We start from the raw sequence: 72,089 nt of genomic DNA on the forward strand, positions 1-72,089 counted from the left end.
CAAAACAAAACACACCCCCAAAATAGTAAGTTCTAGAAAGATATGTGAGAACCCAAACAAACTTGTTTCTGGGAACTATTATGGTTGGAAGTTGGATATTTGTTTTATTTGTTTATTTAAGGGAATATGTGTATGCTACAGTACCAGTGGAGAGGCCAAAGGACAACCTGTAAGAGTTGGTTCTCATCTCCAGTCATGTGGGAGCCAGATGTTGGATTCAGCTCATCGGGCTTTACAGCAAGCACCTGTAAATACTAAGCCATTTTGTCAGCTACTGATTAAAAATGTTAAAAATATAGAGGAAGATGTTTAAATAATGGAAGCTCTTCTTGATTTGGTTCCTGGCTGGAAAATAAAATAATGGTGGTTACTTCTAATTGTACTATTAATGAAATTGTTTACAAAGCTACTATAGCATATGTTCTTGTTACTATTGTTATGACTGGTTCATAAATGTAGAAAATATAAATACTTCCTAAGGTACCTAAGCTAATGTGCTGGAGAAGTTGGAATTAAACCTTAGAAAATTGACATTATGGCAGTACTGTCTACCACTATGCTATATGATTACAGAGAATAAGGCATATATTCAGGGTCAAAATAATTTTTAAAGCACAATGCAGAGCCTAATGAATCATGGGGAGACCAGTCCAGATAGATACATCTTATACACCTGCTCTCCTGCTCATGGTTTATCGAGGAAGAGGGGTTTTAAGAGGCAGAATACTAGGAAGTCTGCTGTGAAACAGGCTGTCCTAGAACTTGCTGCATAAACAAGACTGGAACACTAGACATATTGGTGGGCATGTTAACATGGAAGAGAGAAATTTTCATAGGGTGTGACCTCTGGACAAAGAACTACAAACAACTACTGACTACTTGAAGAAGGAGAATTACTTTCTCCCACAGTCTCTTACTGGTTATTCAATAGACAGTGGTCAGCCCTGAAATCATCTATGCACAAACAGCAAAAATACACTCAGCATGTTGAATTTATACATCTATTTATGTATACACACACAAGTCTGGGTGACATAAAGAGACTCCTAATTTGTGGAATATTACCATTGCATGTGTACATCTTATGAAAAGAAATAAGACCACATTGTTATTGAGCAATTTTAATCAAGGATGCTTACTTGATATGTTTTCTAGTTATAAAAAATCCCTTTTCTCAGGAATACAACAATAATAATGTTAAAGTATGCTAATTTGCTTGTTTGTATTATTCAAATATGCTCGTTTTCTGAATAATAATTTGCTGGTTATTATAAGTTACTTTGAATTTTCTGCTGCCAGTAAATTAGCTGATGAATGATTTAATTCCAACTCATTTAACTTCAAGGTGATTCTCATAAGAAGTGTTGAGGAGTTCTAAGAGAAAAAAAATATAAAAACGTTCTTGAATGGAGCTCATATAAGTATGGTGCACAGAGAGTTTGAAATGGAACCTGTGCTGGATGCTTGCTGGTTGAAGCTCCAGAGGAACAGCCACATCATCAGAAGTTTCCTCATCTTTAGCTTTCACCTTTCTTGCGTGGGGTGGCAGGGAACGCAATAGTCTAAATTGTCCCATGGTTCCTGTTTCTCATCAGCAATATGTCAGCCTTACCCAAAAGCAGGAAAGATCTATGTAGCTGGGCAAAAATTTTTACTTAAATTGATCCACATGTCATCAGGATGAACATATGAACTAAATATAAATAAGTCGTTTAGACCAATCAAAGAAAATATGCAAATGAACTCAATTACCCAGAGTCTTAATACGTTCTCCAATGGGAACATCATTTCCTTACAAAAACCCTACACCCAGTAGCATGTGACCTCAATGAAAGAAAATAATAGACTCTGCCTCTTATGTTCCAGATATTACTAGAAAGATAATACTTGAGAAATATAAATTGATCACTACTCTCCTTTATTAAAAGTTCAACTGCAAACAAAATATAATTAATAGAATTTAACTGAGCAAAGACTGATGAATTTCACAGCCTCCAGCAGTAGAATAGGTAGGTACAAAACAACTTCAGAGCTGCCGCATGGTTGAACTATACTTATGATCACAGACCCAAAAATTGTGTGCAGAAATAAGATGTGATGGGGTTCAGAGAAGGAGCGTGGGCCTCTCTAGCTGCTGTTACAGATGGAGGATCAGCTTTCGGTTCCTAGGTAGCTTTCAATGAGGTTGTCAGGTGGCTCGTTTGTTTGTGTGGATACTTAGGACTAGTTAAGAGTGTTGGAAGTGAAACGCTCGTGTAATTTGACAGTGTACATCCTCCTTGATAAGATCAGATTAGGAAAGTCAAGAGCTTATAGTCAGGAAGACAGTTGTCTCAGATTTTAATCAAGCCGGACTGTGAAGACTAATAGTCACTGTGGGGAAGGAGAAAGGTGAGAATAAATGCATTCCTTTTTAAGACAAACAGGAGCAGGACATGTCATTTCCCTTCATCACACAGGACAGAACTTACCCGCATTATAAAAAGCTTCAAAGGCGCTTGGTCAGCAAGCATCCACGGGGACCTCTGACTTGTGCTGTTATTCTCCCGATAGGACTTGCTCAACTTCCATCCAGTGATTTTCCACCACCGAGTCCTCTGTCACCAGAGTCTGCCAGGTTTAACAACACACAGTTAGGCTGCACCCGATGCTGATGGATCTGCCCACGCTCTTTCTCGTTCTAGGCTCCTTTCAAATCCAGCAGCCTTGACTGCGTGCTCCAAGACAGAGAATGTGTTACCTCAAACCTCAAAACCAGCACTGCTTCTGGCAACTTTTTAGTACTTTCATGGTGGCAGTGACCCCTGCCTGTCCCTATATAGGTATATATGACCAGGAAGAAAACAGTTTATACTAGTTATAGACAAAAGAAACATCAAATTGCTGACGCACCCACCAGACATGCAGTGTAATTCTGGGCAGGGGGGAGGGAATTAAATGAGAGAGAACATTGATCTGAATGTATTTACCACGTGACTGTTTTTTTTTTTTTTTTTTTTGCCACCCACCATAAATTATTTAGTATTTCAACTCTTAATTTCTCTACTTGTAAACAATGTTGGTAATATCTTTCTTCAAACCCTCTGTAATGAGAAAGCAAATGGAAGAATATAGAATACTTCTTAAATAATGTCAGGCATTTAATGCCGTAGAAGCACGGGGGGAGGGGGAGGTACCAACACAGAGACAAATGTAAGAAGTGCAGTCAAAGAGAAATGTTTATGCCATTTTCTTATTGCTGTCTTTACATGAAATAACATAAGTAAAAGTACGTATCGAAAGTATGTACTTTCAATTCATAACTACAATGGACTTCACAGTTCTGTATATCCACTTTGGTGAGCTTTTTATATTTTCAAATGAAATCACACAGAATCAACTAAATTTGTATTCAAAACCTAAACTTTTAGGAAGAAAAAATAAAATAAAGAAAAAGTGAATTTCTATGTGTTCAGGTACTTGCCTTCAACATCCAGTTGACAGGTTACAGAATGGACAAAATTAAAGCTTTGTCTACTGAATAATGGTGAAGGATGAAACGTCACATGTACGTGTGCTCACTCCAACTACTGAGTCACAACTGCTGAGATGTATAACTTTCGCCCCCTCTACTTTCTAACCAGTCAACTAGATGATCAAGACTAAAACCTGAATGGACAAGAATTTAGTTTTTCTTTCTTTTTTCTTCCTAAAAGCTCAGATTTGAATAGAAATTTGGTTGATTCTATATGTTTTCAAATAAAACTTTGAAGCTCAGTAAGTAGAAATGTAGAACTGTGAAGGCCAGTGTAGTTGTGAATTGGTAGGCAATTTTTGGCATGTAATTTAACATATGTTGTTTCATTTAAAGAAAGCAATACAAAACTGGCATTTGTTTCACATGCATAATTTTGTATTTAACTTAAATTTATTGCTTAGAGTGCTTGTTTGGAACAAGAATCAAAGATCAATTCCCTGGAAAGCTCTCCAGAATGTTAAAACCTTTTTTTTTTTTTTTTACTATTATTATTTTTATTGAACAAAAGAGGCCTATTTTATATTGCAGATAACAATAAAATTTAAAACTTGGTGATTGCTGAGAACACTTAAAATTCGGAATTGATTAATTATAATGAGTGGAAATTCTTATGTTGTTTACTAAGTTTGTATAGCAATGAACGTGAAGTCTCATGTATGTCTGTTTCATATATATATATATATATATATATATATGAAAAATATATATGTAATATATATTTTATATATATTATATAGTATAGTTTGAATATATATATATATATGAAAAAATATATATGTAATATATATTTTGTAATAATGTAATGAATATATATATATTCAAACTATACTAGTTACATTCCTTACTTTTGTGATGGTATAACTGACCAGAGCAGATTAAGGAAGGGCTCATATGTGTTTACTGTTGAGGGTAAGTTCATCATAGTGGAAAAATACAGTGATAGGAGGTTGAAGTTGATGGACACGTGTCCACAGTCTTAGCAAACAGAGAGCCAGGAATGTTTCCATTTAGCTTTCCTTTCCTCTGTTTTACTCCACCCAAGACTCCAGTCTGTGATGGAAGGCTGCCAGCTACACTTAAAGTGTGTCTTCCCACCTCAATTACCCTAGTTAATCCCTGAGAAGTGTGACCAGAAGTTTGCATCTTAGGTAGTCTAAACACTGTCTAGTTGGTGATATGTATTATCACATAAGTATTCAGTATTCACTCATTGAGAAATTTCTTTTATATCTTCATGGAACAAAAATATTATTGTTTTCTTATTTAGATTTCAATTTTCCAATTATTCCTCTTTTGTTAATTTTACAAAGCCAATTCTTAAATCTCTTTAAGGATGTAAATCTCATTCACAGGGTGAGGTACCTCATAGCGTACCACATTATATTTAGGTATGAACTGACTGAGAAAGTCAATAAAAACTGAGTACCTTGATGATTTTGCTTCATTGGCAATATTTATTTATTTATTTATTTATTTATTTATTTTGTAATCATGCAGTGTATAATTGATTTCTACCTGTTCCCTGGGCATTTTGTAGACATCATATCATTTGGCCTTTACACTAAGTTCCTAGTGTGGATGAAGATCCCTAATTAAGAATAGGGAAACTCTCTGGAGGGATGGCAGTTATTGATTAAAGCACAAAATTATTATATTCCTCAATCTAAGAGTCTATGAGTGATATTCAGAAAAAATAGCATTTTCATAAGAGAATTCAGTCATAGTGCAGTGGAGAATTTGAGATCAAAGTATATTCTTTGAAAACATCTCAGTCAGCTATTTGAGTTCTCAGGAGTTAGAAGTATCCACTGTTTTAGTCTATTTGTGGTACTATATCAAAGTGCCATAGGCTGGGTCATTAAAAAAAAACAACAGTTATCAAGAAAAAAAAAAAAGCTTATCTCTCACACAGTTCTGAAGCCTGCCAAGTCCATACCAAGGCATCCATATCTGGTATATGATGAGGACCTTCCTGTCTTCACAGGATAAGAAGGTAGAAGCCTGAGAAAATAATTTTTCTTTAAGGGTCTAAATATCATTTGTGGTGGGGGATGGAGTCTCCTAGTTTACCACCTTAAAAATCCCCAACTTTGAATGCCATGACAAAGGCACATCTGAACTGAGAAGGAGTCAACATGATTGTACAAATTTAGTTCTCATTTTACACAGAGTATTATGTTATTTTTAATGTAATTATATAAAATGCATAAGAAGGTAACATGGAGTCTGCTTAGACCCAATACAACTCAAACACCAGGTTAATGCAAATGACAAAAATTTCTTGTACTCAAGCTGCTACTTATAGGTCAGGGCCACAGGACACAATCAGGAGTTGAACTGAGACTTCCAACCAGAATGTTACAGAACTGGTCCTGTGGAGGCTCGATGCCCCAACATAGGGGGATGCTAGAGAGGTGAGTGAGGCAGGAGTGGGTGGGTGGATGGGGGCGCACCCTCATAGAGGCAGGGGGAGGGGGACGGGATGGAGGTTTGCAGAGGAAAAACTGGGGAAGGGAACAACATTTGAAATGTAAATAAATAAAATATCCAATAAAAAAATCTTAAAAATAAAAAGCCTGAAAATCACAAACATCTGTGTCAAGTTTTAGTTACATTTTTCAACTAATCATGGTTTAGAGACAAGGGACTTCCATAGGAACAGGTACACTTATCCTATTCTCATTGGTTCAACTTGCCAAGCAGATGTGAGTTACACATGCTCATGTCTCTTTCTGCCAAGCACGGTGTCAGTTGCCCAGGGGAATCTTGGGAATTTTAACTTTGGCCAATATTCAAAATGAAATACTTTTATCCAAAGTGGCTTCAGTTTGGTTCTTACTTACAAAGCCACTTTTTTTTAGTGTCAAGATAGCATTTAGGAAGAGCATGGTGAATGAGAGTTAAGATGCCAATAGCAGAAGACAAACTTTCTTTAATTGCCTTTTTCTGCTCACAGCAGCTGGTGACTGTGTATGCACACTGATGAAACTAGATGCAACTAGATTCATGAAAGTGTTTACATCAATCATATGACATCTCTGTAGCACAAATTCATCGGAAATATTGTAATATTATAATTTTGATTTTTAGTGTTAAAAGTACTGTGTAATTCTAGTAAATCACTCTTGCTGAGGCCCTTCATAAGCTTTATCTGTAAGCTAAACCAATTGAATATTAGTTTTGTGTTCCTAGATACATTATATTTAGGAGTGAACTAAGTGAGAAAAATCAATAAAAACTGAGTGTCTGGATAACATTACTTCATTGCCAACATTGATTTCCCCTTCATAAATCACACAGTAGATAATTAATTAATTTTTATTTCCTGAATACCTGTTTTGGGTAAAATGTTATAGTGGATATTTTGGGTTTTGGGTTTTCTGTTTGCTTTTTGTTTGATTTTCAAGACAAGAGTTTCACTACATAATCTTGGCCGTTATGAAACTTCATCCACAGACCAGGCTGCCTCAAACTCACAGAAATCCACCTGCCTCTGCCTCCAGAATGCTGGAATCAAAGACATGGGCCACCACCATCCAGCTAAAAGTAAACATTTTGGAGATGTAGTATCATTTCATCTTTACAATATGCTTTCAGTGTGAATGAAGACCCCTAACTTAAAAAAATAAGGATTTAAGACATGTCGAGCTATGATATTTACCCAAATAGATTGCAAATACCACATGTAGTTTACCAACATAACTTTAGCACCTAACTAAAATATCTGATACAGCAGGATTCAATAACTGTTACTAAGGGAAGAGAATGTCTTATTCCTTAGAGCTACAGAATCTAAATCCAGTGATACTGAAGGGTCTTTGATGAGAACACATTTCAATAGTAGGGACTTTAGAGAAAATGTGAGCAAGGTGACAAAGTGTGATTCCTACTGCAGTATGAATCAATCCTCTGAATTTACCCTTTAGTCCTCATGCTGGGGCTGATTTAATAAGCCTTGTTGGGCTAATCACTATGAATAGAAAAATATAGAAAATGAAAAGTCTGCTTTATGAAAAAATGCCATAAATTATATCTTTAATAACATGCCTCCAAAGGCCAGACAGAGAAATTTGAACATGAAATGAGGAGAATGACTGTTCTCAGTTCTCTTAGAGGGGCCTGATTTTGCCATCCAGTGGTGACCAGTGAACAATGTTGCTTTGCTCTCTTGAAACCAAAACTGTAAGAAAAAAATGAGGCCTGACCTGGTGGCCAGCCTATCTGACACACTGCTTCTAGAGAAGCTTGACATACCAAGCTTCTGCAGTCAAAACACTGAATTCTGAAGAAGTGTGTGTAGCCAGAAGCTGGTCTGCAGACTAGTTGGCACTCTCCACAACCTTTAATGTGCTTGTACTGCATAGAAACCTTGGCGGTATGAGTACTTGCTATCCAATCTGTGGTAATGTGCTAAACAATCATGTTATTAGGTTTCACTAGATAAGTGGTTGCTCACTTGAAATAAAGCAGATACTGTTTCCTGAAAGCATCTTTGTAGTATTTTATCTTCACACCCTTTCCGAACCCAAGCATTGCCGTCTTAGTAGGGGATGCTCAGTAAAGATAGCAGGAGACATTCACAGTTACAAAAGCAACGTGAGCTTTAAGCACATACAGGGAGTGTTTGGTAGGAAACCTATCCCTGAATTAACAACAATGAGCAGAATTATCTATTTGTAAATTTTATTGAGCATATGTAATATGTAAATCCACCAGTCTGGCAGAGCAAAGAATAAAGTAGAAAATAGTCCAGGATTATGAAGTTTCTAATGTGGAAGAAAAACAAAAGGATAGGGAAAAAAAACTAGATAATTGCTGTCTGGGAATAAGTGCTTTGAACAAAATTAAAAGTAGAGTTTAATTAGGGACAACTTCACATAAGATAGCATGAGATATCTCTCTCCAAGGTGGTGAGATCTAGATAATAGAAAGGCACCAAGCAAGCAAAAATCCATGAAAAGATCATCTACTATTGAAGGCAAGAGTACTCTTAATTGGGGGTTTGTTTAGTTTCAGAGGGTTGGTTCATTACATTCACAGTGGGGAGTTTGGCATCACATAGACATTGCATGGGAAGAGTAGGTAAGACAACATCCTAATCTATAGGCAGCAGGTAGGGTAGCAGCTCTAGTGTGGGATTTGAAACTTCACCCCCACCAGTGATACACTTCCTTTAACAAGACCACATCCATCAATCCTTCCCAAACAGTTCCACTAAATGGGGGTCAAGCATTCCAACATATGAGCTTTTAGGAGGTATCCTCAATCAAACCGCCACAACAGGGAAAAACTATGTGGTTGATGGATTTTGGAGTCAAAAAAAAAGTGCACTATACAAGGATGGCCTTTAAGAACAGAGAAAATTCAGAATTTAGCAAGAATTGATATAAAATTTAACTTTAAGCATGCTTTATGTCTGAGATGCCCATAAGTCAACTGACGAAGATACAACTTAAACAGCTGGATATGGATCTTAGAGAAGGGGTTGGAGTTGTGGGTATCAGACTGGCTCAAGGGATTTCTAGTTTACCCATGGATTTTACTTATAGAGACATTGTACATAGTTATATCTAATTTAAATATGAATCACAGTGAAGGTTTTAGAGAAATTGTAAATATCAAAGGAACAAGAGCCTTGATTTTTTGAAGATATCAAGAGTTAAAAATATGAGAAAAAACAAGCAAAGGAGATAATGGAGGATGCCAGTGGGGAAAGGGGGATGGAATATCATGTCATATAAGCCCAGACATGAGAAACTCATAGGGAAATATTCAGCTGAAATGCTGAGTAATACCAGATAAGGCCAGTACACACTACTCTGTTGAAGTAGACAACAGAAGAGACCAGGAGAAAATAAACCAAGCTGGGTAAAGTTAAAGCATAAATGGAGGAATCATAGGATAAATAAAATAAATGAGAAATCATAGGCATAACAACAGTTCCTTTGAAAGTTTCTTTAAATGAGGCTTAGAATCTGGAAGATGGGGACTTTGTGTGTGATTATGACTTATGAAACCAGAGACACAAAAGCGTAACTCAGTATCACTAGAGAAAGGAGTCACTTGGGTGTCTGAAGGTAGAAAGTAATTGTGTAGGTAGACATTTAAGGGTCCTAGAAACAAGCTAACCAAGGCTAAGGATTCACTTTTTTAGTGATTAGTCACAATGGAGTGATTCATGCTCTAAAATTTGAGTGTCTGTGTTTTCATGGCCTAGTCCTGAGAGATGACAATAGATGTGTCAGAAGAATAAAGCAGTATACTTCCAACAGAGGAAGTGAAGTTAAACTATAATTGTGCTCAGATTTAAAATAAGCATAGGAGTATAGCAAATAAGTGTAGAGTATTTAAAATATGTTATAAACGCAGCACTCATGTATTCTGAGTTCTGATGAGATAACCAGTTCAATCTATTTTTTGTATACCAGGACAGGGAGGAATACAACTTCACCTGTGTCCAGTCCAGCTGGACAATCAAATGGGACCCTTAGACCCTGTGGAGAGAACTGAGATGAGCGAGAAAATAAAAAGGCACAGCAAGTCAAGAAGTCTGATCAAGCTGGCAAAGATTTTATTGTTCACACAGGTTATATACTCTAAAAACAGGATATGGGGGGAGGGGTTGAAAAGGAAAGAGGGCTTTGCAGGTGGAGGAAGCTAGCTGCAGCTGTGGAGTTTAGCTAAGTTATTCTCACCAAACCTTTCCATTACCAGGGGTTCTAAAAACATCTATCTAGCAGGATGTTGGCTAAATCTAGAGATCAGGAAGAAGGGTTGCTAAGGTGGGTTGCTATGAGGCCTTGTTTAAAGTTCTGGGAGCTGACAAGTGAATCATGGAAGGTAAGCAGAAAGAATAGTAGATAGTAGAGCCAAGGGTGAGTGTTTGCCAAGAGCAAGGCCTTGCCATGGCTTCCCACAACCTGTTAGTCTAAGTCAAGCATATGAGCTGATTACTACTAAACAAAAGCATATTTTATTGGTAGTAAGGAGAAAACAGAAAAATAAGAAGTGAATTGTGGGTATGAGAATGTCATTCAGTCCACAAATCCCAGATGCTACTGAGAATCTTTAGTTGGGGAATGTTAATGGGGTCCTTGTAGTGATGTAGTGATTGTCATGCTCATTGATAAATTACATTTTACTAGTTATCTAATACATACATACCCTGGCACCCTTATCTACCCACTGTCAGACCACTAATGGTTAGCAGAGCAAGGTATCTCTTTGTCCTTCCTTCCAATTGCCAATGCATATACAGTAGTAAACTGAGAGCCAAGTCAAAACAGTAGCTCTTTCTTTTTCAAGTTCTCTAAAACCCTCTCTACATTGTCTTCAGAGTTGTGTTTTATATCTGAGCAGGTAGATCAGATAGAAGTTTGCACAGCAAGCAGATGGAACAGCAGCCACACAGAGGGAGTAATCAAACTGGGAGCTGGAGTGATAGGAGCGTGAGTGTAGAAAGGTGGGATGGATGCGGAGGAGCTCAGAGAATAAGAAGCTGGTGGCTGGGTGAAAGGTCAAACAAGGTTGGTCTCAGGGCACAAGTTGTAGATTCCCAGTTTCTCTGTGTGAGGGTGAACTGGTTATTAAATACTGTGAGTCTGTTTATTCACCTTAAAAATGAAGACAACTGTGACATTCACCCATGAAAGATGAATATGTGAGCTAATGGACGACACACTTCCAGGAGTGTAGGCCCTTGAAAGGGGTCTTGGTTTTGGTCGAAGTACTGGCTGGAAAGCCCAGAGACCCAACAGGTGTCCACACGTGGCTTGGAACTCCATTGACCTGCACTGTTCAGTCACATTCAGGACAATGTAACCCTGCCCAAAGAACACACGTAGAGGGCATGACTACAGGCCTCAGGCCCTAGAGAGATTTACATACTAATGTGATTCCTGATGGCCAGAGGGCAGAGCCAATTAAGCATTCTTCCCCAGCCCCTCCCCTCCCTCCCCCCACTATTTAACTCAGGTCTGCTCTGGGTTTCACTAGGGTGCACATCCAGATTCAACCATCATCCATCATGCCAATAAAGCCGTTTTGGAAACCCAAGGACTTTCTCGTGTCATTGGGGCCTGCCATGAGGAACAATAGAGAAGGCCTTTGATGAGCCACTGTAGCCACAGCCACTGTGCCTAACTTCCTGCCTGGAGGAACCCTCAGTGTTCCAGCCATGCTACCCACACAGGAGACATTTTGGCTGCAGTAAATATTCACAAGTTAGCTGTTTGGAAAAAAAACCAAGACACTGGTGCGGCTGTTTCCAGAGGCAAATGTTTGTCTCTTGGTGATTAAATAGCCCCACTTTGATGTCATCAAAGCATAAGAGGTGCATATCGTGAACTGTTTCCAAATGGTCCATGACTCTCCAAGAGAGAGTGGGAGGCTTGGCTGAGTCACAGAACATGCAGCTGATTAGAGGCCTAGAAAAGGAGTTCATTAGCATCAAGCTGGCCCAGAATCACTTCGGGACAAAGTGCTTCTGCTTGATGGATGCAGCTCACCACAGTTTGCCAGTTCAGGGATGGAATTTTGAAAACTTCCTTTTGTAAGTCCCTTGAAACGGGCTGTAAGGCTGTATTCAAGAGACAGTTCAACTAGTACTTCCACATTGCTATTTAAAAGCACTTTAAAGCTCTTAGATAATGTATGCATGCATTTTTACGGAGATGATATTTGACCAGTTGCTGCAAGTTGGTAAGTGTCAAACTGAAGAGGCAGGGGCATCTAGGAGCTCTTCACCAGCACGTGATGTCACCATGTCACGATGACTGGAGACCCTTGCATGGGAATGTCATATTAGAATTTGTTTGGCACTCAACCATTAGCCTACGAGTCATTCTTTTATAAAAGGATGTGATATATATATATATATATATATATATATATATATATATATATAATATTACCATGTTTATTAGTATCACATAAAACAGAATAAATATAAATATGGGTATTAACACCTTTGCCACTTCATACTGCATCTTATTTTTACATGTTTGATTAGTATAAGATAATTTCCATTCTTTAAGAAGTTTAATAAGTTGACTTTCCACAGAAATGCTATATCAAAATAATTAGAACTTTAAGCCAAACCTACTAAAATTTATTTAGTGGCAAGCAAGTAACTTTTCCCAGTGTTTTTTTGAAGTGGGAGGATGCGAGAAGGGAAGGAAAAGAGGAGTAAACAACAAAGAAATACGTTTGTATGCATCCCCTGTTTTAATTGATTATTCTTCTTGCACGAGTGACTAGAGTCACGCCAAACTGACCAAGTGTCAAATGCCACTGAAAATATCCAAACAGAATATTCGTTAGACTGGAAAACAGGAAAATAGTTAACTGCCTGTCATTTCTTATTAGCTTTGATACAAATTGCTTGTTGTTTTATTTTGGTTTTGTTGATGCATTTTAAGGAAAGGTCATGCTTAGTTACCTTCATCTCAGAACATGCTCTGGTAAAATTGCTCTGAGCGAAAGCTTGTACCCTTGTTATCTATAAGCTATTTAAAAAAATCACCGAGAGATCCGACAACAGCCAGCATTAAGTATCTGCCATGAATAAATGAATTCACTGTTGTGGCCATTAGCATTATGATCCTGTGTGAGGGAAAGAAAAAAGATGTGCTTCTTTAAATTATCCATTTACGAGAACCTCAATAAACAGCTAGAGAACACAGCTAAAAGAAAAGTTCACTAAAATTGGCCCTTTGTAAATTACTAAACTCTTTTACAATTGCAAAGGAGCCATGATGTTAAGGGAAATTTATAAAGTAAAAATACCTATCAATATATCATTTTAACTGAATGTCTTAGTTTACTTTCCAAGCTCTATGTGGCTCTGTGACTTTCTCAGAATACTGTAGAATTCACAGAACATCGGTTATATCACTCTACTCTGCCTGTTTAAGTATTTTAGTGGTGTCAAAGTGGAGATACTTAGACATTTATCTTATGAGGTATATCTCCCTCAGAGAGATTAGACAGAAGTAGGTACCACCAGTTTTTGTTTTGTTTTGTTTTTCGAGACAGGGTTTCTCTGTGTAGCCCTGGCTGTCCTGGAACTCACTCTGTAGACCAGGCTGGCCTCAAACTCAGAAATCTGCGTGCCTCTGCCTCCCAAGTGCTGGGATTAAAGGCGTGCGCCACCACCGCCCGGCTTAAGTATGGTTTAGAATAGCATTATAATTATTTCAGGGTTCTACAAAAGTGTGGGAGTGGGGTAGTGGAGAGGTCTGGAGGCCCCTTAAAGCCCTGCTGCAGATGACTTAGATCATTCATACTTTGCTTTAGGTTCTCTTGTTCTTGATGTTCTACGATTCTAAAAGCTGGAAACTGCTGGAAGTGACTTTGTTCAAAAAGAACCGACTTCCTGGCGGTCAACTATCATGAGCAGCCGTTGGCTCTGCAGGGGTTTAAGGTACTTCCAACCTTTGACACCAGAGGGGGCGCTGCACATCATCTAAGAGTATGAACTGGAGCTTGCTCACTAATCAGGCTAGAACAGAAGTGTGAGCTCAGCTGTCAATCTTTATTAACTATTTTCTGCTTGACAGTCTAGGAAACTTTTCCTTCTGTGTCTGAATGTGCCTCCAGCTTCTACTTCACATTGCCAAAATCAGGTGTGATGTTCTTGGCTGTCATTCAGTTCAAATACTCTTTGAGGCACCTGCTGGCATACTATGTATGCTACATCTCCTTGTCCATAGGAACTAGAGGCAGTCTGCTCTTCAATTCCATCTTTTTCTTACGTTGGTCCTCTCTCAATAACTATGTGAATAGTGCTGGCTGTGCAGATTAGTTATATAGCAGTATCTTCATGACAGACTATATGATTGAGCACAACCATATAGTATGGGCTAGTACCATTATTTTAAGCCTACATTGCTTCCTACCAATCCAGTAAAAAACATTTATGTAATGTTCCCCATGGAATTATAAACTACTGCCTCTTCTTGTGATGTTATATAATAAGCTGGTTTAGAGTAAAAATTCTCTGATACAATGCTTCCTGCCCAGTGACAAGTCACATGACACTCCAGGCCTGTGGGTGAGAAGAGAGAGGAGAGAGGTCATGAGGATTAAATGGGAATATGGAGCAGATAACATGAGTGTGCTTGGCACAGGTTAATTAAGCACTATCGGGATTGGCTGTTAGAGCTTGTATAACTTGTATGCCATAGACAAAACTCACTATTTTCACATATATTTTGCTTTACAGATATTTCCCTACACTGGGAGTGGTGGTGTCTTTGATCCCAGCACTTGGGAGGCAGAAGTGGATCTCTGTGAGTTCAAGGTCAGAATGTTTAGATAGCAACTTCCAGCGCTACCAGGGCTATATAGAAAGACCCCGTCTATCTCAAAAACAAACGAACGACAAACAAGCAAACAACAACAAAATGCCACAAAAATTTCTAAGAGGAGTTTCTGTTTTACTTACTCAGTTGTGACTTCTGACTTAGAGACAAACTGATTCTGCAGAAGGTCATACTGATTTCTCATGTCAGGAAATTACATCAATACACTAGTTTTGAAACAAATATAAATAACGATATTAACATTTTTACTATATTGTTGAATAAAATATGATGTTTTAACTCTTCTGACTGATAGTCTTTTATAATATTCTGAATAATCACGTATGCAGGTCATCTCAGTTCTGATAAAACAGAATGAAGATACTACTTTAGGAATGCAATGAATGACATTGAGACAATTCATTAAATATCAGTTTCTCTTTGGTACCTAGGATAGATTGCTGTCTCTAAGTTGAGAAGCCCATTGAGAACAAGTACAAATATGACTGTGTATTTTACTATTAATCATTTAAATATAAACTGATGGAAGCTGAATCAATTAATTATCGAAACAAAAATATAGGAAAAATGTTTTTAAATGGTACAGATTTTTTTTATATATTATTGATATCAATTGTTGGTGTAGTAATTTTCAAATTGTGAAACTTTAAGATGATCAATAATATGTACTGGTACCCATGAGTTCATTTCTGTGGGCTGTCTACTGCTAGGCATGCAGCTTACCCTTAAGAGTAATTTGTTTCCCTAGAGACACACCCCTGGAGAAAACTAAATTTTTATTTGCAAGTGGTTATCACCTGGAGATAGTTTCAGGTTTAAAGATGAGAACATGTGTCCACATCTCCTTTCAGCTCTAGGACTCTGTCTAAAAATGACCCATGCAGGCCCAGCAGATGCTTCCTCAGTCTTGGTGAATTCAAATGTGCTTGGATCCTGTTGATTTAAAAGGCCTTGTTTCCATGATGTTCTCCACCACCTCTGGCTGTCAACAGTTTTTCCTTTTCTTCTTCTGCAGGGTTCCCTGAGCCTCGAGCAGAGGTATTTGATGGAGTCATACCGTTTGGACTGAGCATTCCAAGATCTCTCATTCTCTGCGTATTGTCTGGCTGTGGGTCTCTGCATTTGTTCCTACATACTGTAGGAGGAAGCTTCTCTGATGAGAGCTTAGCAAGCCACTGAACTATGAGTAGGGGAAAATGTCACAAAGACTCGTTTTACTGCTATATTCTTTTAGTAGAACACTAGTATTTGGATCTATCTATTTATCTATCTATCTATCTATCTATCTATCTATCTATCATCTATCTATCTAGTTAGATTTTGATCTAATCTCAGGTTCTTGATCACCTGAGCACTGTTGGGCATGAGCTCCTTCTTGTGGCGTGGGCCTTCATTCAAATCTGATATTAGTTGGTTGTTCCCACAAGCTTTGTGCCACCATTGCACTAGCATACTTTGCAGACATCATACCATTGGCAATCACCGTGTTTATAGCTAAACCTTCTTTACTCCCTTGGCAGTGTGCAGAATATGTTTCTGTAACAAGATCACTAGCACATAGATGTCAAGGCTCTATGACATGGATTTTCTCTACAATTCTCTAAAAGACTTTAAAGTAGGATGAAACATCCTTTGGGGGACGTGCACAAGAATGGTGTTGCTGGACCTCGAAGTAAACAGATTAGCATCTTCCAGAGAAACCTCCACCCTGATTTCCATAGTGGCTGTATGAATTTTCACTTCCACCAGCAGTGGGAAGCTCTCTGGCACACGCTTGCCAGCAGGAGCTGACATTTGTTTTATTGATCTTAGCCATTCTGACTGGTATAACATGAAATCTCAAAGTAGATTTGATTTGGATTTCTGTAATGACTAAATATATTTAAATGTTATTTTGAATCTTTGTTGGCCACTTGAATTCCCCCTTTTGAGAATTCTCTGTTTAGATCTGTATCCTATTTTTTTTTAAAAAAATTTTATTTAATCTTCTTTTTACAGTCCAGATTTTATCCCCAACCTGGTCCACCCTCTGATGCTTCACATCCCACACCTCCTTCCCACCCACTCCCATCTCCACGAGGATGTTCCTAATCCCCCTTTACTCTCCAACCCAACAGACCTTCCCACTCTCTGGGGTCTCTAGTCTCTTAAGGGTTAGGTGCATCTTCTCTGACTGAGCCTAAACCCGGAAGTCCACTGCTGTATATGTGTTGGGGGCCTCATATCAGCTGGTGTATGCTGCCTGGTTGGTGGCTCAGTGTCTGAGAGATCTTGGGGTTCTAGGTTAGTTGAGACTGCTGGTCCTTCTACAGGGTTGTCCTCTTCAGCTTCTTCCAGCTTTTCCCTAATTTAACCCCAGAGGTCAGCAGCTTCTGTCAATTGGTTGGGAGTAAATATCTGCATCTGACTCTTTCAGCTGTTGTTGGGCCTTTCAGAGGGCAGTCATGATAGGTTCCTGTTTGTGAGCACACGATAGCCTCAGTGATAGTGTCAGGTCTTGGAGACTCTCCTTGAGCTAGATCCCAATTTGGACCTGTTGCTGGACCTCCTTTTCCTCAGGCTCTTCTCCATTTTTGTTCCTACAGTTCTTTCAGACACGAACAATTATGGATAAAAGTTTTTGACTGTGGGATGGCAACCCCATCCCTCACTTGATGCCCTGTCTTTCTACTGGAGATGAGATTTACAAGTTCCCTCTCCCCACTGTTGGGCATTTCATCTAAGATCCTTCCCTTTGAGTCCTGAGCCTCTCACCTCCCAGATCTCTTGCACCCCATTTTTAATTAGGCTGGCTTTTTTGACATCTAGCTTTGGCGTTTAGACATTTATTGAATTTTAGCCCTTTGTTGTTTCCTTAATTCTAGTGGATTTGCTTCAAGGTTCTCTCCGGTTATGTTGATGTTGGCTATGGGCTTTCTGCTTTTGTTATCTTTAGGTATATCCCATGTATCCATAATCTCTGCAGGACTTCTATTACAAATGACTATTGAACTTTGTCAACGATCTTTTCTACATCTAATGAAGATACCCTTGTGGTTTTGTCTTTCAGTGTGTTTACATGGTGGGTTGTGTTGAGAGATTTAAGTATGTTAAATCATTCCTGCATCTCTGAGATGAAACCTATTTGATTTTGGTACATTATCTTTTTGATGTGTTCTTGGATTTTGTTTTTAAATATTTCGTTGAGAATTTTTGCATCTAAGTTCACAAGGTGTCTTAGGGTTTCTATTGCTCTGAAAAGACACTATGACTATAGCCACTCTTATAAAGGAAAGCATTTAATTGGGGCTAGCTTACAGTTCCAGAGCTCTAGTCCATTATTATGGTGAGAAACATGGCAGTGTGCAGGCAGACATGGTGCTGGAGAAGGAGCTGAGAGTTCTACATCCAGATTGGCAGGCAGGAGGAAGAGGCAGCCACACTATGACTGGCTTGAGCATCTGAGATCTCAAACCCCTCCCCAACATGACACACTTCCTTTAACAAGGCCACACCTCCTAACAATGCCACTACCTGTGACCAAGCACATGAAATAATTGGCCCATTTCTATTCAAAACACCACATAAGGGAAATTGGTTTGCAATTCTCTCTTTGTTGGAATTGTATGTGGTTTGGGTATCAGGGTACTTGTGACCTCATAGAACAAATTGAGAAATAGTCTTTCTACTTCTATTTTATGGAATAATTTGAGAAACATTGACATTAACTCTTCCTTAAAAGTCTGGTGGAATTCTGCCATAAATCCATCTGGACCTTGGCATTTTTGGTTGGGAGATTTTAATGACTGATTTTCTTTTCCATAGGAATTATAGGTATGTTTAAATTGTTTATCTAATCTTGATTCACCTTGGTAAGTGTATCAATAAAATTATCAGCTTTTTAAGATATTTCTATTTGGGAGAACATAAGTTTTTAAAGTAAGTCCTTATGATTATCTAGATTTTTTTGATATCTGTTGTTATATCCTCCTTTTCATCTCTAATTTTATCAATTTGGATCATTTTCTGTGCCTTTTACTTAATTTGTATAAGGATTAATCAATCTCACTGATTTTCTCAAAGAACACTTTGATTCATCGATTCTTTGTATTGGTTTTTGTTTTGCCTCTATTTTGTTGATTTCAGCACTGAGTTTGAAGCTAGCTTGGCATCTTCTCATTTCTGGGTGTTCTCTCTCTCTCTCTCTCTCTCTCTCCTCCTCCTCCTCCTCCTCCTCCTCCTCCTCCTCCTCCTCCTTCTCCTCCTCCTCCTCCTCCTAGAGTTTTTGGGTGTACTGTTAAGTTACTAGTATGAGATCTCTCCCTCCATATTTCATTTTAATTATTTTATTTTATTTTATTTTATTTTATTTTATGTAGGCACAGTGCTATGATCTTGCCTCTTAGAAATACCTTCATTTTGTTCTATAGGTTTAGGTATCCTGTATATTCATGTTCATTTAATTCTAGAAATTCTCACTTCACAGATATAGAAAGTTTTTGAATGCTTAGTATCTCTCTTGACCCATTTTCATTCAGTTTTGAGTTTTCAGTTCCCATTAGTTTGTTAAGTTTTCTGTTGTTGCTTTTGTTGTTGGTATCCCGATTTAAAGCGTGGAAGTTCAGAGATGGGGACAGGGAGGGAAGAGAAGTAGTATCAGGTGGCCTGTTGCAGATCTGGGGTTGAGACTTGGGTTTTGGATTTGGAGGAGAAGAAGGAGAGACCAAGATCTACAGTTAGCCTACCTCCTTCCCTGGCAGGAGTGCTATTTTAGCTCTATAAAATAAAAATGTTTTTCCTCTTAGGATTTCTGGTTTACATTGAATGTGACAGCTGAAAATGAATCTCATTACTACGACCTGTCCTGTGAGTCTTTGAAAATGTGCCAACTTAATTTCAGAATTGAGAATTTATCTTTTATAACTTCACTGTGGGCAAGATGCATGGCCCAATCAAAAGCATAGTGTTTACAGCTATTTCCTAAAGATAAATTGATCTCTCAGAGTTATGAGACTTTTTTTCAAGTACACACAGAGAGTGAACTCATATGCTGAGACCTATGAAGTGAGAAATTTATAGTGACAGGGGTGACTAAAAATTATGCATACATGCATTGCCTTGATTACTTGATTGATCAGGCATATGCAATGACAATTTGAAAGTATCCTGAAGGATTTTTATTAAACCAAAAATTATTTTAAGGAAAAAGGAAGTCCAAAATTGGTAAGTTCCTTTGCTAGTTTGAAAACACATGGAAGAATATATTGTCATGAGACCCAGTTGTGGGAGCATTGAGGAAGGAAACAGTCATGACTATCTTCCATACTGAAAGTTGAGTGGCAGAAGGAGAAGTAGTTTCCAAGATACATGGATCAATCCCAGATTCGTTCCTCAAACCATTTGTTGAGTGATGTGCACTGAAACAAGTATACCAGGCTCACCAGTAGTAGAAGCCCAGTGTCTGCTCTCAAATATTCTCACGGGAAAAACACAGTACATACAAATGATAGATGCACAACACAGGGAACCTTCAGAAAAAGCACAAATAGGCCTCACTCAGCATTGGCATTCTTCTTTTATATTTCATAACACACTTAGAAAAAATTCCTTTTTTGCCAAATATACATCATTGGAAGAATCTTGTAATATCAACTGAAGGTGAAAATATTTGGAGTCCATAACACATGAACTTGACCTCAAATCTGTAACTGTAATGGAGGAAATGAAGCTCTGTGATTTCAGACTACGGAAATGGGAACCAACATCTACTTGCTATGACTTTAATAGTTTTTGTTTTGAAGTACAACTTAGATTTTAGAAAAATGTGACGTACATCTGTATTCACATTGAAGCGCGTCCTTAGAAAAGGAAAACACTCTTTGCATCAAGTACCTGGCAGAGAAGTCTTGGCAGAGGGTTTGCTGCCTAAATCAACATCCTTAGCCTCTTTCACTGACTCATTCCTACGGAATCAGTATGCTTTATCAAACAACATCATTAGAATGCCTACTTAATGGAGTCTTCTGAGACTTCTGAAAAAAGGTTAAAGTCCAGGTTATAATGCAATTAGGGATGCTGTACTTACAGTATACAATACACAGTATACAATATATAGAGATACAAGTTATCTCTTACCCAATATTTTACATGTACATATATATACGTATATATATACATATATATATATATGAATGACAAATAAACATGCAATATATGTAGTTTATGTGGGAGGAGAGGACCTTGGTCTTGTGAAGGCTTGATGCCCCAGTGTAGGAGAATTCAAGGGTAGGAAGGCGGGAGTGGGTGGGTAGGTGGGGGAATAATACCCTCATAGAAGCAGGGGAGTGGAGATGGGATACGGGGTTTCCAGGGGAGGGAACTGGGAAAGGGGATAACATTTGAAATGGAAAGAAAAAAATTCAATAAAAAAGAAAAACATGGTTTATATTAATTATATAAATTCAAATAATTTCAAAAATTTATGTACCCCCTAAATTAAGAAACACATATACTAAGTATAATTTTATGGTTTTTTTTTTATTTATTCTTCTCTTCAACATCAAAATGTAACACTTTTTTTTTGGTGCTTTGTAGGTATTTCAATCAGTGTTCAGAACAAATCATTTTTTTTAACCAAATGTATGGCTGTGAGTTACAAAAGATATCAAATCATTAATAAACGTTTTTCATATTCTCAAAAGTTTAAAACATTTAGGGGAAATGGATATAAGCTTTAGAAAGCATATATGACTTTTCAAAACCAAACATCACTGATATCATGGAATTGACAAGCATTTCATAACCAAATAACATATTATCTTATTTACAAAGAAGAAATGAAATTCACACTGTTGAATAAATGAACCAAAGATTCATAAAACCAATGGACCATTGCATATGTTATTAAAACAAGACAAACAAAAAGGCAAACAAAACCAAAACCTTGCTTAATCTCTCCTTCTTCTTTGAGGAGGTTAATCTCACTTCTTTAATGGGCAGTATTTTTCAATTCATGTGTGAAATATTACAAGATATAAAATTCCAGACAGGAAAATAAAGGCTTTATCCTGCAGTGGTTCAGTAGTTTATTTTTTGTTAAGCCTAGAAACATCATAAACAGATACAAGAAAACCTATTGGATTCTATACTTTATAACCCCAAGACAACAGAGATGTGTTTTGGCTGCAGCATCCTATCCTCAGGCCAAGGGAGTGGAGGGAGGGCCTCCTCTGTGTAGTTGTGCAGTCTCCTCTTTGTGTTTTGTTTTCAAAGAGTAAAGGAAGAAATAAACCACTGGTGATTTAGCTTGTCTCCACAGGCAGCTGTGACACTTCCCTGCACACAGCTTCTTAGAGATCACAGTTAATCCTAGGCAGACAAAGTTGGCTGTGTCATGCTCATGGACAGGAACCTGTGGATATGACTAAGGAATGGCCTGAGCAGCTCTATGAATATTTCTCTCCACTATGTTAAAAAAAAAAAGTGATGGAAAAGAAAGGTGACCACTGAACCATGGAGGAACACTGCATAATGATAGCTCTAAGAGAACTGTCTTGAGACATGTTTCCCCAGCATGGAGATATACGTGATCCTTAAATCATGACATATTTACTAAAGAAAGAATTAATGTGGCTTGATAGTTACCAGGGCCAGGAAACTAGGTGAACATTGTCACTACTGCCAATTTTACCAGAATGATGTCCCCCATAAAGCCCAAATGACATATTTGAATGAGAAAGCTGATTATGCCAAGAGATTAGTATGAGAGCTCTGTTCATTGATCTGTGAACAGGACCATGGAAGAACCAGCTATAAATATTGATCCATGAGTGTGAAGAGAACTAGACAGGAAGAGGAATTTAGAAGTCTCTAAAGCACCTGAGGGAATCAAAACAACCAAAGTACACATCCAATGTAGGACTAATTTTCATTTTTTCGTGTCTCTTCTATTTTCTATCTAAAATAACCAGAAGAAATCCCATCTGTTTAAAATGTATGACACAGAATTAAGGGCATCAGAAACAAATTTTAAGTGAAGATGCTTGCCTGAAAGATTGAGACAAAATTTGCAAGAATTGCTAGAACAGTAACTAAATAATAAAGTCAATTCAAACCAGGTCAAAACCAGATCTGCTTCAGGAGCAGAACTGAATGTAATATTGTATCCATTGTCTTTTGTGAGGTTCTGATACTGTTCAGCTTCTGGTTTTAGAAACCTGTGGCCAAGTGTTGGTTCAATCAGTACCGGATGGTTATCTGTTGGGGGAAATATTATAAAAAGAGGGACCAACAGGCTTCCCATGCTACTGCCACCAACTCTCTGCCTTGGTGTGGTTCACCACCTTTGTCTCTACTTCCAGCAGGCACGGTAGAGAAAATAAGGGAGATGGTTGGCCTTGAGAAGGCCACACCAACTATTGTATTAGTCTCTAACGTCTGTGTCCTGACTGGATCCGGGTGAACGTCCAAGACATCAGGCGTTCAAGCAGGTCAGTTCAGCATGTCTGATGAGGAGACTCACCAAGGCTGTATATTCTGTAATATACAAATCTCAAAATGAAATTTTAGTATCATCAAGGTAACTTTTTTGTTTGATTCTCTGGAATCTAGCCCTCTGGGGGTCTCCCTTCATCATATCTGATCTATAGAACTCTGGAAGTTGTATATACACTAATCATCTTTTCTAAACACACAAAGACAAAACCTTTCTTTCAAATTAGCATATACTTCCTTCGGTTGGTAACCAGGGAAGCTTGTATCCTATCCTCTTTTTCAGAGGAATAATAAAACCACAAAACTCAAAATCACACCCATTTTGAAAGTAAAAACAAACCAAAAACAAATAAATTAAACTAAAATACTGTATGTGCCTATTCTAGGCCTTGTCTATTTTGCCAAGGAGAAATATAAACCAAGATTCCTGCGGAGCCCACGTAGACAGAATTTGAGTATCCTCTGAAGCATAATTAGAGCAAAATATCTTTCTTGTTATACCATCTACCTGTTCAGCTGTCTGCCTAGAGCAGCCATCTTGTTATATCATCTATCTGTTCAGCTCTCTGCCTGGAGCCATAGACATTTATAATTAATACCTGATCATAGCAGGCAATTATTATAATTTTTCTTTCTACTTGGAGTCAGTGACTAATTTTCCATATCCTAGTTCCAAATCACGGGCGAAATTCCCCACATGATTTGGACAAATCTGTTTATAAATCTTTCCTAAAATCAAATAATCCCAACATTATAAACTTACAGATAAATAAGTAATCACAACATTATAAACTCACAGATAAATCAGTATCTGCCCCAAGAAATAGGCCTTTTCATCTCCTTCTCTCTCCTGTCTCAGAGAATCCTGCAACTCCCCACAGCAGGCGACCTTAGAGCTGCTAGCAATTTCTTTGTTTCAAAGTTCAAGTGACTTTAGTTCATGTGACTTGTTTTAGCACGACCCAGCTACTCACTTTAAAACAAACAAATGAACAAAACAAAATGAAACATGAAAAAAAAAAAAAAAAAAAAAAAAAAAAAACTTCTAACTCTCAGGCTACTAATCTTAAATTTCTAGTGGATTCTTGCCCAGCAAGTTGGTTTGCCACCTGTTGCGGGAACGACTAAAAAAGAAAGGACTGACCGGCTTCCCATACTACTGCTGCCAACTCTCTTCCCTGATGTGGTCCAGCCACCTTTGTCCCTAGCTAGCTCCTACAGCAGCTGGTTTGCTTGTCTCTGGAGACACTAATTTCTTCACAGTCATAAACCCCCTGTGGTGGGTGGTTTCACCTTCCAGTAACCCAGTGAAACAAAACTCTAGAAGCTTGTAATTAACCAGTCAGGTTTATATATCAGTAAATTCTCAATTCACAAAATGCCCACACAATAATTTTAGGGCCAATAGATAGTGATACGAGCTGCCCACCTAGATTAGACAAGTTATCCCAATTATTTTATCCCTACATGATATTCATAACTTCTTGTGGTATTTAAGGATCTTCTTCCTATCTGTCTGCCTCCATCTTGGCTCTTCCTCCTCTCTCTCCAGTCTCTCTCTCCCTCTCTCTGTAACTCTTAGCTCTGCCTCTCTTTTCCCTGACCAATCATAGGCCTCCTGCTGCACTAATATTTTAATGTAATTAAAAAATACAGGGAAAATCTTGCCACAAGTATCCAGCACCAATGATGGGTATCCAGCCTGAATGAAGAAGCTTTGATGCAACTCAGTCATCTTTTCCTGAATCTCTGCTTTTCCTGGGAAGCAGTGTAAGCTTCCACATGAGTAAATCATAGTCTGATGATGTGAACTGTCTGGGGTCCTCTAAACAGAGCCTCCCTATAAGCTACAAGCACTTTGGTATTTCTCATATTAATGATGAAAACTCACTTAGCAATTCTGAGTATATTGTTACACAAAAATGAGCTTAAAAGAAGTTCTTGACAATTCATACAGAGGAAAGCTCAACTCAGATCCAAAAAGATTAATCTGAGAAATTTCATTCAACTGTGCCTTCAAGAAAATTTGTGCATATAACTTGGCCATGTCAAGGATGCATGAGACTCTGCTACAGGCCTGTCCCTGGGTCTTGTAGATGTCATTCTTTGTGTCCAGTGGTAAGATGTTCAGAGTAAAGAAGTACATATTACAGTCTGACTAGAGTAAAGATTATTATTAATTTATTGTATGTATGACACAGACACTAGTTTTCAGTTTTAACACAGAAATTATATACAACCATGACTTGAGAAAATAGTAGAAAAATACAGTTAGACGTGATGATAAAAATGATTTTCAAACTCAGTGTTTATTTGTAACATTTTAGTGAAATGCTTCATGCTAGAAATATTTAAAAACTGATAATCGAAGCTTTCACTTTAGCTTGATAATTTTAGAGATGCACACGTTCTATCTTGGCCACCAGAGGGAGCTAGATGTCACTAGCTTGCAAAGAACAGCTGCATTGTTGCAAACATTATAAACAGAAATTAAATTGATAAAAATAAAAACTTATATAGTTGTATGTGTAATAAGTAGTTTTTGAACATGTTCACCAAGAAGACTTTAAAAACACTGTATGTGTGTTCATCATATGTGTGCCAAGGTATGTGGAGATCAAAAGACAATTAGTGGAATTCAGTTCCTTCCTACTTCATGAGTCCCCGGGACTGAACTTGGATCACTGGGCTTGGTGGCAAGTGCCTATGTTCACTGACCCATCTTGCCAACTTCTCAGTTACATTAATAATATTATATCCAACAACAGCAGAACATACATTCATTACAAGACACAGAATGCCCTGAGAAAAATGGACTATACTCTGAATTGTTAAACATGTCTGCAAAGATTGTAAAGCATTTTAAGACATACAAACTGTTTTGCCTGAAAATAAAAATGTTGACCAAAACATGGAAATGTGAAGTATTTGGTGCCAAATGAAAAAAATACATGTTAAAAATAATTAAAAAATAGAAAAAATTTTTAAAGGAACAGATGCCTTACTCAGAAAGTGAATCAGGTCTCAGATCAATACATCTGGCTTCCCTTTTAAGAAAGAAGGTTATGTAAATAAATGAATAAGTAAACTAAAGTTAGTACAAGAAAGTAACATGAAAGGAAAAACGAAATGTAAGAAACAGAGACAGGGTCATGTGGAGACAGGACCAGGTAGAGACAGGGCCAGGTGGTAGTGACACAAGCCTTTAATCTCATAACTCAGGAGGCAGAGGCAGTCAGATCCCTGTGAGTTTGAGGCCCTGTGAGTCTGGTCTACAGAGTGAGTTTCAGGACAACCAACACTACACAGAGAAACTTTTTCTTCAAGAAACAAAAATAAGAGAGAGAGAGAGAGAGAGAGAGAGATCAGAGACAGAAGGGAATTATTAGAATTATTAGGTGAAATCATCTTCTGGTTATTACAAAAGCTAGACAAAGGCAGAAAAATCATGACATCACTACAGATCCCAGGGGGCTGCTGTCAGTTACAGTGCTTGTAACCTATGAATGGACAAACAAATCACTTTTGTATGGGCACCTATCTTTCCTATATGATGGTGATGGGGTGTTTTGTCTGTTTGTTTTGCTTGTTTGGATTTTCTGTGTTATTGAGACAGGATCTTACACCATATCTAACTGATATGGTTGATCTAATACTATGTGCTCCAAGCTGTCCTAGAACTTTGTAACAATTCTCCTGCCTTAGTTCTCTAGCCTCCAGTAAGCATGGCTTCCAGATAACAACCACACCCAGCTCTTTCCACCCGGACTTTTATCTACAAGATTTGATAATCTCTCTCTGGGGCCTTCGCTGTATCTTTAACTTACTCCAAGGTTTTCTGATACTATATATGTGTCCCCCTTGTCCCTACTCCAGACAAAGCCTCTGCAGACATGTACTAGGAAGGGTCTGGAAAATACAAGTATCAAATACATTAAACTAATGGTGACTAGCTTCAGACAAAATAAAATGGATGTTAACCGACTCAATAAATTCACTCGGTAAATTTTTGGGAGCTTAATGGTTTTTCCAAAGAAAAAACAGCCAAAAATGAAAGCAGGAAAATGTTTTTCCCTATTATCAAGAATGAACATATTTTAATTACATTCCAACCACCTGAAATTCCTGTTTGAAAGATTTGTGTCTTGGGCCCAACTTTTATTCTTACGGTTTTCACATTAAAAAGAAAATCTATACTTTTTAAAAAATCTTTTCAGGAAAAGATAAAGTATTCCATAAGTTCTGAATCACTAGAAGAATGACAAGATACCTCAGTTTTATAAGATAATTTTTCTCCTATTTTTATATCTCTATTTACATAACTTACTTCATTCTCATTTTTAAATGAGTTATTCTAAACAGAATTCTACATACATTATGTTTCTGGCAAGCACTGTGCTAGTCTGAAAAAAGAAAAGCTGATATCCCACATATGTATCCCTTTCTTAATCCCTAGAAGCTGTGAATATTACCTTACGTGTCGAAAAGTGAACATCCATCTTATTTTCAATGAGTGTTTACAAATGTAAGGATCTTCAGATTAAGATGTCATTCTGGATTGTTCTGGGATTTGGCTGTCATCACAGTGTCTTCAGGAGAAAGAGACAAAGGATGGTTTTGCAGATAAAGAAACACATGTGTGCACACACATGGAGATACACATGCTTACACAGGCTTTATATATAAACAAATACACGTATGCTCACACATGTATACACACATGCTTACCACCAAGGCTTTATGCATAAACACACACAGGAATGCACATACATGGGCACCCATGCACAAAAAGGTGAATTGGAGTCAGAAGCAAACTGAGGTAACATTACAGGAAGCAAAAAGGAAAACATTAATAAATTTCTAAACCCTCTCAAGGCTGTGAGTGGCAAGGAATGAATTGTCTCTGTACCTGATGACACCTTCATTTCAATTTCATGCTCTGGTATTCAGAATTGTGAGCCAAGCTTATTGGACTTTGTTATAATAACTCACAAAAATTATTTTAGCTGTTTGATGTCTTTAATTTAAATTAAAAAAAAATATATCCAGGAGGAAGCCTCAGTAGCTAATATGTTCCTGCCTTGTCATTTAGAGGAAGAGCTGACCTAGTAATTCAATCCACTAAGATTTGTTTTAGATTGACATTTTTAGCAAGTCACATCAAGGCTGAAGGCAAATCAATACAAATTATATGATGGCAGTTTGAAATCCTCAAGTACTTCCAGCTCAACTACATGTTGACCAGCAACCAGAATTGTCAATTTTCCCTGAAGTTCATAAACAGGTGAGCCGTATGTAAGAGTCTTTCTAGTTTCAATTGTATATAAGTTCCCTTAACTTATTGTATATATCCACCAATTAAAATGTTTGATTGGAGAGAATTTTTCAATAACCCAACTAGACTAAAGTTCTATTTATCTATAACTTCTAATTTTCCTAGTCATTCTGAAATCAATGTTTGCATTGGCTTCTGCTGTAATGAACACCAGGAATTTGTCGTGCTTGGACAAGAGCCTGTCTGAATATCTTCCACCAGTCATTTATAGACCTCATCTCCAATCCAAAGTGAGTTTGAATAGTTCTGTATTTGCATCTTATAAATGAGGTAAATGAGAACTTGAAAGACAAGGTAAATATTCTTTCCACTAAGTTTTGATAACTGTTGGCTATGGTTGTTTCAGTATTGCTTTTGTTTTGTTTTGTTTTGTTTTGTTTTGTTTTGTTTCAGGGACACAGGAGTTGGCAGAATCAGTTGGGAAGGACAGGAGAGGATCTGGGAAGATTGGTTGTAGGCTTAGATTTTTTTTCAGAATCTACTTTATTTGGAGTTCCTAAACAATTCAACCTCGCTTCTAACCAACCAGCCAACCAGAGGTAGGGGATAAGAAGGTTGATAGGAAAAGGGTATTGTGGACCTGTTTAGAAGTAATTCCTTGTGGCTATGCTACTATTCATTGTCAGGATACCAGCAGTCCATCAAACATGAGTCAGTAGTGGCAGTGGCAAGATCCAGCAGAAACTGCAAAGTTCCACTGAATCTGGATGAGTCTGCGAAAGCCACCAGAATCACCCAGAATACCATGAGAAGTTCTTTTGCACATATTTTTCTATGAAGTGAAGACCAGCAAAGACCAACAAAGACCATCGAAGACCAACGAAGCACTGCATGGCATAGCAATGCAATATCATCCTCTCACTGTTTGTGGGGTCCCATTATATTCTTTCTAAACATCACACACCCTCTAAAGTATCTGTTCTCAGCAAAACATCACATGCCTTCTTACAAAACAGCTTCCAAAAGAAACCCTCACATGACATAATTGGATTATTAAAGAAACCAGAAATTTCCACTCACTTGAAGAAAGTAGGATCAAAATATATTGTATGAAAAAATTTAATAAAATAAAACAACTTGCAATAGAGTGGGATTTGAGCCTGTTTTTGGCCTTTTCTTATTCTCTATTATGAAATATAATGCAGGAGTTGTAGGTACCTGGAGGGTCCATGCCAACACTTCCCCTGAGAAATCACACCATGCAACTGACCTGGTATAAAAGGGAGTCTATTTGGAAGAAGGGAGGGAAGCAAGGCCTGGAGAAGTGGTAGAGGCAGGCAGAAGCAGAGCCATTAAGACAGAGAAAGGGGGTGGGGCAGAGAAGGATAGAAAGAAGGACAGTAAGGGGGAGAAAGAGTGAGACAGTCCAGAAACACATGGGAACAGAGAGAGAGAGAGAGAGAGAGAGAGAGAGAGAGAGAGAGAGAGAGAGAGAGACAGAGAGACAGAGAGACAGAGAGAGAGAGAGAGAATTGAGGTGGGGAGCAGCCCTTACATATGCTGCCCACACCTGGCAGTGGCAGGTAATGGCAGCAGATGATAAGCCATTGCTAGGTCCCTGGGAAGAGCCTAGTGAAATGTCCTATAAGCCAACACTCTGCCTTGAACCCTAGCTCTTCTCCATTCTCACTCCTCTTCTTTTTCCTTTAAAGAGTATTTGAGTTGGCCTGTGATATGTTATTCTCTACCAGTGATATGAGCCAATTCAAGTCAGATTAAAGTATATAAAGCAGGTTTATTGGGAAGCCACTGTTCCCAAGAAACAAGGCCAAGGAAAGAGACCATGGGGAAAGAGATAAAGACAGAGAGAAGAGAGCAAAGAAAGAGGGAAAGTGTGCATGTAGAGGAGAAAGGAGATGAGAGAGAGAGAGGGAGAGAGAGAGAGAGAGAGAGAGAGAGAGAGAGAGAGAGAGAGAGAGAGAGAGAGAGAGAGAATATCTGCATTACATAGGGAAAAGTTTCTGAAGTTTCAGGAGGAGAGGAAGCCTAGCCTCTGGGCTGGAAAGTTCAGGTTAGAGGGCAGGGTATTCCAGGTAGGAACTAAAGGATGCTGGGAAAACCTGGAGCCCAGGTCTACTTAGTTATGTTAAATATGGACCTCAGATGTTTATCCATATCTGAATTACAGCATTCTGTATGTATAATCAGTAGTCTATCTAGTGACAAAAGAATTAGAAATGAAGTTACAATCCTCAGAGTAAGTACCACATGTTCTTTATCTTATATGCTCTGTTGTGCTTCAGATCACTTTATTCTAAAAATCTACCAAATTTATTTAGGAAGTTATTTAACTGTTTCTCCTTTTTCTTTTTTTATTATCAGAAAATGTTCACTTTCCAGGTGTCCAACTTGAACTATCTCCACGTCATCCGCAACTCTGCTTTCTCATATCACCAATATCCGTATGCAGTATACACACAACTGCTTATCAAATTCAGTCATCACTCCTATCTAAAATGACAGTCTTTAACTGTTAAGTTGGGATAATGTACCTATTCAAAATCTAATAGACACTTATTCCCTAAAATGCATTTATACACAAACGTACATAGGGTTTCATAGAGTTCACAGATAATGTGGAACAGAGCATCACTCCCCAGACTCAAAACCTTCCTCTTCATTAGGTATTGTCTCCTTCTGTTCCAGATGTTTTCACCCTTTCATCATCTTTCATATAGTCCTCCAACTTCTGTCTCAAGTATATTTATTAAGGAAATTTAAATATAAACATTCTAAAAGAAACCTCTGAGCATGCAAAGCCCTGGGAGTGGTGTCTTAGCGTCAGCACATCATCTGATAAGAATTAAATATGTCCTATGTGTCTCTTCCCAGCTCTCAGTCCAGTGATCTCAGTTTGGGCAGACTGCTTTAGAAGTCTCTACTGTGAAGGACTGTAAACCAAACTGATTACTATGATATAAAGTTTACCAGCACAATATTGCCTGCATTTTCAAAGGATCATGTATCGCATCGCATAAAGTCAAGTTTTTCAGCATGTGCAACGTCTATAATCTGTCCTACTTCATGTCTAGCTCCACGGTTCTCTGTGGATTGCATACCATAATCCCATAATCCAAAAGCACACCAGGCTGGCTGCTTTTCCCAGTTAGCTTTTCACATCACAACACAATAAGTGCCAGGCACCACACAAAAAACCCTCCTTTCACCACTCACATTTGCTTTACCTAGAGTGTACCAAAGCATTGACATTTCTTCCATCTCTTTCTCTCAAAAAATTCATCCATATTTGGAGTTTAATAACAACACTTCATTCTTCTCATGCTATTTACCAACTGTTTAAAAAAAAAACTTTTATTGAGCCCCCATCCAGGCATTGACAATACAGTTCTATCCTAATTTTCTTATAAATTTCTTCCAGGCAATGACTGAATGATTAGATTATCCAGATTTACCTTCCACGTATAGATGTGTCTCTGTTATAGACATAATATGCAGTAAAGATTTGTTGGATTTAATCAAAATCCTTTCTGGCTCTTGTACAATGCAATACTTTTTGTTTCCCCTTCATTTCAGTACTAAATACCAAACCCGAGGCATCATGAATGTTATTCAAGCACTCAACCACTGCCTAACTCATTAGGTAAAATTCCAGGTAGTAAAGCGGAAATGAATGTGAAATTTTGCCCCAGCTAAGATTCAGCAAAGCTGAACAGTAGATGAGCAATGAGCAGAATAGAAACTTAAGCCTTTAAGGCAAGCACAGAACTTCTGGGTAAGTAATCCCATGAAGGTTAATTTCCAACCTCTGTTTTTAACATTATTCGATTCTGTGCTGTGACCTCCTACTGAGGACAGTTTTAGACCAAGTTACTTTCAGAAGCAGGTTTGAAGATCTGTTCCTTTAGCCAGCTTTGGTGGCTATTAACTGAATTGGATATAACATCTTTAGTATGAGTCATTCCTCACCAGAGTCAGGAGGAAGTATTATTTCTATTCTTAAATTCCCAAAGAGGAAAGTAAGGCCAGAGAAGACTGTGGTTTGCTCCCATTTAGCATGAAATGTGGATAGCATATGTACTGACACAAAGCAACCAGACAGAGCTTTAATTGCTCATCTAACCTCCAGAAAGAGCCACCATCTGTTCAATTTCTGAAGATTGTAAGATTATAAAACATGACAGAAAAGCTGAAAGCACAAGATAAACCAGGTACCTAGTCACAGGTAGAAAGGATCCACAGAAAAATGTGACTTACTGGGTCAAGTCAGCCAGGGAAGCAGATGGGCAAACTGCAGATGTCTACCTCTCCCTCCTCTCCTCCAAATCCCACAGTCTCATGCCTAACTTTGTAGTTGAACACCGGCTGCATCCCTGCCCTTTCTCCCATCTTCAGAAGATCACACAGATCTCCTCCAATCTTTTTTCTGACACAACCTATTATCCCAGCCCCCAACCCCGACAGACATTCCTGGGGAACCCACTACCCCAGCCTGCCAGAGAAGCAAAGTGGTTAGATGAGCTTCAAATCTTCATTTACCCTCTTGCCCTCCAAATGCATCGCCCAAGTCTCATCCCCCAACTACGTATCAAAATAGATATTATGGCCTCTCCACATTCTTTGCCCTCAATCCCAGGTAACTAAGCAGATCCTGTTGGGTCATACTGCTTTGCTACATGGCGTAGACCCCCTCAACTGCTTTTACCAAACTCATCTTTATACCTGTCAGCTCCCTGCACAGTCCAGCCTGGCCAGGATAAGGAGGGTGTGACATGGTTCTCACCCCTGGAAGAAAACCAGCAGGGAGTCAGCCTCCACAAATGTTGATGATTCCTATGGGTGTAAGGCTTGTTTGTATTACAGTGCACACATTTTCATGTTCCTCCTTTGAGGAATGTCCTCTCTGCCAAGACTAATGACTCCAGGATAATCAGAGACAGCAGGAGTCTGGGAAGCAAGCGTGTGCCTATGTCTCAGGAAAATGATAGAACACTGTGGATTTCAGGACAGCCCTTAAGGCTGCAAGGAAGAATGCTGAAAACATTCAAAAATATATAATTTCTCAACTATGCAAAATAAAAGGATGCAATATGAATTATAAAAGGAGCTTCACAGGTCTAAAGGAACAGTTGCACTATGAGCCAGATTGTCAGAAAGATAGAAAAATGGCAGATACGAAGGCAAGCAGATTTATGAGTTCAAGGACAGCCTGGGAGAAAGGAAATTCTAGACCCAGACATGATATTGGAATGCTAATTTCAGGGCAGGAGTCCATCCAACTAGCTTATCCTCTGTGTTTAACAGACAGGTAGATCTCTGAATTTTTTGCAACATTAAAATAAATGTATGCTGGCTGTCTCTTTCTAAGAATGAAAGGGCTGGGGTCACGAGAGAAAAATCATGGGATAAACAAAAGGAAACCTGGGGTAATAACTGAATTGATATTTAAATAAAAGACTGAGCGTTTGCCCTGCAAGACATGAGCTATCCAGAGAGGTCTTAAAATTGCAAAAAAAAGGTGTCTGGAACAGAGAGCTGTCTGGAGATCTCCACAGAGAGTAGGACATAGAAGAGTCTGGAAAGCTGTCTCAAGCAGAACATAGGCTGTTAGCTTAGACTCACAATTTGGCTTTGAGTTGTTTGTTTTGCCTCTTCCAGACAACCCTTAGTCAGAACTCCTCTCCAAGCTGAGTCTGGTCCTTGGTGGCTCCCAGTACCTAGAAACACATTTTACACAGACCCCTCCCCCCCCTCAGGACTACATCTAGTAGGATCCCAGAAGAATTCCTCACCAGGCAACACATAGCTACTATAGCCTCCTAAGAACTAGAAAAGACAACAGAAACCAAGGAACCACACATCCACCCACAAAGACAAGGACACATATCAGCACCTATAATTATACTCATGCCAAACCCAGATGCCTATATGCCACTGGAAAAACACAATCAGTAACAGTAAGGGCAATTGATCCCAGCAACCCTCCCATAGCAGTCCATGAGAATTGCAACAAAGCTGAAAGACAAAACAGAGGCATGAAAATAGCCTTTATGAACATAGTAGAAGTTTGTAAAACAGATGAATAAATCCCTTGAAGAAATCAATGAAAACACAAACAAATCATGGAAAGGAATGAATAAAACAGTTCAAGATGTGAAAGTAGAAATAGAATCAATAAAGAAAATCCAAAATGAGGAAAATATGGAAATAAAAACTTTAGGAACTCAGCAGAAATGTCAGAGGTAAGTCTCACTGACAGAATACAAGAGGTAGAAGAAAGAATCTCAGGCATAGAAGATATGATAGAAAAAAATTACTACCTCAGTCAAAGAAAATGTTAAAGATAAAAAACTCCTGGCATAAAACATCCAGGAAATGTGTGACACTATGAAAGATCAAATAGGAGTGGAAATAAAAATAGGAATGGAAGAGAGAAAACCCAGGTAAAAATATTTCCAACAAAATCATGGGAAAAATTTTCTTATCTAACCTAAAGAAGGATATATCTATTAAGATATAAGAAACAAAGCAAATAGAATGGACCAACAACAACAACCAAAAAAAAAAAAAAAAAAAACCAAACGAACAAAAACATTTCCCTCGACACATTACAATCAAAACACTAAATATACAGAATGAAGAAAAAAACATTAAAAGCTGCAGGAGATTAACTAACATATAAAGTCAGACCTACTAGACCTGACTTCTCAGTTATGACTCTAAACAGCAGGAAGCTCATAGACACGTGTGCAGATTTAAGAGACTGGTCTTAGCTCTATTGTGGTCCCCTGCCTGTAAGATGTGTTAGTGCAATGGTAGCACAAAGTCTGTGGAGAGTATCCAATCAATATCTGATTTGCTTTAAAGCCCATAAGATGGAACCCATACCCGACACTTCTTGGGGAGCCAAGAAACCGAGTCTAGGCCAAATACTATTGTTCTAATAAAAGAACCTAGGAATGAAATGACTTGAATAATATTTTCTACACTTACAGAATACTTACAGTTCAGTCATCATCAATGAAGTTACCTCTTGCAGAAATGGAAACAAATACATAGACCACCAGTAAACAATATGCAGAGAGTCGAAGACCTTGGAATACTCAATCCCAAATGGCATATTTCCATAAATCTTTCCCCTCATGGCTCAGGGAACCCTAAAGAAGAGAAAGAAAATGGGTGTAAGGTACAGAGAGGATGAAGCACACCAAGGAAACCTGGTCCTTTAAATCAACATGATCCAAGCACCGTGAACTTATAGAAACTGTGGCAGTATATATACACTGGGCCTGCATAGGTCTGCTCCAGATGGGGTCCTAGAAGCTGAAAAAAGAAATGGACACAAACCCTCATCCCTAATCTAGATAACCTATCACTAATTAATAACCATTGGCAAACAAAAATAATAAAAATTAAAAATTAACTTTTTTCCCCTAAGCCAGTCTCACTGGGGGAACAAATTACTCTCAAGAGTAGGCTGCGTGTCTGGCAGTAAATGGACAAGAACTGAAATCAGTGGCATCTTTCAAGGTGAGTTGTCCCATTATGTGGTGTTGGGTCTTTTTTTTTTTTTTCCCTAAACTTCATTCTATTTTTATTTTTGTTGAATTTTATGTATTGTACTGTATTTTATATCTTACAGGTCTATTGCATATATATTACGACTTCCAATTGTTTTTAAATGGGATTCTTGAATGTGCAAATGAGTGGGTCTGTGCATCTATATTTCTTTCCTTTCCTTTTTTTCTTGGGCTCTTTTCCTTCTGTTTATTTTGTCCTATTCGGATATGTTAGGTTTTTCCTTCTATCTTATTATATATTTTTAATCATCTCTTAGAAGCCTGTTTTCTGTCTGATGAGAGACAGAAATGGGATGGATCCAGAAGGGAGGGGTAGTGAGGAGGGGCTGGGAGAAATAGAAGGAGGGGAAACCACAATCAAGACGTCTTTCATGAGACAAAAGAGAAAAAGGAACAATGGCATTTATCTACAAGCCTTCTCCTGGTGATAGAGCTCATACTAGACAGTTCACAATGAAAGATGTTTTTATCTCTGTCAAAGGGATACCCTTCTCATCCCTGTTGCTGGAAGTGTTAGAAAAAGCTACCTGTGTGGGCCTATCAGCTCCTGGCCGCCATGTTCCTGCACTAACGGCAGCACCAGCTGGCCAGGAGTGCTGGCCTGGGACCCACGAGACATTGGCGTGTCTGTTGCCTCAGCCAATCAGCTCCATGGCGTCCAGCCCCCAAAACCCAGGGAATATCTGCCACCCCCATGTGGTAGATATAACAATTTCTAGTATCCGGTAGAAATAAGACTCTTAATGTTCAAGATTAACCAAATAGATTTATATATCAGCAAATACTCAATACACAAGACGCCCACACAATTAGAATTGTTAACACAAATTATCTAAGCTTGATATGAATAACTGCTAGAGACACGAGGGTAACAGCTCCTGCCATCTCGCTTCTCCTTCTCTTCCTTCTCCCACTCTCATTCCTTCCTCCTCCCAACTCCTAGCTCTGCCTACCTCTTCTCGATCCAGTGACAGCTCCACTGCAAATACAGTGAACAAAAAAGGTCCTGCCACAACTAAGTCTTACTCTATGCTTATAATACCTAAGTACTTATTACAAAGATGAACTTCAATCAAGCTAGATGACATTTTCACAGAGTAAAGCATCATTGTATCATGAATGTTTGCCCATGAGTCTGTTGATCTCTCTCTCTCTCTCTCTCTCTCTCTCTCTCTCTCACACACACACACACACACACACACAATGGAAGAGTCTCATGTAACATTAAATTGTCACTACTAAAATTAGTGTCATGAACCCGGGTTTAAGGTACAATTAGTAAATTCTTTAAATCATGAAATCATGATAGGCTATGCAATAAGAAACTATACGTGAAATTTTCTCAGAATGTCTGTCTGCACTATAGCCATCAGTCAATGGACATTTGTTGATCATAATAGCCGATACCCCTTTGTGCAGTATATATGCCATAATGAGTCTCTTGAATCATCACCAGATTCTCATGATGCCGATGATGTTAGCTTTCTCAGTCTGAATTTGAGGAAATGTCAAGAGTTGTTTGTTTTTTGGTTTCTGCTTGGTATTTTAATTGTGGTCAGTATCATAGCTAATGAGTCTTAAAGCTGACATTCTAACCCCCTCAGTCTGGGACCAATGCCCACACACTCAGCTACTATTTAAAATCTGAATAAAATTGTTCTGACAAATTTCAAATAATATATGAAACCTAATAACCCTTATGACTAAGTTGTTACTCATGGTCAGCTGTGTGGTTACAGCACTCATGCTGTTCTCGGATGCACTGGATACATTTATTTCTAATTAGTAGACTCAACTGGTCTATCTACCATGTGCTAGGTGAAAGGTGTTGCTGAGGGTCTGAAAATGAATGCAGTGGGATTTCGCAAAAATAACAAACAAACAAACAACAACAAATCCTCTGCTCTGACAGCAATGCCTGGACTGTGCAGAGGCTCTTGGGAGAAAATAGAGTAACACATGACCTGGGTAGGGATGACTAAAGGAGGAAGCCAAGCAGACAGTTGGTGTTGGTCTATGTACCGGAGGCTATCTGCAGAGATTTGTGGGACTCTGGTCAGGACAGAGCGGCTAAAGGGTTGCACTCTTTAAAGGGTAGGGGGAGTTGATCTTCCGGAGGCCACACTGTTCCTTAGGGCTGGCAGAGTGGGATCTAGGAGAACTGCCAGATCTCTTCCATGGCGCCACTGTTTCACACTATGCAGCAGGCTGGTGGGATGCAGTGAGCTGGAGGAGGGGTGCAGTGAGCCAGCCAGGTAAGGCAGCTGGGAGCCAAGGTCAGGGCAATCAAGCAGGAAGTGACTGTGGTAGGCTGGAGCAGCTTCCAGCTGTGAAAGTTTTGGGAGAGAACTCTCTTCCCCAAAGTGTTACAGCTCCGAGAGACAGATGCTTTCATATGGTCTTTGATGAAATGAGGTTTGTTGGATTTGTTCTTTGTGGACAGGGTCTTATATACATTTTGGTTTAAGGTCTAAAGGCAGATACTTTCTATTGGATTGGTCTGAGATGTTAGGGATGCCTCATCTGCATGTGGAGAGGCTTCGGACACTGCCCTTATGTGATTGATTGACACATTTCTCTCCATGGGGTGTTGTGGTCACCTGTCCAGGACAGGAACCTGATCAGGAGTAGATGAAACACCTACCATTTTCAGGTGTAAGGATACCAGGGTTTCTGAATTCACTTGATTTTACCAAGTTTTCTCTCTGATGACACAGTACACTGGCCCACAGTTCGGTGGTCAGATACTGTGTCTGAAAAACCAAACCAAACCAAACCAAACCAAACCAAACCAAACCAAACCAAACCAAACCAAACCAAACAACCAAACCAAATGGCTTCTCTTGTTCCAGAGATGTCGATGGAAACTGATGGGATATTTAACCTCTCAAAGAGCAAAAGGAACTCTTCCGATATGTAAATTAAGGATTCTGGATGAGATTATTCTGAACTACCCAAAGATGCCAAACATGATCATAACATATTTATAAGGGAAAGAGAACATAAGCAAAGCATCTGTGACGACGTCAATGTGAAGGTTGTTTCAGTCGTCAAGGCCCTTTAGGCCACAGGATAAACCCAAGGATTTAAAATTTTCTAGTTTTGGGGAAAAAAAAGCTGTTATATTCTTGGATTTTTTTCTTAAAACAACAAAGTAGCCGGGCGGTGGTGGCCCACGCCTTTAATCCCATCACTTGGGAGGCAGAGGCAGGTGGATTTCTGAGTTCGAGGCCAGCCTGGTCTACAGAGTGAGTTCCAGGATAGCCAGGACTACACAGAGAAACCCTGTTTCAAAAAAACAAAAAAAAAAAAAAAAAAAAAAAAAAAAAACAAAAAAAAAAAAACAAAAAAAAAAAAAAAACAAAAAAAAAACAAAAAAAAAAAAGAAAGAAAGAAAGAAAGAAAGAAAAAAAAGAAAAAAGAAGAAAAAAAAAGTAGAAAGGAAAAATCCTATTGATTTGACCAACTAGGTCACTCTGCAATGAATATGTTAAATAAAAAGAATGCAGTTGAGATAGCTTTCTCATAACTCACTCCACAGATGCTTGCTCAGCCATCTTCACTGCCGCTCTGTCCCCAGTAGCTAGGGCATGGAAACAACAAAAATGTCCTACAACTGAAGAACGGAGAGTGAAAATGTGGCACATACACGCTATGTAGTCTTACTCAGCTGTGAAAAAAAAATGAAATAATAAAGTTTGCAGCTAAATTCATACAACCACAAAGATCATATTGTATAAGATAACCCAGACCCAGAAAGATGACTTTCACAAGTTGGACATATATTTAGGATGTACATTATTGTATGTGTAATATTTTTGTTACATCATTTGAATTTATTATATAAATTTACTTAAAACAAGCATGAATCAATCTTATCATAAGTGATATCAATCAGAAAATATTTTGAAGTGCTACTGTGTTTTTTCAAACAAAGGTTAGGATAAATCTTGAACTGTTGAAATAAATATGTTTTTTAACTTAACTAATTTCAGCACACCCCTCCTCATGTGGTAGGTGTCATACAGAATCATCAGTATGAATGTATCTTTCTGCAAAGGAAACAAATTGATTTTGAAAATGTAGAGAGACATAACTAGGAGCATACAAACTTTGATTCAGACTCTACCTCTACCAGAGCATCACCATCACCATCACCATCTTGAGAAGCAGGAGCTGCAGCACTGTAATAATAGTGATAAATACAACTCTTTTATGTGAGAAATCAGAGTAGCAAGTGCATGAAACTTACTTTTACTATTTTTTTTATTACTGAGAATTTCATACATAGAATAAAATATGGTCACATATACCCATATTTTTCTACCTAACTCCCTCCAGGTCACTTTTAAGCTGAAACCAAAGACTACATAATATTTTGTTTGTTCCAGCTTTAAAACTTGGCTGTGAATTCTTCCAGTGGGATTGTTTTTCCATTATCAACCAAACAATAACAAAAACAAAAACATTTGTAATTTTTTTACACCTTCGACTGGGGGTCAGCCTGATAGAATGTTACCCCCCACCCCAAACACCCCTAAGGAAAATTTGTCTTTTGCGTTCTTCGAAGCAAGATTTATTTTCCAGGCAGTGTCCCAAGACTTCTTCTGTTGCTGTTTTGCTTCTTTCTGGTGTGATTTAATGGCTCCGTATACATCACATCAGGCACAGCTAAGACAGCTTAGGTTTTAAGGGTTAATCCAACACTACTGAATGAATGTGTACTCTCTTGATCTTAGTAAACATGAATTTAAAATCTCACATCAGACATCACATTTTTTAAAAGGTATTTCAAGTCAACAAAATGCAATTTTGATTTTAAATACTTTAACTGCTAGCCTTAGATATGACATTGCAGCTTTTGTGGGAAACACATGGAAAGTTTGTCCTCATAATTCCCCACTTTTGTCTAACTTTGTATCACTGGCATTGACTGAAAGTCCACATGATATATTGAGTCCCATATCCTGTTACCAACTCATCGCAGTACAACCAGCTAGTACATAATTCAATGAAATCTCATTATTTTTTAACTCCATTATTTTGGGATATGAAGAGGTTCAAACAGGTTGAGTTTTGATTTATCTTTCTAGATAATATTAATTTAAATTGGAAAGTCCCGGGAGTATAAACAAGGGAACTATTTAATCTTCTCAAGAGTGAGGGTCATCCAATTACTTAAGGGATTCACACACAAAATGAAACTGATTATAATATTTGCAAAGAAATAAGGGGTTAGCTAAGGGTCGTCAGCAGCTGTGTCCAGTTACTATCTTATTATTGACATAAATATTTAAAAGTAAAATACTTATAAGTACCATAAAACTTAAATGTATACACACACACACACACACACATATATATATATATATATATATATATATATATATATATATATATATACATATATACATATATATAGTCGCTCTCTCCTAGGCATCCTACATAATATTTTTGTTTGTTATCCTATATCTCAGATTCTCATTATAAGAATTAGCTCAGTAAACATATTCCAAAGGCAAGCAAAAGGTAAACATATAGGAATATTATGTTGCTTGCTGGCCTATGAGTACACAGTGAGAAACTAGAAAAATATGTTTGTGGAAACTAATTTTAAAGGATGTACAAAAAGCAAGGGGCAATACCAACTAGGTCATAATGATAATAAAATGGTTCTTTATATCTCATACTTTTATTATTCCTGAATAGGTAAAAAGGTCACCATCATTAACTGTAATGGGTATGCTGATATTTTCATTGAACATAAAGTTTTTGAGAGATAAGGGGATTGGAACACTTAAAATTTACATTAACTTAATTTGCAGATGAACTATAAACATGTATCCCATACATATATAATCACTTTTTATTCTCATATAAAAAATATTCATTTTGCAGCTAGCTTCAGGTGATCAAAACTCAGCCAGGCATAAAGTTTGGAAACTCAAATACAACAGACACAGTCTGCTATTGGACACAGAACAGCTTAAAATTTTGTCTCTATGTTAAAATGAAGCTTGTGTGGCATGCAGGGTGATTTCAGGGCTGTAATTTATTTAATGTTTTACAGTGCCCAGTGCTCTCTCCCTGATTTTGACCTTTTTTTGAAAATGAACTTTGCATGGCCTCTGAGTCTACGGAGTCAAAACACGTCAGTTTTCAGTAACATTTCCTAGAACTTGAGCTAAGCTAACTAAAAGAGATGTCTTTCGAGCTTTAACTAAATTTAGCATGTATTTTGATATCTTAACTTTATTTACATACTTAAAATTCAAAAAGCTTGATAATATGTAGATTGTCTTTTTGCTTGTTTGTTTTAAAGATTTATTTATTATGTGTGCAATGTTCTGTCTGCATGTATGTCTGTAGGCCAGAAGAGGGCACCAAATCTATTTCTAAGCCACCATGTGGTGCTAGGAATTGAACTCAGAACCTCTGGAAGAGTAGACAATGCATTTGGCCTCTGAGACGTTTTTCCATCTGATAACGTGTAGTCTGAATACAGACTAACAGTGTTTTAGAAATGAAGAGGTCAAAGCTAACACAGCTAATTCAATATCTATGTATTTTAAAAGATGATCTGACAGTGTTTACCCTATTTATTTAAAATTCTCCGGTTATTATATTAATTTGTCATTAGTGGAGAAACTTTGGGAAGCACAAAACTTAATGATCGTAAAGAGAAGATGAACATCATTTCCATTCCAGGTTTAATAGACACGTTCACAAATATTCTTGCTTTTTTGCATATCTAGGACGGCAATCTATATTGCATAAGTTTTATTTTTAACATTTTTATTGGATATTTTATGTAGTTGCATTTCAAATGGTATTCCCTTTCCTGGTTTTCTTTCCAGAACCCCCCCATTCCATCCCTCTCCCCTGCTTCTATAAGGGTGCTCCTCTACCCACTCACTCACTCCTACCTTACCACCCTGGCACTCCCCTACACTGGGGCATCAAGACTTTACAGAACCAAGGGTCTCTCCTCCTATTGATATCAGACAATGCCATCCTCTGCTACATATGCAGCTGGAGCCATGGGTCCCTCCATGTGTACTCTTTAGTTGGTGGTTTAGTCCCTGGGAACTCTGGCTGGGGTGGTCTGGTCAGTTGATATTGTTGTTCTTCCTATAGGGTTGCAAACCCCTTCAGCTCTTTCAGTCCTTTCTCTAACTCCTCTTTTGGGGTCCTTGTGCTCAGTCCAATGGTTGGATATGAGCATCTGCCTCTGTATTTGTCAAGCTCTGTCAGAACCTCTCGGGAGACAGCAAGCACTTCTTGGCATGCAATAGTGTCTGGGTTTGGGGTCTGCATATGGAATGGATCCCCACGTGGGGCAGTCTCTGGATAACCTTTCCTTCAGTCTCTGCTCCACACTTTGTCTCCATATTTCCTTTAGACAGGAGTTATTCTGGGTTAAAAATTTGGAGATGAGTGGGTGGCCCCATACTCCAACCAGGGGCCTTGCCTAACTGTGGTTATGGTCTCTACAGGTTCGTCTTCCCCTTTGTTGGGCATTTCAGCTAATCTCATCTCTGTTGGGTCCTGGGAGCCTCTTGCTTTCCTGGTATCTGGGACTTGCTGATGGCTACACCCAGTTCCCCATCCCCCATTGCTACACACCTCTGTTCAAATTTCTGACTCTCTGTATATCATCCTGGTCTCCTCCGGTACCTGATCCTGCCCCCTTTTCCCCTCCCCCTCCTTTGTTCCTCCTAAGTCCCTCCCACCCTCTACCACCCATGAGTATTTTGTTTTTCCTTCTAAGCATCCACATTTTGGTCTTCCTTCTTCTTGAGCTTCATATGGTGTGTAATTTGTATTTTGGGTATTCTAAGTTTTTGGGCTAATATCCATTTATTAGTGAGTGAATAACATGTGTGTTCTTTTGTGACTGGGTTACCTCACTCAGGATGATATTTTCTAGTTCCATCCATTTGCCTAAGAATTTCATGAAGTCATTGGTTTTAATAGCTGAGTAGTGCTCCATTCTGTAAATGTAGCACATTTTCTGTATCCATCCCTCTTCTTAATGTTACATTTTGTTTGTTGAAGTGATTTAATAATTGGAAAAATGACGTTGTATACACCAAAAGAATAAGAAAAACGAAATCTTTTTATAGGATTGCACTTTTCAATACTGCTTACTTAGTTTCTGTTGGTAGGGACTGAATCAGTCTTTATATATGCTAGCCATGAATTATTCCACTGAGATTCCCTTTAGGTATCCAATATCATCCATAGAATGCTCCCCTCCCCTTTTTTGAATAGCTAAAAAAGACGGTATTTCAACTCCTTTTACCTTCCTGAAGATATCACTTCTAGCATTCTTGTCCTGTTCACCCTTAAGTGGCTAGCCCTTCTGCCTGTAATTCGATCAATTCATATCTACCTAAAAATAAATGTTTGTATATTTTAAAATTAAAACATAATTACATTATTTCCTCCCTCCAACAACTCCCATGTTCTCTATTAAACACCCTGTTTTTTTTTTATCAAATTCATGACCTTATTATTTACATATATATGTAAATAACAAATATGTATAACATACATATGATATATATGGCATGTACCAACATGAACATGTGCATGCATGTACACACACAAGTGTGTGTCTCTGTGTATGTATGTATGTCTGTATTCTTTTGAACACTGAAATACAGCAAGCTAAGCGTGAGTAGTGTTGTGCACTTGAAATACCAACAGGCTGATTTTTGCTTCTGTTCAGTGAACATTCTAAGGCTGCTCGAAGCCCTTGGATATTTTTTCCAGTGCTGTGAACTGAGATCAGAATCTCACAGGTGCCAGGAACTCCCTCTAGCACATCTGAATCTCTATAAGCTCCTTTCTTCCTTTTTCTTCCTAGTTTGAGACTGGGGCTTACTAAATTGCATAGACTGTCCAATACTGAACTTCTCCTGACTCGCCTTCAGAGTAGCTGGAGTACTGGTCATAGCACCACACTAGGATACAAACAAGACTCTTAAAGGACTAAGAACACACTACCTCCACAATTTGTCTGCTCACCTCATCTTGAGTTAAGCCACTCTTTTTTTTTCAAGTTTCCGCCATTGTGCAGGCTTCACGGTTCCTCCTTGGTGTCAATTTAAACACTGTTTCATCATGGAGCTTGGTCACTCACACTGTATGAGGAATAGAATACTCCCTCCTCTTACCAATAGCCAAGCTTTACTCATTCCTTTGTCTAACTTTGAATGTCAACATCTCAGGAAAATCATACTGTGTATACCTTATCAGTGCCATTCAAAACACATGAGAACAGTACATGTTTCATATATGTGAAAGTATGTTTTCTTTTAGAATGTTTAGCTCACTTCTGTTTTACACACATCGCTGTTGTCAGACAATGATCCCACAGGAAGTCTCTGGGTTCACTGTGATTGAATTTTCTAAAAGGCTGCATCATACTTCATTCTTTAGTGTTTTGGCAATTTTGTTACCAAGTGCTCTGGCTGGTCTTATGTCAACTTGACAAACTAGAGTTATCTGAAAGGAGGGGAGCCTAATTGAAAAAAATCACTACTTAAAATGTGGTTGTATGTTGTACGGCATTTTCTTAATTAGTTATTGATGTGGGTGGACCCAGCCCATTATGGGTGGTTCTGTCTCTGAGCTGGTGGTCCTGGGTTCTATAAGAAAGCAAACTGAACAAGCCATGGAATGCAAGCCAGCAAGCAGCACCTCTCCATAGCCTCTGCATCAGCTCCTGCCTCTAGGTTCCTGCCCTCTGTCCTGACTTCCTTTGATGATAAACAGCAATATGGAAGTGTAAGACAAATAAACCCCTAACTTGCTCTTGGGGCATAGTGTTTTCAAGGCAGCAGTACAAACCTTAATAAAGACATTAGGATATCACCACCCTGGAGAAGCTGAAGAAGGTTCTCACAGACATGTTCTATGCATCGATCGTTTAATATCAGGAGATGATTTCTAAGGACTTAGACAGACCTTTAAAGAATGCACAGAATTTCTATCATTATGGATGTGGTCAAGGTGAGTTTCTGAAACAAAGGTTTAGATTTCACAAAGCACAGAAAAAGTTTGCTTTTCCAATGTATCTGCTAACTAGTAGGAAGTATCGATATGTCCTCTGACTAAAGACAGAAAAGTGATTCACTGTGATTATTTGAAACTTCACCTGTCATGTTCATGAAGTTGATATCATGACTTTGTTGACAACTATGAATATATATATATAACATACAAGAGTACCTATTTAATGTTCATTGTTTTTCATACAAAAATACATTGTTTTTCATACAATAGTTTAACTTCTCTTATGTCTTTATTTTCTCTGTCTTAGTTTAAATATAACTGTTTTGGTTATTTAAGTACTTAACATTTTTATTCATATCTTTTGAACTAAATCTAATGTACCTGTATGATTTATACATCATCCATGATAATTTTTATTTATTCTAAGGTAATTAATCAGATCATTCACCATAGGTTAATAATAGTTCACATTTTATCCATTGTATTGACTACATTTGAAATAGAATTTTGTACATGAATTACTTCTATTCTGGATAGTTACATTTTTTGACGATTTGCATATTATATAACAATATTGTGTTGACATGGTTGCAACTACACTATTAGTATTTTTACATTTGATAAGAAAAGAATTTCGTATTGTTCCTGTAATTCATTTATTCGACTGTAGTTTGGAGTTAAATTTTTAATGTTATTTTGTCCAAGTTTCTCTACCTTTATCAACATTTTCAGGTATAGTTTAGTGAAATACAAGTTGTGAATTACTGTGATTATAAATGAAATTACACTGGTAAGAAAACCCTACAATGTATATGGCATCTTACCATGCTAGTCACTCATTCTTCCACAAGTCCTTTGCCCTAATGAATTCATAATGATCAGCTGGGCTTGGATTTTTGAGTGTCTGACTCTTGTTCTAGTCAACTGTTGACAGTTTTTCTGCCTTGAATTCATTTGTGAGTGAGATGTCCACTATCCATTCCTTCATTTTTTTTCTCTCCTTTAGACTAGCTGTCCATTGAATAGATGCTTACCAGCTTGGAGGTCTTTTCCAAGATATGCTTAGGCAGTCTTACATTGGGTACAGGGAAGAGCCTGTCCGTACTCTCTGGAACTTACTTGTCAAACGATAAGTTGAATCTTCTTCAGATCAAATCATACTTATAAATGTGCTTTTTAAAAAATATATCTGTTTAAATCGCATTTTGTGGTCTTTATTTTTCACTTTTTGATTATTATGGGTTCATTTATTAACTCCTTCATATTTCCAATTATAAGTGTTCGATATCTACTTCCCTCCTTTCTTTGACATATTTCTTCAATTGGGTCTTAAGGCTTTTAACTCAAATTTATATCTCTCTCCATTTATATACTGGACTTCTCAGTTATTTCAAGCTTGACTTTAAATTTGTCCTTGCTTTTCTCTTCATTCTTGGTCCCCTCTGAAAGCTCTGATTTATACAAAATGTGCTACCTTTGTTCTAACTGATCTTTCTTGTTTAGGTGTTTGATCTGCAGAGATGGCTAGATGCTTTTCTTTATCTTTTCCTTACAGCTCTGCTAGCTTTCAAGTCTCGTAATTGGTGATTTACTCAATCACTATTGAAATTTATCTTTCCTGCACTGGTTGCTCTCAAGAAGATCCCAGTTCTTTTCTGGTTTTGTTGTCTCCACCTCGAGGGACTCAAACCTTTCCTCCAGTTCCCACTTGCCTCAGGTATTAAGGGGAAACTGGCAAATCAGCTTAAGGATGGTGAGACTCCCTACACATTTCTCCCTGAAACAGGCTCTTACTAGTATCAACTACTTTCATATCCCCCATTGTGACTCCAGTGTTTTTATTCAGCTGATTTCTAAGCACATAAGAAAGATATTGCAATATCATTTTCATCAGCAACATAGACTGTCTATGTGATGGTTCTTATCTGTTTATTGGACAATGCAGCCAATTGTATCAATAAAGCTAAATGGCCTGAATTTATCATGCAGGGACCTAAAGACGGGAAGAAAGTAGCTGGAATCACTGTGTACCCAGAATTCTTTCCCCAAATATTTTCAAAGGCATTTCTCTAAATGTTCCGTGTGGTCCAAAAAGGTCTCCAATTGTGTGAGCTTCACCTAGTGCCACCTGTGACAAACAAGGTCCTTATCCAATGCTTACAGGCTGAATGAGTGTGAGACTGATATCTTCCAGTTAGTAGCCAGAGCTATGCTTTCTTCCTTTCTCTTTTCTGAATTGACTTCATGCCTAGGAAAACACTTCCAAATCAGGAACTTGCTATACTTTAGACATAGCTTCTTTCTCATTTTCCCTCCCCACTCAGTTCAAGCTAAATGGAGCTTTCCTCATCCTGATGATTCACTGGCTTCCCTTGGGTCTATCAGAGATGAACTGCAGTCTCCTTGTTCTCCCAGCATCCTTTCTTCTTAGAAATGCCATGCTTACATTTTCCTAGAGCAATCTTAGTTCAATGTCCCCATAAAGCTAAACAACCTCCAGGAAGCCATATTGTGAGAAGGAGATGAGCAAAGTATGACCATCATGTTTACAAAATAATGTAAAAGCACATGGTGGAATTTTTTCTCTGCTATTGTCACTGAGAGAGCTGGAGACTATTAAGTTATTCCACAGCAAGAAACAGGGGCACATCCAGTGAGCAGGTGGTACACTTGCCTTCACGGAAGAAAACTATTCTAGTTCATAACAGATACACCCAAAGGTGAAATGACAATATGTTCATAACAGATATATCCAGAGATGATGACAATATGTTCATAGCAGATATATCCAAAGGTGAAATGACAATATGTTCTGGACTGTTTTTCCCAGTAGCTTTCCACATAGGTTAAAGAAAAAACGCTCTTATAAACTTCTCCTCTCTATATATACTATGCTCATTTTCTGTCAACTATTGTCTCTCTACAATGCCAGCAGTACTCACGCCATGGAAGGTTTTGAAAAACCCTGATATCTAGGCCATACATTACCCAAAATATCTGGACATAAAATCTATGAATACATACTTTTAATGTTCCCTGATGGCTCCAAGGTACAGGCATGCTTGAGTACAAAATATTACTTCTTCCTTGCTACTCAAATGATTGGATAAAATTAGGATCTTATTTGTGACTTGGTAACTGTGTACACATGTGAGATTGTACATGTATCTGTCTGCACTGATGTATGCACATGTCTGTATAAGCTAGATGTTGATGCTGAGTGTTTTTTTTTTTTTTAATTGTTCTCTACCTCAGTTGGAAGGATAGAGGAGCATACCAGTTCTGCTGGGAACCTGATGCTCTAGGAATCCTGTTTCTGTCCCCACAACCAGAGTTACTGGAGCCCACCTCCTCACTAGAATTCTTTAGTGAGTGCTAGGGATCTGAAGAAAGATCTTCATGTTTGTGGTATAAGCTGTTTACCAACTGACCCATCTCTCCCATTCCCGATGTGGGAACTTGAAAAATGTTAAATTGTCCCAGGTACAATCTCAAAATTGCTATATTAGAATCCACAGTTTGGAAACATCTTATGATGACAAATATTCTTAAACTTAAAAACCCAACATTGGGAACATATACCATGTAAAAGAAAATATATCCATCTAGTTGAGATAACATATAAACCTTATATCAACTCACAGTTGTTATATACCATGTATATATTTTTGTATGTCATGTCATGTACATAGGCACTCTATACCATATTTAATATCTATGCCACTTATTAAGCACATATATCATGTAACATACAAATTAGTCCATTCTCTTTAGTCTCTTGCAATAAAATTTATACATAAATCTAATGATACAGGAGAAAACATTAAAACTTATACTGAGAAAGTTTAAATTTGAAAAGAAAGGCAATATAATTTTCTGTACTTTTTTCATAAATGCTCACTGAATGCAATGTATTCAGTGCTAGAAGACTAAATAATAAAAAAGATCTTTATTAGTAAGAAATGTGTAAAAATAAGAAGATAATATAAATATATTCTAATTTAAGGGCACAGGAAGTCTAGATAGATGACTAAATAGTTTTATAGGTAGATGATAGATAGGCACTAGAAACTTAATATGAATACATTTTAAAAGATAAAAGTCTAGAAACTGGCTATTAAAAAAACCCTCATTTTATTAAAACTATACCTGGGACCTAAATAGTTTTTCACCAGAAAGAACAAGGAAAATACTCAGAAATAGGGATAAGTTACCATGTCAGAAAAGCAGAATTTCAGTATGATGGAGACCAAATTAGAAAAGGGACAGAAGAGAGACTCGTAGGAAGTAATTATAGACACAAGGATGGGCCACCTATGGAGAGTCCTGAAGACCTGGTTGGGAAAAGAAAGGTGGCCTTTATTTTGTGTAGAATGGAAAACTCACTAGTAAGACCTATTGATAAGGTTTGACTGGAGTATGGGGAAGGAAGAGAGAAAGGAAGGGAAGAATGAGGAATATAGAAAGAAAGAGAGAGGAGTGGAGAGGAGGAGGAGAAGACAGGGAGGAGAGGAGAGAAGAAAAGGGGAGGGGAGGAAGGGAGGGGAGGGAAGGGGGGAGGAAAGGAGAGGAGAGGAGAGGAGAGGAGAGGAGAGGAGAGGAGAGGAGAGGAGAGGAGAGGAGAGGAGAGGAGAGGAGAGCTTTAGTAAGTTTTCCTAGCCTTCAGGCAATGCCATGCCCATTCCATTTTATGCTTTTGCCACATTAATAAAAAATAGCATCTCAAGCTACATCATGGGAGAAAACAACTCTGATCCTCACATGTGGAGAGCATTTTTGTGCCACATGACTAGGGAACATGGCTTTTTCATTCATTTTTCATTAGTTTTAACACTGGAGGAGGGGTTACCTCTAACTGCACAAGAAACTACATTCAATAAGGACAGTCACCAGGTTCAGTGACTAGCTGGATACCTAAAGTTAAACTTTTAACTAAAGTTAAATGTTTGACTTTTACTAGTGGGTGTCTATAGGACAAGATATAAAGGTCACATCATCAGATCTCTCTGGAACTCTACTAATTTTTTCCATTGTCACTGGTAAGTACTATTATTGCTAGAAGACTTCTGCTGGTGTCATTTATGGACCACAAACCACACCAGATATTCTGCCCATCCTGACACATCATCATTTCTTTCCAACACAGTAACCTACCATCTCACCATAAGCTTGGAGAATAGCGCTATGAATTAACAGTACTGCTCAGCTTCACAATGGCCACTTTAACCATGTGGAGAAGTGTGAGTGTGTGAAGTGATGCCAAGTACTAGAGTACATACATCTTAAGCCATAAACGGGAAGCTATCCTGAGCATATAGCACAAATAACAGAAACGTGGTCCCCTGATGAGTTCCACACTAACCTAGAATTTGACTACATTCATGTAAGAGACAACATGTCTCTCACACAATAACAAAGAAAGCATAATAATACTCTCTGTCTCATTTACTGATGAACGGACTCTCATCAGCACAGAAACTGTATGTCAGTGTTTCAGGAGCCACTTCATACACACCATGTGATTTGCCATACACGGCAGTTCCAAAATGTCGGTGACCATTAACCCATTCCACAGACAAAACAGAGGGCTGCAAAGTTATTTAACTGCTCACAGCCAGTAAGGAACTGTCCTTCCAGAAAAGATCTGTAGGTTTTGTAGCACTCATGCTCAAACAACATGCCATCTTGTCTCCCACCCCGCCTGATCTCAAGGCTTTAGGCTCAGTCAGAGATTCACTGCTCAAATATATATATATATATAAAATACCCCCACACATGTGTTTGTGCACACACACAGCCACACCCAGAATTCCCTAATGCTATTTCTCTTGTCTTTGATCTTCTGCCAAGGCTTGTGCTTCCTGTTCCTCAATGTTAATTCTTCCCTTGAACTCCAGTTTTGGCTGGTGAACTTCTGGTTTCTTTAGCAAAGCCTGTATCTCATGCTTATGCCCACTCCCCAGGCTTCTTTGGTCTGCAGTTACCTCTCATAGTTTCTGTGACTGTACCTGAGATGTTGCCAGTATCACAGTGGTACATAACATTTATCCTGCTCTCTTCCTGTTTTCAGCCAAGGCTTGGACTACTCTAAGAAACCATACTTATGGACACAACACAGAGTAGAACACTGTAGAACACAGAAGGGCTCTGGGTCTAGCTTTAGCGCGTTAGTTGAACATGTTGCCTAACCTGTCTACATTTTAGTATCTTCCATTAAATATGGGCAGAGTATGGAGTATTTTGAATGATGCATATAGTGTGAGCACTACACAAACAAAATGCTAGCTTTGGTTTTGCAGTTTTCCTCTTCTTCCCCCTCTTCCCCCTCTTCCCCCTCTTCCTCCTCTCCAACCTCATCACTACTGACTGTAAGATAAATCTGACTTGATTACATATGTCATGTGTCTAGGCAGTGTTATTGTCAGGTTTTTCACTGGAGCTACTTTAAGTCTAGTTATTTGTCTTCTTGTTGTTTAATCTTGAACACATTGAGAGGCCCTCAAGGAAAAGTACATCTCATTCATTATTTTCCCCAAACTTCATTAGATATTCACACATTTTTTTTGTATGACTGTTGAAGACCATGAAGTCAAAACGATTCATTTTGGAGATAAGAAACTGGAGGCTCAGCTTAATGAATGTGCAGGTGAAGTCAGTAGAGCAAGTTAAGGGTGAAACTGAAAAGGAACTGAGACACATACATCATGTCTGTTATCATTGCTTTTGTAATCTGTCAAATCCAAGATCAGCTCTTGTCTTCTTTAAGCCAAGGCTAATCGTTTCTTATCTGCTTCTTCTGGACATTATCCACAACTATATCGTGTTTTCTCATATATCATTTTAATCATGTATCTAATTCCTCTACTGTGAAACCACAGATGTTCCAGGATTATACTCAGAAATCTGGTCTTCCCACAGTATCTGATGTAGTTTCTAAAAATAGAAAGATGACAAAAGAATGTGTGTCAAATTTAACTAGAAAGGGTCAAATTCTGTTTATGTGAACCTGAGAGTGTTCATCTGAAAAGTGGCTGGTCCTGTCATGCAGGAGGGGCGGAGAGTGACATGAAATTTCACTTGGACTCTTACAGCAAGATAGCATTTGTTAAATTCTTTTGGAATTGAGTGTATCCAGACAGCTTCAGCCACAGCACACAAACTTTACTGGTCACTGGGGCTTGAAACAATCAGAGAACTGCACTGTATGTAGACACCACACTCCCCAACTCATCAGCTGACCACTGAGAAACTATAAGAACATTAATGGACACTCCTAGTTATACATTCTCAGAGAACCCCAGTCTCTCAGGTATACGATTGAGAATCACGGTCTAGGTATTGATATTTGGCAACTTCAAGATTTTCCTGAGTTTGTGTTCACACTGAATATATTTATATCCTGGATGCTTGAGATGGAATGAGCCAAATGAGAGTAGAACCCACTGAACAAATGAATAATTAGGAAGGAGAGATGAATACATATAAATTAAATAAATAAATAAATAAATAAATAAATAAACATATAAATATATACATACATAAAATATTTCTCCTTGATATCTATTTTTAAATATTTAAGTTCTAGTTATATACTCTTGTTCTTAGAAGTGTATATCTGTTGGGGTTGAAAGTTCAAGAATTGTTACTGGTAAAACCTCAGTTTATCATTAGGCAGAGAGAGCCCAAATTGGAGCTCTTCCTTAAGGTCCCTCACTTGAACTCAGGGAGCCTCACTGAAGGGGGTGAGGAAGAATTATACGATCCAGACAGGTAGAGGACACCAGAAAAAAGCCCACAGAACCAACTAACTAGCAATCATAGGTGCTCATGGACAGTGAACTGACAATCACAGAGTCTGCACGAACCTGCCCTAAGTCCTCTGTGTATATGCCAAAGTTGTGTAGCTTGGTGTTTTTTCGTGGGACTCCTAACAGTGGGAATGAGGCTGTTTCTGACTCTTTTGCCTGTTCTTGGGACCTTTTTCCTCCTACTGCATTGCTTCTTCCAGCCTTGATAAGAGGGTTTGTGTCAAGTATTATTGTATCCTGTTCTGCCATATTCAGTTGATATTCCTGGGGGGCTTCTGAAGGAAAATGGAAGAGTGGGTCTGGGGTAGCAGGAAGGTATAAGGAAGGGGATCACTTGAAGGAGTAAAAGGAGGGAAAACTGGAATCAGGATATATATATATATATATATATATATATATCAAACAGAACCTTAAGTTTATAGGTTACTACTCAGCCCATGATTGCACAGATCTAGCTTTGTCTTTGTACTAAATCAAGGAAGCCTTGTTTCACCTCTATGCACTTGGAATACATCACTATTTGTCTTTTCTTTCCAGCTTTAATATCTGACTCAGTTCTTTTTAATTGCCTGGGCAGCCTTTCTTGCATCCATAGCTAACAGACTTAAAGGCTTAGCTCTCAAATGTTCAGTTTCTTTCTTGTTTTGTTTGGTGACAGTGTCTTATGTATTCTAGACCTGCCTGGACGCTCCTGTGTAATCCACAGTGACTAGAAATCCATGGTGATTGTCTTGCCTCTGTCTCCCGAGTGCTGAGTTCTTGGTGTTCACTACCACACCAAGACTGTGTCTAGAACTTAGAACTTATTTACCTTTATGTGGAAGTGGTTAACTCACCAATGTGCAATGTGTTCTTCATGATGAAGGTTGAGAGAAACAGGAAAAAAAGGGAGAAAGGAAAAGAAAGTAAAGGTGATCTAAAAGTCAAGAGAGAATGAGAGGGAGAGATAGGAATGGGGGGTGGGGAAGATCTGATAGAACAAGAGAGGGGTAGGGAGAAAAGGGAGGAGATGAACAGGGACAGGAAGGCAGGGACGGGTGACAAAGGAAGCCATGCCATTTGCTATGCTGGTGGTTATCTTACTGCTGCTCAGCAGTGGAGGCAGGGACAAGTGACTGTGCATGTGATGAGTCAGGCTGCCAAGCAGGATCAGAGATATAAATAACGACGAGATGAACATTTTAAAGTCGTGCTCCCTGCCCTGCCCTATTCCAACTCTTGTTTCATATTTGTCCGTGGAAAACTCATGTGAAAGACTGATGACTGTCTATAATGACAAAACAACCAAGCGCTAGTTAATAGAGTCTCAAGGATTCTTGTTGCTCCCTTAATCGTAATGTCTTTTACAAAAATTGATGGCTATTGACTGATTTTTCCATTAGAACTGCAGGGGACTAATTACTGAAGAATACTCATGTAACTTGATAAAATATAACAAATATCACAAATTATTTTGCTATCAAGTTTTCTACATGCTGTGACAGAATCTAATTATTAAATATTGATTTAATTCTTACTTAATTCTGTCAAAATTGTTAGGAATTTTAAGGGTATTTTATATCCCCAGAGTACTAAGTGACACAGTATATTGGGTCCATGCCAGGAAGAATATTTTGTTCCTTATTCCAGATTCATTGCTATCAAAATACTAAGCATTGGCTTCTTTAGATCCATCAAAGGAAGTGAGAAGCTACAAAATTATATATATCCAGGCTGACAGTGATGTGCACAAAATTGTCAATTCACAGCTAACATCTAGCTTCCTGCAGAAGCTGACTCACTAGCAAAGGAGAGACAGCCAACTATGACTGTCCTTTCAAAGCCCTGTTGATCACAGCAGCTTAATGAAGAAGAGTACAGCTGAGGACAGTCTCAAGCACAAACAAGTAATATTAACTAATTTTTGTTTAGACATGGATGGTAAAGAATTCAGTCATCTCTCTGGATCCATGAAGTTGGCTTTCTGTTCTTGCTAAAGAAACTTTCTTCTTCTCTACACTCCATTATGTTATCCTTTCAGAGTGTGTTCCTATGCATCTTCCCTTCTCCAGAAGTTACAGAAAGACACATGCTATGGTGGCAAGATTTTCTACCACGACTGAATAGTAAAACCTCCACATTTTACTTCAACAGATGAACAATAGACAAAGGGAAGTATCTCTCATCCTTTTTCATATTTGAGTGTCCATGTAACAAATTCTGAGCACGTCCCTAAATTGTTCATTCTCTGAGCTTTTTTTCTTCCCTTGCCAACTCTGTGTCTCTTTGTCTTAGTCTCCATCTCTTTTTCACTCTGTCTGTTTGTCTGCCTGCCTGTCTGTCTCTGTCTCTGTCTCTGTCTCTCTCTCTCTCTCTCACACACACACGCACACACGAACACACACACACACGCGCGCGCGCGCGCTCACACAAAATCAATGTAGGAGATTTGAAGCATTTTCCATAACGCATCTCTTTCCCACTTTCTTCTTTATCCATCCTTCCCTTTGACTGCTTACAGCATAGCCTCTGGCATATATGACTATGGGTAGGGACCCGTTGACCTTGGCAGTGGATGAGCACCAGAGGAATCCAAGAAGCACATACACTGGAGGACATTCTTGGAGAAAGCTACTTCTCTCTTCTTTGAAGCATGGTTGTTGCTGTTGGGTTTCATGGGGGTATTTTAGAATTGTTGTTGTTGTTGTTGGAGGTGGTAGTGGTAGTGGTAGTGGTGGTATGTTCATTGTTGAAGCACTCATACTTAAATAAAAAAATCTCAAAATCTAACCCAATCTAATCTATTTAACCACCTAAAGTAATATATATATATATATATATATATATATATATATATATATATATAATTTCTCTCAGATTTTCACCAGTACATTGATGATGCTAACATCTATAATTTAAATATCAGGTTCAGTCTGAAATTTGTTTTCTACATGGAATGAAATAAAGGGACATTTTATGGGAAAGTTTTACTTAGCTGGAGGTATTAATCAGAAAAAGTACAAATACAGTTTGTTTTGATATAGTATGCTCCTGGGGGTAAAAATGGCGATTTTTGATCCAGGCTGTTTGTCTAAAATAATATTCTCTGACTTTGTTCTGATCCACAGAGGATTGTCCTCTTAAAATGATGCATGATGAGGCTGATCGCCAGGTGCTTTGACATTTTGGGAAGAAACAGTTTGCAGACATTCTGGCCTGGAGCAACTCCTGATCCTGCCTGAATACTCACTCACTCAGGACTGCAACAGAAAACTCTCTGTAAAATGTCATAGACAAGAAAGAAATTAACAAAAGGCCAATTGTCACTTGGAGAAAATAACCTGATGGCAATGGCAATCCCCTAAAAAAAAATACTCAGGGTAACCACTTACCAGACTCTAAGGTAATCACAGAGACCAGGAAGCCCATTGAGAGGGAATTAAATTAAGTTCAATATGTTCTCTTTATTGGGATATGTATTCACCAGAGAGCTTCAAAGATGTCTGCAGCTTCTCTAATGCTCTAGAAATATACAAAAAGTAGCATGTGATTAATGTCTGTTTACTGTGGTACTCTCAACCTGACACAGAATCCTTCTGACAGGTTGCTTGAGTGCCTGCTTTCCAAGGGTGATTGAAAATATTAGCTACAAATCCCCTTATGTCTCTCTGTCCTTTAAAACCCAGTAATGATATGGACATGGATGCTGCTACCTTCCTACGGGAATGGTAAGCCTCCCTTAGCTTCTCCAGGGTCCAGATTCAAGTCGATTCTGTTTTCCCAACATTGTAGACATGCTTTAATGCTCTTATCTGCTTAGTTTGAAACATTTGAATGTGGTTTGATGTCTATACCTCCACACACCATGCTTCTCAGGTGATCTGTGTGCTAGCCTTTCAGAAACATTATTGTTACGCTTCTCATAATCTGTTCAACTCAAATCATTCTCAGAACTCCTTGCCTGCTTTTAATCAGATATTCTCTGCACATATGTGGCTGTGATACAAAACATGTAAATCAGAGTGTTTTAAACAAAACACAGTATTTTCATCTTAATATCATTTCTTTTCAGTCTGTGTGCCTGCCACAATTAATGTCCATGACATCATTTTCATTTCTAGGATACAGAATACGGATGTTATTATTGGTTCCTCTAAAACATGATCTAATCTCAGTCCTCATACCCATTTACTTAACCCAAACTGAAGTACAAGGAACTTTCTCAGACAGATACGAAGGTCAGGAAGAGTCTTCCCAGGGATGCCAGTGGTCAGATACCAGCCCTTACAACTCTACACACACAGTAAGAACGCTTGTGTTTAACCACTTGCTCTCTTTGTAGACTGTGTACTCTGCATACGTTTTCATTTATCTATCATCAAAACCTCAATCACCAGTCTCTTACCAATGCAAATAACCTTCCATCTTGTTTCTGGAAGCATCAGTTCCAAAAGAAACACAATTTAGTTATTCATTTATTTAAAAAATGACATTCTGTACCTCTCCACTGAACTCAAGATGAATCCACATTTCTTCCTTATGCATACATTTCAATATGATATATTTTATCTTCTCAACAAAAGTTAGTATACACAATTATCTAGACACAGTTTAAACAATGGGATGCACAGTTTCTGCCCTTATAAAGTCTAAATTGAACATTACACAGCCAGAAACAATATTAAACATGATAGCCTTCAAATCTACAATCATTATAGAGTAGCAATAAGAAAATAAAGTCAAGCTCTAGATAGCAGTTCAAAAGTAATGCCAGGCATTACAAGTTATTCTTAGAAAATATTACCAAAAATAAATTTATATCCTACTGTAACACTTCACAAAATATGCTTTCCTCTCTTGTTCAATAAAATCAGATTTTCTCTGGGAATGTAGTGTTTATTATTTGCTAACTCCTTCATATTCTTCCCTAGTGTCTCCAAGTAGCACTGCAGTTTTCCTTCTAGGCTTCAGATTTCAAGGGTTTTGTTTTGTCTTGTGTTGTTTTAATCCATTATCCAGAAATGTATCCTTTTCTGTAACCTTGCTGGACCAACAAACTGCCTTTGTTTTACAAATAAACAACAACAACAACAACAACAAAACCACCTGCAAGAGCAGTGTTGCTACACAAGGAAGCCATTTTCAGTTGAAAAATGGAAGGAAGATGTTTCAAATATTCACTTATTATAAACATTGTATGTGGGGCAGTAGACCATGATAGGATTTATAGCACACACAGAGATATGCATATATATATTTGTAACACACACAGATGTGCATACACCCATCTATAGTATAGATACACTGATGTGCATATATACATCTACAGCACAACACATATATGCAAATACACATCTATAGCACATTCACATGTGTATATACACATCTATATTGCACACACAGATGTGCATATACACATTTATAACACACACAAAGATGTGCATATACACATTTATAGTGCACACATAGATGTGCATATGCACATCTATGGCACACACATATGTGAATATACACATCTATAGCACACACAGATATGCATATACACATCTATAACACATACACATATGCACACAAATTTAAAAAAAAGAAATTAAAACAAGGAGATGTAGCTTAGTGGCTCAGTAGTAGAGGATTGCCTCGTATACACAAGACTACGTGTTTGATACATGCAAGAAAATGAGCAAGCTATTCAAGGTAAAATACAAAAACAAAATAGGATGAAGAGCAAAAGAGAAGAAGGATACCATAAGGAGTGACCTGTGGTAAAGAGCTTTATGTGTGTATGTATATATGTATGTATGTATGTATGTATGTATGTATGTATGCAATACAATATATGTATAATTGGAACCCCAGTTAAGGGAGAGAAAGAGGTGTAAGAGTAAAACACACGAGATGGTGTGCCCACAGCTATCACTGGACAACACCATAAACACACAGATGTGAGAATGCTATCAAACACCACATAGCTAGGCTTAAATGGGAAAACATAAATGAGAAACATTTTTAATGAAAATAAAAAATTATAATAACTGGAATAAGTGAAGCTAGCCAAGAACTCCCTAAAGTACTGGCTCAGAATGAGGTCTTTTGAGCTAAGGTCCTTCCATTTCCATTTAAGTCCCATCCATTAACAGCGCATCAAACACACTTTATACCGGAGACTTTGATGAGTCATTTATTGAAGAGTTACTCTATGCTTGGGAGACAAACTTACATAAAATACACAGAAACAGACATTTTTTAAAAAAAAATTTTATAACCCAAATGCTCTCATCAATAGACCATTGATATTTACAACTCAATAGAAACTATAAGAAAGTCAAAGCATTTTGAGATAGGCTTCCAGCAAAAAAAATATTGCAGCTTCCTTCCTACTTTAGTCATTTCTAATCAACAGCATCAGTTGCTTGTCTTGTTTATATTACCTCATTATAAATTGTCCAGTGTACCCTGGGAAAGACACCCATTTCCCTTCACATTTCTCTGAATTAATTTTCATTTAAAAGCACTTTCCCTTGAATCCATGTCTTTCATAGCATCGCTGGTCACCTCTTTCCTGACAATAGTCCAGGACGTGGGCTTATCAAAATCTAAGTGGAAAGCCGGTTCTGATTCATATACTAAATTTCTCTGTGACTTTGGGATTATCACTGAAGTTCCTGAGGCCCAGTTTAATAATGTATAAATTGACAATATGATACTGGATATTATAGAAGATCATTTTATGCAATAAAATACTACAATTTTCTGATCTCCAGATTAATCTGTTTTACAATTCTGTGACCTATAATCTCAGCTGTCTTTGAAGTATTTTTATTTTGGTGTCTCATATCCTGAAAATATCTGGGCAAAAAAGTCAAAAGAGTACAAAATAATTCACTTCTCATCCAATTTACTCTATTTTCTCCTATTCATCATTATTTTAGATTCTAATGTGTTTGTTAAATTTTTAGGGCCATGAGTCACTAGCTTGTCCCCTATCCACTCAAACCCAAATCAATTTTTAAGGAATATTCATTTGTCTCTGAATTCAAACAAAAACCTTCACTGCATCTATGAGAATCTCTATTCTTTCCATTAATATCAATCTTAACAAATAAACATTACCTGGGTCTACCACAGAACTAAGATATTGATAAGGTTTCTGAATTTGCTTTCAGGAATAAGTAAATAGTGAGCCTTATTTCAGAAAACATAGTCTCTTCCTCATCTTACTCCTTTCTCTTTGTTATTCTGGATTCCATTATAATGGAGAATAGTAAAGCAAGAAATAAATCAAGTCTTGTTTAATTATGTTATTCCTATTCCATGATTCCCACAAATTAAGAAAACACAGGCTAAGGCTGCAGGAGAAAGGTTCAGAGGGTGGACCACAGGTAGAGAGGAGGGTGCTACCTTCTTAGTCTCATACTGGTAGTTTTTCTGGGTTTTTTTCTCCTTTTCTTTTCCCTTCTCTCTGTCTCCATCTATCTTTCTCTGTCTCTTTCTTTCTCTTTCTCTTTCTCTGTCTCTGTCTCTGTCTCTGTCTCTGTCCCCCCTCTCCTCTATCTTTCTCTGTCTCTGTCTCTGTCTCTGTCTCTCTCTCTCTCTCTCTCTCTCTCTCTCTCTCTCTCTCTCTCTCTCTCTCTCTATCTCTCTCACAAGCTTTATGCCACCATTTCCCTAGCATACATTTTAGATAGGACATCATGGCAAATGAAAGATTCTGTGGCTGGGTTGGAGTTTACATTTCTTTTTTGGTAGCCTGCAGAGCATCATCTCATATCATAAACACTAGAACATTCTACTAGAAGGTTCTATGTAGGCACTAGCACTATCTCTCCATGTTCAAAGAGTTATGTGACCTAGGATTAAACCAAATACTTTAAAAATACTTTTAAAATCTCTTCAGAATATTGAGCTTAGCACAGATGCGATTAAAATATTCAAGGACATTCACTTTTAGTGAAACTAAAATCAAACTAGGTTAATACCAACATGCTATAGAGGCTGGGATCCACCCAGCCTCTCCAGCACCAGAAATAAATCTATTCTGTCATCTGGAATAGAAGGGGATGGCGTGGAGACAAAATAACAAACACATTGCTCTCAGCATTTCATAATAAGGCTTTTACCTGGAAATAGTATTTGACACTCTTCACAGGTGCCTCCTACACAAAATTTCAAAAATCCTTATATTTTAAAATAAAGTCTTAGACCTGGGAAATACAGGATGTTCCCCTCAATGGGGCAACATTTGGCTGTAACACCTGTCTCATCCTTTTGTGGTATATGGCCTTCTCTTATCATTGTTTAATGAGGCAGAATTACTTCTAAAATAGAAATGCAGACAAGAATTTCATTATAATCATCTATTTGTAACATATTTGATGTGGGCAGGTATATAAACACAATGTGGCTAAAATATGCCATAACAGTATTTTTAAAAATGGTACCTTTTGTACTCAGAAAGCTGTAATATTTTTCCTCTTTTTCTGAAATAGTATTATTCTCTAGTCAGCATATAAACAAATTAACCTAACTAACCAACCATTGGCTTCTCTGTAAATGAAGACAGTCTCTGGTTCTTGGTCATCTAAGCAGTGCCACGTATGGGTTCCATCTCAGACACTGGTTGGTTACTTCCACAAGCTTTATACCACCATTTCCCCAGCATACATTTTAGGTAGGACATCATGGTAAATGAAAGATTCTGTGTCTGGGTTGGAGTTTATGTTTCTTTTTTGGTAGCCTGCAGAGCATCTTCTCATACCATAAACACTAGAACATTCTACTAGAAGGTTCTATGTAGGCACTAGCTCTACCTCTCCATGTTCAAAGAGTTATGTGACCTAGGATTAAACCAAATACTTTTAAAATAGTGATAAAATGGCTCTTAGTAACACTCTGCTATAGTCATAGTTCCTTACTCACCCATCATCAGAGAAGGTCCCTCCTACAGCAAATGGCAACAAAAACAGAGACCCACAGCTGGATGTTATTCAGAGAAACTGACCTTGGACACACAGCTCTAAATGCGATGTCTCTATCAATCCCTTACTGCTCCACACCCCAAGCTCAGGCAAACCTGCGAAAGAGTAAGTAGACAGGGTGTGAGAGTCACCAGGAGAACAAAGCCCTCTAACTCAACTGAGAAAAGCTCATGTGAACTCACAGAGACTGAAGCAGTATGCACAGGTCTTCAGGAAGTCCTCTACTTTTTATATTATGGTTTAGTGTTTTTATGAGATTCCCGAGTTTGTGAATAAGTGGGTCTCTGATTCTTGTGCCTTCTCTTGGGCTCCTTTCCTTCTGTTGGTTTGCCTTGTCCAACTTTGATGTGAGGGGTTTTGTTTTAATTTATTATATTTGTTTTGTTATGTTTTGCTGTTATCTCTTAGAAGCCAGTTCTTTTCTAATGAAAGACAGAAAGGGAGTAGATATGATGAGAGAGGATGTTTGGAGGAACTGGGAGAAGTAGAGGGAGGGGAAACTGTAATAAGGATATATTATATTAGAAAAGAAACTATTTTCAACTAACAGAAGAAAAAATAAAACCAAACTTAACCTCTCATTATACCCAGTTTTTCTTTCCCTGTAATCACATATACTTTCATGGTGATATACCAAGTGTGCCCAGTCTTTTGACATTGCCATACAATGATGCCAACTACAGAGTTCACACTTGGATGAGGGTACAGAAAACAATTTAAAAGCATGCATCTCCTCATATTTACATGTTATTATTTTGTGTTAATTTGCTCACATTGCTATTTTAATTGTCCTCAATATTTTCCAACAAAGAGCTCATTACGTGCTATGTGTGTATTTGGTGTACAATGACATGATATATATATATATATATATATATATATATATATATATATATTCATTCCCATAGTTGTATATCAAGTCAATAATTTCCACACAAATAGTAACTTCCATGCACTGTGTGCTCAGTACTTTGTCAGCATGGTATCTAAAATGATATTATATTTGATAAGTGTAGTGGCTTGAAAGAAAATGACTCACATAGGCCATTCCTAGTCCCTCCCACCCGTTCTCTGATTGGTTGTAGATATAACCTAAGATGTAAACTCTCATTTACTACTCTAGTACCATACCTTCCTGTTGCCATGCTCCTTCCATGATTATGACAGATTCAACCTCTGAAATGGTAAACTTACAATATGATTTTTGTTTTATAAGTTGCCTTGGTTGTAGTGTCTTGTCACAGCAATAAAAAAGTAACTAATACAATAAAAGTATTTTATTTTTAGTGAAAAAGATCTAGTAAGTATTGGTGTTTTATTTTAAATATAAATAGCAAACATTCATATTTTTATTAATTGTAACTTAGTTTCAGGTTTTAATCAAGTTCCTTAAGTAGATTGAAAAGTTAATTTATATTCTTAGTGTCTAAGAGTTTTTAATATAGATGAATGTCTGGTTGTGTTGAATAAGTTTTCTGCATCCACTGAGATGATCTAAGGACTTTTTTCTTTATTCTCTTTATAACTATGTTAACTTATTACTGCTATAAAAAGGTATCTGGGATAATTTATAAAAAGGAATGATTTAATTTTGAATAAGGTTCAGAGATTTCAGTCTTTGGCCAGTTTCATTGTTGTAGGACACAAGTTTAGGAGCAGTAGTATGACATGAAATATGTAGTGGGAGAAAGCTGCTCGCCTTTTGTGGCCGAAAAGAAAGTAGAAAGAGGGACAGAATCCCTCCCAGGGATCATCCCATTTTTCCCGATTTCCTTACTTACTCATATAACTTCTGTTTACTAGGTCATACCTTGTAAAGGTTCTACCATCCCACTATAGCACATGGAAACCTGTAAAGGTTCTACTATCTCATTATAACACTTAGAGTCATAAAACCTTATAATGGTTCTGCCGTTGCTTCATAACACCCAGGACCCTGTAAAGGCTCTACCATTCCTTTATATCTCCTAGAACCCTGCAAGGATCCTACCATCTCATTATAGCCAGTAGAACCCTGTAAAGATTATGCCATACCTTTATATCATTTAGAACCTTGTAAAGGTTTTACAACCTCTTATAGCACCTAGAACCCTTAAAGGTTCTACCATCTATATATAGCAGCAAAGGCCGGAAACCAAATCTATGCCCAATGAGAGAAATTTGAGTTCCAAATGATAAAAACATCACTTAATCATTACAACCCTCTTATATTAGAGTAGCAAGTGTGATGATCTCCATCTTACAAAAGAGGGAATTAAGGCCACCTGTTCTCCCCTGTATCATTCTTTCTGCAAAGTATGTGATAGTAAGATAACAATGTAGAAATATTGAATTTATTTTAAAATGTCTTAGGATCTTGTTAGCCAAGCCATTTTTATTCCCTTTATAGAGCTAGTCAATTTGAAATAAAATTTGGGTAAGTTCCTTGAACGACAGGATTAATTAATGTATAACAACATACTATTTAATTTTGTAAGGGGACCCAGCACCAAGTTCTCCCAAAACAGTCAACACTTAAACAGAGTTTCAAAGACTTTTGTCACTGGATTGCTCCACTTTCTTGTACATCAGAAGCATTTAGGTCAAGGGTGCCTGCATCCATTGATGGCTCAGATGAATTTAAATAAATGAACATGATGTGTGACTGTGAATGCTTGCTTAAAATGAAAATTATTTCAGAAAGTAGAATTTTTGTTATTGATTTTTCCAACTTAATTTGAGTTTGGTTTTAAATATAAAAGACAAAATAGACTTTAAGATACTTTTATTATCATTTACTATCAGATCATGTTTTTCCAATTGGTTTAGATTCACATGTTAGACATCACATGTGATACAATATATATGAGTATCTTTTCCTCCAAAATAATGACCATTATGCCTTGATGATGGTGGTATCTCATTGATTTTTAATTGATATCCAGTCACTACTCATTTTTTTCCTGTTGTATTTGAAGAGCTGTCAAAGTTAATATTCACCACTATCCAATTACTCAGACAATTAGAATCATGTTGCAGTGTGAAAGTGTAGCAGGGTTGACAACTAAAACACAATTTCAGTAGGTTAAGTTCAATAAGGTAAGCAAATTATGTTTTTCAGGACTAAATGTTGATTAAATGGAGTTTTTCCTGATTAGAATATGAACTATCTAAGTTCATGCTTGATTATTCCCTGTTCTAGATGTAGAACCTCACTGTGGTTCCAGATGGGTTTTTCAGTTCCGTCTGTGTAGGTTTTCATAGTGTTTTCAGTAATATTTCACCATAAAGCCCTGGAGCCAAGACTCTTTTTTTGTAATGAGGATTCTGACAGCAGGAGCAGGTGCTGGCCAGCAGCTCTCCACAGGCTCCAATGTAGACTTTGGAGTCTGCACTGTTCTGATAGAATAGTTTGTTCTGATACTTTCGCCTTAGGACTTCTCCTTTTGTGCCGTCTCTTTTGGGGATATCTTGACCTATTCTGAATCTTACTTTAATGGGTACACTTCCGCTTCACATATGAAAATGTATCCTTTTTCTTCCAGGTTTTGTGAGGTTTTCTAACTATTCATTTCCATTGTTCTTATTTAGCAGTGACTGAAATGCTCAGTTCATGAGCCCCATTCCTTGGAATGTGTCATCCGGACAACTTGTCCTACAATAACTTGGGTCTCATTCTGTTAATAGTTGCTTGACATCCAAACTTCATAATCCTTAATTATAGTATAGAACAATACAATTAATACATAACACATATATGCTATATATATATATATATATTAGAAGCTAAGATCTGCATATAAGTGAGAACATGCAGTATTTGTATTGCTGTACCCTGGTTACATTACTTAATAATTTTCAACTTCACACAGTTTAATATTATAGCCCTTTTATAAACAGTGGAATTCTAAAGTAGAGTATTAATTTGCATTCTACATGTCAATTATCCCAAGACCTCTGTCCAGCAATAACCACTTAACCCAATGACAAATGTATAAAAGAGTTAGATTGTGTCATTTCCCCTTAGAGGGACTATTTACTAGAAACATACAAATACTATTTAACAGTAAACAAGCACCTATCAATGCTAGGTATATCCACATATGCCAGCTCGCTTACCCTACTACCAAGTCACTAAGTGAGTTTGTCTTCTGCAAACAGATAATCAAACTGGAAAGGGCAGAAACTTAGAACGATCACTCAACTAGCAGAGCTGGGATTTAATCCAATGATTCCCAGATCTAAGTCTGGTACTTGATTTTTGCTGCCATGTTCTATAGACTGTCAAGCACTCAAAGCAGAAGGGAGATAACAACATTCCTTAACTACCTGTCTCTGTCAGGGTTCTGATTTTAATCTGTCCTTAATTTCCTTATGTTTAAGCTTTTTTATATTCATAACTTATTTGCCACTCAATGGAATTGTCTTTAAAATTTATGAAATTGTGCTTAGGAATAAGCTTGGCCATAAACTACTGCACAATTGATTTTAGCCTACAAAGAGTCAGAATACATCTAATGGGAATTAGCAATAAATTACCAGAAGATTCTCATATGTGTTATTTTGGGGGAGGCCTATAGTCCATTAAAAATGCATTTACTGCATACAGGAAATTATATAAAGTCTTTAAAAGAAGATGATATGATTGGTAGGCATAGTATCGGATAAAGATTGGTCTTTTTGACATCAATCAAAGCACATATAGCTCAATTTGTGATCTAATGCCAGCTACTGACTGTTACTGACAAAAAAGAACTTTACTAAGAATATCTTTGTATTTTTACTGAATCATTTTACTGGCATGTATTAATTATACTAAATTGTTTGGTTATAAAATAACATAACAAACATCATATAATTTAGTTATGTTAACTAGTTAGCTATACTGGTAAAACCAAGAGGAAATGCAAGTGCACCCTCCTTTGGTAAAAGTAGGACCACCTGCCATACATTTATTTGTATTTTAAGAGTCCGTTGTAGCAATTCCAATTTGATTTTACCAGCATATATATCATCCTGCCTTCCTTTTTTCATAATAACAACATAACTAATCTTTACCTTATGATGTTCATGGAATAACAAATGTTTTTAATGTTGTTCATGTTTTTAATTTGATCTTAAGCAGTAACTTTATTTTTTCTTACATTCTCTCCTTTGTATTTTGGCACCTATTAAACTTTTTTTTTTTAATTTATTTTCAGGAATATAGCAGCTTTTCGAATGGCATTCCCATGCATCCTTGGTTTGAGTTGGCCCTTCCCCTGCTTTTTCTCTCTGCATCTCCCTCTTCCCATCCCTGTTTAAGCCCTTTCTTTCCCAGCAGTCCCCTCCCACTTCCACATGCACTCAGCCGCCCTCCATTCCTATCTCCTTTAAAGCTCCCTTTCTCCTCTCTCATGTGTCTCTCCTATAAATTTTTGCCTGCCATATCTCTCATAGATATTCATATATAAAAGCTAGAAGCATACAAGAGAGAGCATGGCGTGCATTACCTCACTCAATTCAATATTCTCCGGTTGCACCCATTTTCCTATGCATTGCATAATTTCCTATTTTTTTATATGTACATTTTCATTACCCATTCACCTTTAAGTAGATATTTAAGCTGATTCCATTTTCTTGTTGTGGAAAATAGAGCAGCAATAAACGTGATGACCAAGTGTCTCTGTAGTAAGACATAGTCCTTTGGGCGCATGTGGAGATGTGGTATACTCGCCTGAGAAATTCTGCAGGGACTTCCCTGGATGCTGCATCATTCTGCACTCTCAGCAACAGTGAATAAGTAATCCCATTTCCTCACATCCTCCACAGCATGTGCTGTCATTTGTGATGATAGCCCTTCTGACAGGGGTGAGAGAGAATCTCAAAGTAGCTTTAATTTGCATCTCTCTGATAGCTACGCATGTTTAACACTTTCTAAAATGTCTCCTAGCCAGTTGTCTTTCTACTTTTGAGAATTCTCTGTTTTTATAACTTTTTTTTTATACCAGTTGGGAACAGTCCAGACACACTCAATGGGGATTCCAGAAGAGATTATATCACATCTAATTTATTTATCACTGTATCTCAATAAACGAACACAAGCATAAAACATGGCATGAATAACAAAGTAATTGATGTCTGAAGCCATGTGGTTTTTAAACAAATGAATAGTTGTAACAATACATTTTGTAGTTTCTCATGTTCAGGTGACACTATTGTAGTTTCAACTAACCTCCTACACACATTATAAGTTTCTTTTATGCCACCGAGATGAGAATGGATGGACAGTAGAAAATATAAAAAGTAAAATAAATCAATTAAAGTTTTAGAAAATGTTGGGTAAAAACCATGTTGTGGGGAAGAAAATAAAGATGATGTTCTATTGGGGGCATCAAGTCAGAAGATCCATTTAATGGTTAAAAGAAATCTAGAACAAAGGGTAGAAGATTCGGAACAGTAGGAAATGGGAGAATATCTAAATGGCTAATTCTGGATATGGGGGCTAAAATATGTGTTTGCAAAGTTATATAGAACTGACACTTTGAATAAAAAAGAAACATACTGGAGATGAGATAGATGGCAAAATGATTTACCGACCAGAGTGAATGAATGGTATGATTACAGAGCTGAGAAATATATATATATATATATATATATATATATATATATATATATATATATATATATATATTATAAACTACAAAATGTGTTGTTACAACTATGCATTTGTTTAAAAACCACATGGCTTCAGACATCAATTACTTTGTTATTCATGTCATGTTTTATGCTTGTGTTCGTTTATTGAGATACAGTGAAATATATATATATATATATATATATATATTTCAGGGAGGGCAAAAATAAGAAAGGGGATAACATTTGAAAAGTAAATAAAAAATATATATGGAATATATATATATGGAATATATATATGGAATATATATATGGAATATATATATGGAATATATATATGGAATATATATACACATATATATGGATATTTTCTTTATTTACATTTCAAATGTTATCCCCTTTCTTATTTTTGCCCTCCCTGAAACCCCTATCCCATTCACCCTCCCCTTGCTTCTATGAAGATGTTTCCATGCACACCTACCCACCCTCTCCCACCTCCCATTTTTGGCATTCCTCTACACTGGCCATAGAGACTTCATAAGACCAAGGGCCTCTCCTCCCGTTGATGCCTAACAAGGCCATCCTCTGCTATATATGTGGCTAGAGCCATGGGTTCCTCTATGTGTACTCTTTTGTTAGTGGTTTAGTCCCTGGGGGCTTGGGTGGGGGGACTGGTTGGTTGATATTGTTGTTCTTCCTATAGGGTTCCAAACCCCTTCAGCTCCTTTAGTCCTTTCACTAACTTTTTTATTGTGGACCCCGTGTTCAGTCCAATGATGGGCTTCAAGCATCTGCCTCTGTATTTGTCAGGGTCTGGCAGAGTCTCTCAGAAGACAGTTATATCAAGCTCCTGTCAGCATGCAATTCTTGGCATCCACAATTGTGTCTGTGTTTGGTGACTGTATATGGGATGGATCCCCAGGTGGGGTAGTCTCTAGATGGCTGTTCCTTCAGTTTCTGCTCCACACTTTTATATTTCCTCCTGTGAATATTTTGTTCTCCCTTCTAAGAAGGACTGATGCCCCCACAATTTGGTCTTCCTTCTTCTGGAGCTTCAAGTGGTCTGTGAATTGTATCTTGGGCATTCTGAGCTTTTAGGATAATATCCACTTAGTGAGTGCATACTATGTGTGTTCTTTTGTGATTGGGTTACCTCACTAAGGATAATATTTTCTACTTCTGTCCATTTGCCTAAAAATTTCATGAAGTCATTGTTTTAATAGCTGTTTAGTACTCCATTGTGTAAATGTACCACATTTTCTGTATCCATTCCTCCTTTGAAGGACATCTGGGTTCTTTCCAGATTCTGGTTATTATGAATAAGGCTCTTATGAACATAGTGGAACATGTTTCCTTGGTATATATTGGAGCATCTTTTGGGTATATGACCAGGAGTAATATGGCTGGGTCCTCAGGCAATGCTATGTCCAGTTTTCTGAGGAACTGCCAGACTGGTTTCCAGAATGGTTTACCAGCTTGCAATCCCACCAACAATGGAAGAGTGTTCCTCTTTCTACACATCCTTGCCAGCATCTGCTATTACCTGAGTTTTTGATCTTAGCCATTCTGACTGGTGTGAGGTAGAATCTCAGGGTCATTTTGATTTTCATTTCCCTGATGACTAAGGATGTTGAACATTAGGTGCTTCTCAGCCATTCAATATTCCTCAGTTGAAAATTTTTTGTTTAGCTCTGTACCCCATTTTAATAGGGTTATTTGATTCTGTAGAGTCTAATTTTTTGAGTTCTTTGTATATATTGGATATTATCCCTCTATCATATGCAGAACTGGTAAAAATCTTTTCCCAATCTGTTGGTTGCCATTTTGTCCTATTGACAGTGTCCATTGCCTTACAGAAGCTTTGCAATTTTTATGAGTCTCCACTTGTCTATTGTTGATCTTAGAGCATAAGCCATTGGTGTTCTGTTCAGGAAAATTTCCCTTGTGCCCATGTGTTCAAGGTCTTCCCCACTTTCTCCTCTATTAGTTTCAGTGTATCTGGTTTTATGTGAAGGTCCTTTATCTACTTGGACTTGAGCTTTGTACAAGGAGATAAGAATGGATCAATTTGCATTCTTCTACAAGCTGACATCCAGTTAAACCAGCACCATTTGTTGAAAATGCTGTTGCATTTGATGGTTTTTGTTCCTTTGTCAAAGATCAAGTGACCATAGGTGTGTGGGTTCATTTCTGGATCTTCAATTCTATTCCATTGATCTACCTGCCTGTCTCTGTACTAAGACCATGCAGTTTTTATCAGTGTTGCTCTGTAATACAGCTTGCGATCAGAGATAGTCATTCCCCCAGAAGTTCTTTTGTTGTTGAGAATAGTTTTTGCTAGCTGAAGATATTTTTGATACCTTCATGTTGACTCTAGAGTACTGAGCATCCCAGTCAGTCCGCAGAAGTGACATGCTGCAAACTTATTCACTAGATTTCATGAGCAATGGAGATGTATAGTTTCTCCTTTGTGAGTGTATTTTCACTCTTCTCGATCTAAGAGAAAGAAATGTAAAAATAACCC

General features: G+C 37.7%; 3 long non-coding RNA genes across 4 annotated transcripts in view; 2 read left to right on the top strand and 1 right to left on the bottom strand.

Moving 5' to 3' along the window:
* Nucleotides 1–531, top strand: part of LOC143434067 (uncharacterized) — a 6,148-nt gene extending 5,617 nt beyond the window's left edge. For both annotated transcript variants that reach the window (XR_013103257.1, XR_013103256.1), the window contains exon 4: nucleotides 1–531. This exon is cut by the window's left edge. This is a non-coding gene — a long non-coding RNA (uncharacterized LOC143434067).
* A 20,807-nt stretch (nucleotides 532–21,338) lies between these two features.
* LOC143434068 (uncharacterized) lies at nucleotides 21,339–34,355 on the bottom strand. Its single transcript, XR_013103258.1, has 3 exons — nucleotides 34,229–34,355; nucleotides 27,786–27,902; nucleotides 21,339–23,355 (listed from the first exon to the last, which is right to left on the bottom strand). It is a non-coding gene; the product is annotated as an uncharacterized LOC143434068 (long non-coding RNA).
* LOC143434069 (uncharacterized) lies at nucleotides 27,896–29,735 on the top strand. Its single transcript, XR_013103259.1, has 3 exons — nucleotides 27,896–28,597; nucleotides 28,754–28,878; nucleotides 29,275–29,735. It is a non-coding gene; the product is annotated as an uncharacterized LOC143434069 (long non-coding RNA).
* Nucleotides 34,356–72,089: the final 37,734 nt, after the last annotated feature.

This window comes from Arvicanthis niloticus, chromosome 13 (genome assembly GCF_011762505.2).
Source record: "Arvicanthis niloticus isolate mArvNil1 chromosome 13, mArvNil1.pat.X, whole genome shotgun sequence".
Lineage (NCBI taxonomy): Eukaryota > Metazoa > Chordata > Mammalia > Rodentia > Muridae > Arvicanthis > Arvicanthis niloticus.